Source organism: Pristiophorus japonicus, chromosome 19 (genome assembly GCF_044704955.1).
Source record: "Pristiophorus japonicus isolate sPriJap1 chromosome 19, sPriJap1.hap1, whole genome shotgun sequence".
In the NCBI taxonomy this organism is placed as follows: domain Eukaryota; kingdom Metazoa; phylum Chordata; class Chondrichthyes; family Pristiophoridae; genus Pristiophorus; species Pristiophorus japonicus.
In genome coordinates this window covers 76304029-76376117 of record NC_091995.1, presented here as the reverse complement: position 1 = coordinate 76376117, position 72089 = coordinate 76304029, and the positions used below count along the sequence as shown (strand labels likewise).

The 72089-nt window shown below is 49.8% G+C and overlaps 1 protein-coding gene across 1 annotated transcript; it reads right to left on the bottom strand.

Moving 5' to 3' along the window:
* Nucleotides 1-19601: 19601 nt before the first annotated feature.
* On the bottom strand, nucleotides 19602-46040 carry tefa (TEF transcription factor, PAR bZIP family member a). Its single transcript, XM_070861649.1, has 4 exons — nucleotides 45778-46040; nucleotides 32699-33010; nucleotides 31104-31327; nucleotides 19602-26166 (listed from the first exon to the last, which is right to left on the bottom strand). The coding sequence occupies exons 1-4, from the start codon at nucleotides 45890-45892 to the stop codon at nucleotides 25951-25953; spliced, it is 867 nt and encodes a 288-aa protein (XP_070717750.1). The 5' UTR covers nucleotides 45893-46040; the 3' UTR covers nucleotides 19602-25950.
* Nucleotides 46041-72089: the final 26049 nt, after the last annotated feature.

The following is a 72089-nucleotide window of genomic DNA, read 5'->3' as shown; positions in this document are numbered from 1 at the left end:
TACAGCAGGCGGTGAAGAAAGCAAATGGCATGTTGGCCTTCATAGTGAGAGGATTTGAGTATAGGAGCAGGGAGGTCTTACTGCAGTTGTACAGGGCCTTGGTGAGACCACACCTTGAGTATTGTGTGCAGTTTTGGTCTCCTAATCTGAGCAAGGACATTCTTGCTATTGAAGGAGTGCAACGAAGGTTCTCCAGACTGATTCCCGGAATGGCAGGACTGACATATGAAGAAAGACTGGATCGACTAGGCTTATATACACTGGAATTTAGAAGAATGAGAGGGGATCTCATAGAAACATATAACATTCTGATGGGATTTGACAGGTTAGAAGAATGTTGGGGAAGTCCAGAACCAGGGGTCACAATCTAAGGATAAGGGGTAAGCCATCTAGGTCCGAGATGAGGAGAAACATTTTCACCTAGAGAATTGTGAACCTGTGGAATTCTCTACCACAGAAAGTAGTTGAGTCCAGTTCGTTGGATATATTCAAAAGGGAGTTAGATGTGGCCCTTACGGCTAAAGGGATCAGGGGGTATGGGAGAAGGCAGGAGTGGGGTACTGAAGTTGCATGATCAGCCATGATCATATTGAATGGTGATGCAGGCTCCTTCACCTATTTTCTATGTTTCTATGTTAATACACACTTCGAGCGTTTCAGCCTGAGTCCCACTTTGTCCAGAAGCTGTAGGAATTCTTCAAGATTGTTCAGATGTTCAGCAGTGTCGCGACCTGTGACCAGAATGTCATCTTGAAACATGACAGAACGGACTTCAGTACGCTCTCCATATTCCTCTGAAATATGGCTGCAACGAACGAATCCCAAAAGGACACCTGTTGTCGACGAACAGTTCTTTGAGAGTGTTGATGCAAGTGAGTTTCTTCGAAATGTCGACAAGCTCCTGGGTCATATAGGCTGATGTCAGATCCAGTTTCGTGAACGACATTCCACCAGCTAGCATGGCGAACAGGTCATCAGCCCTCGGTAATGGATACTGATCCTGTTTCAAAAATCTGAACCAGACTGTTCGCAACCTAGGTGTCATATTTGAGCTTCCGACCGCATATCCGCGGCATAACTAAAACCGCCTATTTCCACCGCCGTGACATCGCCCGCCTCCGACCTTGCCTCAGCTCATCCGATGCTGAAACCCTCATCCATGCCTTTGTTACCTCTAGATTTGACTATTCCAACGCACTCCTGGCTGGCCTCCCACGTTCTACCCTACGTAAACTTGAGGTCATCCAAAACTCACTAGCCCATGTCCTAACTCGCACTGAGTCCCGCTCACCCATCACCCCTGTGCTCACTGACCTACATTGGCTCCCGGTTAAGCAACGCCTCGAATTTAAAATTCTCATCCTTATTTACAAATCCCACCCTGGCCTCGCCCCTCCCTATCTCTGTGATCTCCTCCAGCCCCACAACCCCCCCCCGAGATGTCTGCACTCCTCAAATTCTACCCTCTTAAGCATCCCCGATTATAACTGCTCAACTAGGCCCCAAGTTCTGGAACTCCCTCCCTAAACCTCTCTACCTCTCTTTCCTCCTTTAAGACGCTCCTTAAAACCTACCCCTTTGACCAAGCTTTTGGTCACCTGCTGGAATTACTTCTTATGTGGCTTGGTGTCAAATTTATTTGTTTTGTCTTTTAACACTCCTGTGACATTTTACTACGTTACAGGCGCTATATAAACACAAGTTGTTGTTGTTGATTCAGACATGATCTAATTGAATGGTGGGACAGGCTCGAGGGGCTGAATGGCCTCCTCCTGCTCCTTTGTTCCCTAACTCATGTAAACCAGCCTACAAGCTCCTAAATTCTTCACTCCTTTGCACATTTTTGTGACATGGTTGCTTTCAAGCCCTCAGTCGGGGTCAGGAACTCACTCGACTGCTCCTCTCTGCACGCCCACCATTTAATGAGAACACAACAGCCCAATGGTTTGGTTTTGTCCATATTTTTAGTGCCCCCCCTCCAGCTTACACAAGAAAGAATCCTGCCCACCACGCGGAGATCGCGGAGCGAGATAAAGAAACTGTGAGTGTTGCAGGTCAGGAACACTGGCGGTGAAAGGGCAGATCAGTGAAGAGTAAAGACAAGAGGCCTCGTGCTTCCAACGCCGACAGACCTCCTGCTTATTGCCAGCATTTCCTGTGTTTACATCGGGGAGTCTGCCAGGCAGGGTGAGAGAAACGTTAGAGACTTTAAACAGAGACTGAGAGCAGCAGGGGATTAACTTTGTTGGCACCGAATGGCTGTCCCTCATCCCAGTGTCAGCCGTGGCAGGGAGTAGGGCTGAAAGAACATAAGAACGTAAGAAATAGGAGCAGGAGTCGGCCATTTGGCCCCTCGAGCCTGCTCCGCCATTCAATAAGGTCATGGCTGATCCGATCATGGACTCAGCTCCACTTCCCCGCCCGCTCCCCGTAACCCCTGATAGAGTTAGATGAGGAAAGACAGGCGGAGGCTCGAGTGGCGTATAAACGCCAGCATGGACCGTTTGGGCCGAATGGCCTGTTTCTGCGCTGTATATATGTGGCTCAGTGAGCAGCTCTCTTGCCTCTGAGTCAGAAGGTCGTGAGTTCAAGTCCCCCTGGAGCACAGAAATCTAGGCTGACACTCCCAGTATCATCATTGCTTCCACTCTAAAAGTGAGTTCTCAGGTGACTGTACAGTGCAATACAGGAATTACAGTCTCTGTCACAGGTAGGGCAGACAGTCATTGAAGGCAGTGCTGAGGGAGTGCTGCACTGTCGGAGGTGCCGTCTTTCGGATGAGACGTTAAACCGAGGCCCCGTCTGCTCTCTCAGGTGGACATTAAAGATCCCATGGCACTATTTCGAAGGAGAGCAGGGGAGTTATCACCAGTGTCCTCGCCAATATTTATCTCTCAATCATCATCAGTAAAACAGATTATCTGGGTCATTTGTGGGAGCTCGCTGTGCTCAAATTGACTGCTGCGTTTCCCACATTGTTATGTATGTAAACATTGCTAATGTGTAAGACTTGCCACCAGGGGGCGCACCTGTGGGAGACCCTAGGGTCATCTGCACACCCTGGGCAAGCAGATATAAAAGGCAGTCTACCACGCTGCCTCCTTACTCTGGAGTTACAATAAAGAGAGACCAAGATCACAATAGTTTGAGCTTACAGTATAGTGTCTTGTGGAGTTATTCTGAACATAACACACATGACTACTTAAAAACGCTTCATTGGTTGTAAAGTGCTTTGAGACGTCCTGAGGTTGTTGAAAGGCGCTATATAAATGCAAGTCTTTCTTTCTCCCTGCCTTTCCTTATATAAAGTGTCACAGGTGCAGTGACCCTAGCACAACTCCGCAGAGCGAGTATTGGCATCTGCGGCTGTCAATCTCAACGTGTGAACAGTAAATGTAAATCATTTCTTTACTGGGAATATGATAAGCGTTTGGCAAGAGCTGTGCGGATCTGCATCTGAAGACTTTCTTCGGCGAGGATAGCGTGTAAACTATATCAGACTTGTTGTAATTCCCCTGGTTGGGGGGGATTTGCCGTCTGGAATGGAGTCACCTTGCGGGTGACAGGCTGGCTCCTCAGTTAATGTCTGTCAGTGTTTCCATTCCAATCGTCCCTCCGACCCACCCCGTTCCTTCCTCGTATTTCTCTCCGCCCCAGTGTTTTGGGGCGGGCGCGGGGAAAGAAATAAAGTCTTGCATTTCTATAGCGCCTTTCACAACCACCGGGCGTCTCAAAGCGCTTTACAGCCAATGAATTACTTTTTGGAGTGTAGTCACTGTTGTAATGTGGGAAAAGCAGCTGCCAATTTGCGCACAGCAAGCTCCCACAAACAGCAACGTGATAATGACCAGATAATCTGTTTTTGTGGGATAACTATTGGCCGGGACACCGGGGAGAACTCCCCAGCTCTTCGCCATGGGATCTTTTACATCCACCTGAGAGAGCAGACAGGGCCTCAGTTTAACGTCTCACCTCCGACAGTGCAGCACTCCCTCAGCACTGCCTTCAATCGCTGTCTGTCCCACCTGTGACAGAGACTGTAATTCCCATATTGGACTGTTCATTCACCTGAGAACATCAGCCAGTGGAAGCAAGTCTTCCTCGATTTCGAGGGACTGTCTATGATGATATGAGTATCAGCCTAGATTTTTGTGCTCCAGTCCCTGGAGTGGGACTTGAACCCACAACCTTCTGACTCAGAGGCGAGAGTGCTGCCCACTGAGCCACGGAGAGGGAGGAGGCTTGTGTGGAGCGTTAACCCCAGCATAGAGCAGTCGGGTCGAATGGCCTGTTTCTGCGCTGTAAATTCTAGCTAAGGATGAGCCATCAGCCAGTCTCTCTAGTTGTTTCAGAATACATTCCCTCATCCATTTCGATAGCCTGTGCATTCCTTCAGCTACAGGCCGACAGCGGTGCCAAGTCATGTGAGACCCAGAGATCTCAGAACAAATAACCTTTGAAACGAATTTCATGTCAGTTGAGGTGATCTTCAGAGCCTGTGCTGTGCTCCCGCTCGCTGGCAAAATAGACTTTGCCACTGTATAAACATTCTATGGGGGACGGTAACATAGTGGTTATGTTATTGGATTAGTAATCCAGAGACATGAGTTCAAATCACACCACGGCAGCTGGGGAATTTAAATTCAGTTAATTAAATAAATTTGGAATAAGAAGTTAGTGTCAGTAATGGTGACAATAATGTACGCACTTGTTGCTTTGGGCACCCTGTACGGAGGGGAGCGGGCAGGTCAGAAAGTCTCCTTGTAGGACTGCTCCTGGGCCTGGCCAAGGTGGCCATCAACTGGTCCAGATAGCGGGCGGTCAAGGGGGTCGATCAGCCCGACTGCCTGCCTCTCTTCCGCGGTTACATCCGAGCCAGGGTATCCCTGGAGATGGAGCACGCGGTGTCCACCGGTATGCTCACGGCCTTCCACGAGAGGTGGGCACCGGAGGGACTGGAGTGCATCATTTCAACAGGGAACAAAACTTGAATTTAATTTTATTTGTCAGGGTTCCCTTTAATGTTTGTTAGTTAATTTGTGGGTTTTGGTGCCCTTACAAAAAGGGGCACTTGAATTAAGGGTCTACCAAAAATAGTTGCAGAGCTGTTGCACTGTGAGTGGTTTAGCTAGTCATGTGATGTTCACAAGACTCAATAAAACCCCAGCCAGTTGGGTTCAAGGGATCCACAATGAGGTATGCAGTGGTGAGCCTGGTGGATGAACTGGTAATGTGTAGCGTGATTGTTAAACCTTTTGCTAATAAACCAACTAGTTCTTAATAGCAATGTGTTGCTATGAATTCTGAAGCAAAGAACCCATGGTGTAAATACATTACACTGACAATCTGATTCACGAATGTCTTTTAGGGAAGGAATCTGCCATCTTTACCCAGTCTGGCCTACACGTGACTCCAAACCCACAGCAATGTGATTGATTCTGAATTGGCCCAGCAAGCCCAGTTAAGGGCAATTAGGATGGCCAATAAATGATGGCCATGCTAGCAATGTCCATCTCCCGTGAATGAATTAAAAAAAAATTCTTATCAAAATATTTCCAAATATTTTACTTCAGTCCTGACAGAAAAATTATTAAAGAGTAAAATATCAAAAGGTCTTATTTTTGCTTTCTGTAGTCAAAGAAAGGAAGACTTGCATTTCTATAGCACCTTTCATGACGTCCCAAAGTGCTTTACAGCCAATGAAGTACTTTTGGAGTGTCGTCACTGTTGTAATGTGGGAAACATGGCAGCCAACTTACGCACAGCAAGCTCCCACAAACTGCAATGTGATAATGACCCGATAATCTGTTTTTAGTGATAAATATTGACCAGGAGAAATAGTGCCGTGGGATCTTTTATGTGCATCTGAGAGGGCAGACGGGACCTCGGTTTAACGTCTCATCTGAAAGACGGCACCTCCGACAGTGCAGCGCTCCCTCAGCACTGCACTGGGAGTCAGCCTTCTGACTCAGAGGCGAGGTTGCTGCTCACTGAGTCACGGCTGACATTACAGGAACACTAATACGTGCACAGATGCGTCTCATATAATTCCCTCCGAGGGGCAGATTAATAAATGATCTCGTAGTGAAGGATCCTCGAGGAATGAGTGACCATAACATGGTTGAATTTCAAATTCAGTTAGAGGGTGAGAAAGTTGGTTCTCAAACCAGTGTCCCAAGCTTAAATAAAGGAGACTACAAAGGTATGAGGGCTAAAGTGGACTGAGAAAATAGATTAAAGTATGGGACGGTTGATGAGCAGTGGCAGACATTTAAGGAGATATTTCATAACTCGCAACAAAAATATATCCCAATGAGAAGGAAAGTCTGTAAGAGAAGGGATAACCATCTGTAGCTAACTAATGAAATAATGGATGGTATCTGTCATGTATGTACATGATATTTGTAGCCACCGGATGGTGTTATTGTTGGAGGCCTCTGAGCAGCGCGCACATGGTGTTGCTCAGGTATAAAAGGCCAGCCATTTTGTGAGTCAGGCACTTTGAGCTGTAATAAAGCAGAAGCAAAGTTGTACCTTGCTTAGTTAAACAGTACTCAGTTTGAACCTTTATTGCCTACATAACATTTGGTGACGAGAATACAAGAACTTTGTTTGCAAAATGAGCACGATTGGATTTTTAGAGCGATTCGTGGAGGGCGAAGATTGGGCAGACTTTGTGAGCCGTTTGAACCGGTATTTCGTGGCCAACAAAATGAAGGGAGTCGACGATGCAGATCGGCGCCGGGCCGTGTTCCTCACTGTGTGCGGTTCGAAGATCTACGGTCTGATAAAGAATCTACTCATGCCTAGTGATCCAACAGAGAAAACGTACGAGGAGTTGTGTACATTGGTACGGGAGCACCTCAAGCCAGACGACGGCATCATCATCTCGAGATACGGGTTTTATACACACGTTCGATCGGAGGGCCAGAGCGCGGCGGAATTCGTTGCTGGCCTGAGTCGTCTAGCGGGACCGTGCAAGTTCGGGACGGTGTTGGCAGACATGCTGCGGGACTTCTTCGTTATCGGTATCAACCACGAGGTGATCCTGTGCAAACTTCTGGCGGTGGAGGAGTTGGATTTAAAAAGGGCCATCCAGATCGCTCAATCATTGTATGACGACGGACAGGAGTCTAAAGCAAATATCGGTGAGGAACCGAACCCCGGCAAGTACTGTAAATGCGATTGATTCGGCGATCGGCAGAGCGGCACACGGCAGGGCCTATCCGGCTGCGTTCGCGAAGCCTGTGGCTGCCCAAAGTCCGCCAGCGGCAATGTATCCGACTTCTCCGTGTTGGCGTTGTGGGGAAATCACCGGCACCAGCAGTGCCGATTTAAGCAATATAGTTACAAAGGCTGTCTGAGAGTGGGGTATCTCCAGCGCAAGTGTCCGCAGATGAGCAAGCGAGCTGTGACCCACCACGTGGAGGATGAGAGTCAGACTAGCGCGGATCCGGATACGCAATCCGAGATGCCAGAGGAGGAAGTGTATGGACTGTACTCTTTCATAACCAAGAGTAAACCAATTTTACTTAATGTGAAGTTTACCGGGATACCGGTATCGATGGAACTGGACACGGGGGCGAGTCAATCGATCATGAACGAGAGGGCATTTAATAAGCTGTGAGATACTAAGACTGTGAGGCCCAGGCTGAGCCCTGTTAATGCCAAGCTGTGCACGAACACCAAAGAACTGATAAAAGTAATTGGCAGTGCACAAATTAACATGTCATATAACTGCAGTTCACGAGTTACCGCTGTGGATTGTTCCAGGCAATGGCCCAACGCTGCTCGGCAGGAGCTGGTTGGAGAAAATCAGATGCGACTGGAACGACATAAAGGTATTGTCATCGGAGGAAGATACATGTACCCAAGTATTGAGCAAGTTCCCCTCGCTGTTCGAACTGGGTATTGGCAACTTCACAGGAGCCAAGGTGCAGATCTACGTGGACTTAGATGCAAGAGTCCGGGCAGTGCCGTAAACGATGAGGGAGAAGGTCGAAATTGAACTGGACAGACTCCAGCGTGAAGGGATCATATCACCGGTCGAATTTAATGAATGGGCCAGCCCCATTGTTCCTGTGCTGAAAAGTGATGGTACAGTCAAAATCTGTGGAGACTACAAGGCTACGATCAACAGGATTTCGAAACAAGATCAGTACCTGTTACCAAAGGCTGATGACTTGTTTGCGACGCTAGCCGGAGGGAAGTTGTTCACAAAACTGGTCTTGACGTTGGCCTATATGACGCAGGAGTTGGTCGAGATGTCAAAGAGACTTGTATGCATTAACACGCATTAGGACTGTTTATTTACCACAGGTGCCCTTTTGGAATTCGCTCGGCTGCAGCAATATTCCAGAGGAATATGAAAGTCTACTGAAGTCCGTTCCCAGAACCGTTATGTTCCAAGCACCGGTCGTGACTCCAAGGAACATTTGAACAACCTGGAAGAGGTTCTACTGACTTAAACGCCCGAAGTGCGTCTTCATGGCAACAGAGGTCGAATTCCTCAGGATGAAAATCGCCGCTGATGGCATCAGACCTACTGACGTGAAAACCAAAGCCATCAAGAATGCACCCAAGCCGTAGAATGTGACGGAGCTGCGTTCGTTCCTGGGTCTACTCAACTACTTTGGTAACTTCCCACCTAAATTGAGCACCTTACTTGAACCACTGCATATGCTATTGAGAAAAGGCAACAACTGGGTGTGGGGCGCATTGCAAGACAGAGCCTTCGAGAAAGCCACCAATCTGCTTTGCTCGAACAAGCTGCTGGTACATTATGACCCATGTAAGTGTTTAGTTTTGGCCTGTGACGCATCGTCATATGGAATTGGTTGCGTGTTACGTTACAACAAGCCAATGAGTCGAGGAAACTTCAACCTGTCGCGTATGCATCCAAAAGTTTGTCTAAATGAAATGCATCCCAGGGTATTAAAAGAGATGGTGGAAGTTATAGCAGATGCATTCGTTATAATCTACCAAAATTCTCTGGACTCTGGGGAGGTACCAGCGGGTTGGAAAGCAGCTAATGTAACGCATCTGTTTAAAAAAGGGGGCAGGCAAAAGGCAGGTAACTATAGGCCGGTTAGTTTAACATCTGTAGTGGGGAAAATGCTTGAAGCTATCATTAAGGAAGAAATAGCGGGACATCTAGATAGGAATAGTGCAATCAAGCAGACGCAGCATGGATTCATGAAGGGGAAATCATGTTTAACTAATTTACTGGAATTCTTTGAGGATATAACGAGCATGGTGGATAGAGGTGTACCGATGGATGTGGTGTATTTAGATTTCCAAAAGGCATTTGATAAGGTGCCACACAAAAGGTTACTGCAGAAGATAGAGTTACGTGGAGTCAGAGGAAATGTATTAGCATGGATAGAGAATTGGCTGGGGACAGAATGTAGTGCAACAAAATTTGCAGATGACACTAAGATTAGTGGGAATTCCGGTTCTGTAGAGGACTCAGAGAGGCTGCAAGGAGATTTGGATAGGTTAAGCGAATGGGCTAAGGTTTGGCAGATGGAATACAATGTCGGAAAGTGTGAGATCATCCACCTTGGGAAAAAAAACAGTAAAAGGGATTATTATTTGAATGGGAAGAAATTACAACATGCTGCGGTGCAGAGGGACCTGGGGGTCCTTTGCATGAATCCCAAAAGGTTAGTTTGCAGGTGCAGCAGGTAATCAGGAAGGCGAATGGAATGTTGGCCTTCATTGCGAAAGGGATGGAGTACAAAAGCAGGGAGGTGTTGCTGCAACTGTACAAGGTATTGGTAAGGCCGCACCTGGAGTACTGCGTGCAGTTTTGGTCACCTTACTTAAGGAAGGATGTACTAGCTTTGGAGGGGGTACAGAGACGATTCACTAGGCTGATTCCAGAAATGAGGGGGTTACCTTATGATGATAGATTGAGTAGACTGGGTCTTTACTCCTTGGAGTTCAGAAGGATGAGGGGTGATCTTACAGAAACATTTAAAATCATGAAAGGGATAGACAAGATAGAGGCAGAGAGGTTGTTTCCACTGGTCAGGGAGACTAGAACTAGGGGGCACAGCCTCAAAATACGGAGGAGCCAATTTAAAACCGAGTTGAGAAGGAATTTCTTCTCCCAGAGGGTTGTGAATCTGTGGAATTCTCTGCCCAAGGAAGCAGTTGAGGCTGGCTCATTGAATGTTTTCAAGTCAAAGATAGATAGATTTTTAAGCAATAAGGGAATTAAGGGTTACGGGGAGAGGGCGGGTAAGTGGAGCTGAGTCCATGACCAGATCAGCCATGATCTTATTGAATGGCGGAGCAGGCTCGAGGGGCTAGATGGACTACTCCTGTTCCTAATTCTTATGTTCTTATGTTCTAAAGCAGAAAGAGCCTACAGTATGGTAGAAAAAGAAGCTTTAGCATGTGTGTATGGTGTTAAAAAGATGCATCAATACCTGTTGGATCTGAGGTTCGAATTAGAGACTGATCACAAGCCGCTCATTTCGTTGTTTTCCGAGAGCAAAGGTATCAATACCAACCTTCATCCCGCATCCAAAGGTGTGCGCTGACATTATCTAGCTTTTATTATGTCATTCACCACAGACCTGACACAGAGAATTGTGCGATGCTTTGAGCTGGTTGCTGTTGCCCACATTGGAGGTGGAAATGCCACAACCGGCAGATTTCATGGATGCTTTTGAGAGTGAAGGTACCCGTCACGGCTCAATAAGTTAAGACCTGGACCAGCCAGGACCCGATATTATCGGTGGCAAAGGGTTGCATCCTCAAAGGGGATTGGTCTGCCATACCTAAGCAAATGTGCGAGGAGGCCAAACCGTACATTCATCGCAAGGACAAACCGTCTATTCAAGCAGATTACATATTGTGGGGCAAACATGTTGTAATGCCTAAGAAAGGGAGAGAGAAGTTTGTGCGTGAGTTACACAGCACTCAATCTGGTATAGTGATGATGAAGGCCATCGCCAGGTCCCACGTATGGTGGCCAGGAATTGATTCTGAGCTGGAAGCATGCGTGCATCAGTGCAACACCTGCATGCAGCTCAGCAAAGCACCAGCGGAATCGTCGCCGAGTCTGTGGTCATGGCCATCCAAACCTTGGTCCAGGATCCATGTAGATTTTGCAGGTCCCTTCCTGGGCAAGATGTTTTTAGTGGTGATGGATGCTTATTCGAAGTGGATAGAATGCATAATCATGTCATCCAGTACGTCCACGGCAACCATAGAGAATCTCAATGTCATGTTCGCGACACATGGTCTGCCTGACATAGTAGTGAGCAACAATGGGTCGTGCTTCACCAGTCAGGAGGTTCAGGATTTTGTAAAACTTAACGGCATAAAACATGCAAGGTCAGCACCATTCAAGCCTGCGTCCAACGGGCAAGCAGATTGTGCAGTACAAATTATCAAGCAAAACATGAGGTGAGTAAACCAAGGGTCACTGCAAACCCACTTGTCTTGCATATTGCTGAGTTACAGGACAAGACCCCACACACTCACAGGGGTCTCGCCTGCTGAACTCATGATGAAAAGAGGTCTTAAGACCAAGTTATCTCTTGTACACCCGGATTTAAATAATCATGTTAAATACAGAAGACAGAGTCAACCAGGGTACCACAATCGTGCAACTGTGTCACACGAGATTTCTGTTAATGATCCTGTATACGTGTTGAATTATGGTCAGGGTCCCAAATGGATTGCTGGTACGGTCATGGCCAAGGAGGGCAACAGAGTATTTGTTATTAAGCTCAAGAATGGGAAAACTTGCAGGAAACACATGGATCAAACAAAGCTGAGGCACACAGACGAGCCAGAGCAGTCGGACGAAGAAACAGTCGACGACCAACCAACTTACCAGCAGTCTTCAGCGGACTCAAGGGTCATCAGTGAACCGAGAATTTCAATCACAGACTTGCTCAATAAAAATGGACTTGCAATTCCTGACGTGGCCACTGCCACCCCCAACAAGTCAGCCATCCAGCCACCAGCCACAACAGACTCTGCAATTCACCCAAGGTTGGAATCGAACTGAGGTGGTCAACCCAGGAGCCTTCCGGACCTTCTCAACCTGTGAAAGACTGTGATAAGATCTCAGAGGAGGGTATTGTCATGTATGTACATGCTGTTTGTAGTCACCGGATGGTGTCATTGCTGGAGGCCACTGAGCAGCGCGCACATGGTGCTGCTCGGGTATAAAAGGCCAGCCATTTTGTGAGTCAGGCACTTTGGGCCTAAATAAAGCAGAAGCAAGGTTGTACCTTGCTTAGTTAAACAGTACTCAGTTTGAACCTTTATTGCGTACATAACAGCATCAAATTGAAAACAAGGGCAAACAATGTGGCCAGAGGATTGGGAAACTTTTAAAAGCCAGCAAAGAATGACTAAAAAAATGATAAACAGAGGAATCATAGATTATGAAAGTAAGCTAGCATGAAATATAAAAACAGATAGTAAGAGTTTCTACAGGTGCATAAAAAAGAAAAGAGTGGTTAAAGTAAATGTTGGTCCCCTAGAGGATGAGACTGGGGAATTAATAATGGAGAACAGGGAAATGGCAGAGACATTGAACAAATATTTTGTATAGGTCTTCACGGTAGAAGACACTAAAACATCCCAATAGTGGATAATCAAGGGGCTATAGGGAGGGAGGAACTTAAGACAATCACTATCGTACTCGGTAAAATAATGGGACTAAAGATGGACTACATCCGAGGGTCTTAAAAGAAGTGGTTGCAGAGATAGTGGATGCATTGGTTGTAATCTACCAAAATTCCCTGGATTCCGGGGCGGCTCCAACGGATTGGAAAACCGCAAATGTAACGCCCCTATTTAAAAAAGGCAGACAAAAAGCAGAAAACTATAGACTAGTTAGCTTAACATCTGTCGTTGGGAAAATGCTGGAGTCCATTATTAAGGAAGCAGTAGCAGGACATTTGGAAAAGCATAATTCAATCAAGCAGAGTCAGCATGGTTTTCTGAAATAGAAATCATGTTTGACAAATTTGCTGGAGTTCTTTGAGGATGTAATGAGCAGGGTGGATAAGGGGGAACCAGTAGATGTCATGTATTTGGATTTCCAGAAGGCTTTGATAAGGTGCCACATAAAAGATTACTGCACAATATAAAAGTTCACGGGGTTGGGGGTAATATATTAGCATGGATAGAGGATTGGCTAACAAACAGAAAACAGAGAGTCGGTTGGCAAACAGTGACCAGTGGGGTGCCGCAGGGATCGGTGCTGGGGCCTCAACTATTTACAATCTATATTAATGACTTGGATGAAGGGACCGAGTGTAATGTAGCCAAATTTTCTGATGATGCAAAGATGGGTGGGAAAGCAAATTATGAGGAGGACACAACAAATCTGCAAAGGGATACAGACAGGTTAAGTGAGTGGGCAAAAATTTGGCAGATGAAATATAATGTGGGAAAATGTGAGGTTATCCACTTTGGCAGAAAAAATAGAAAGCCAATTATAATTTAAATGGAGAAAAATTGCCAAGTGCTGCAGTACAGAGGGACCTGGGGGTCCTTGTGCATGAAACACAAAATGTTAGTATGCAGGTACAGCAAGTGATCAGGAAGGCAAATGGAATGTTGGCCTTTATTGCAAGGGGGATAGAGTATAAAAGCAGAGAAGTCCTGCTACAACTGCACCGGGTATTGGTGAGGCCACACCTAGAGTACTGCGTACAGTTTTGGTCTCCGTATTTAAGGAAGGATATACTTGCATTGGAGGCTGTTCAGAGAAGGTTCACTAGGTTGATTCCGGAGATGAGGGGGTTAACTTATGAAGATAGGTTGAGTAGGTTGGGCGTACACACATTGGAGTTCAGAAGAATGAGAGGTGATCTTATCGAAAAATATAAGATTATGAGGGGGCTCGACAAGGTGGATGCAGGGAGGATATTTCCACACACAGGGGAAACTAAAACTAGGGGGCATAGTCTCAGAATAAGGGGCCGCCCATTTAAAACTGAAATGAGGAGGAATTTCTTCTCTCAGAGGGTTGTAAATCTGTGGAATTCTCTGCTCCAGAGAGCTGTGGAGGCTGGGTCATTGAATATATTTAAGGTGAAGATAGACAGATTTTTGAGCGATAAGGGATTCAAGGGTTATGGGAAGCGTGCAGGGAAGTGGAGCTGAGTCCGTGATCGGATCAGCCATGATCTTATTGAATGGCGGAGCAGGCTCGAGGGGCCGAATGGCCGACTCCTGCTCCTATTTATTATGTAGATGAGAAATAGGAACGTATTATTCTTGGTGTGCCAATTCCTCAAAAAAGTCAAGATGTTATATTTAGTTTTCTTACGCTCGTTATAATTTTTGCCTCATTATAATCCTTGCACTCATATTTTTTAATATCCATTTACAATTCTCAATGTTGCTTCAAATAAACAGGCCAAGTCATTGGCCGTACAGACCTGCCTTTAGCAGCAATTGTTGGCATCTGCCAGCAGGTGGCACAATATCACCACGCGAGACAGGAGAGATCATTCAGTGAATGTGGGCACAGCGTTCTTGCAGCAGATTCCGTCGAGCGCCTGTCTTTATTTCTCCAGCCAGTTTATCCTCTTCTCGCCTGAAGGCAGCTGGTGGCCCCTGGTGACCCGAGATCATGTAATCTCCAGGCTGCGTGAGCAATCCATCATAACCAAGCCCAATCCTCTCACACACACACACATTCACTCTCACACTCACTCATTCTCACAATAACACAGACTCACAAACACCCACACACACAGACCCACACACAGACACACCCTCACTCACACATTCACTCACTCACACACACATTCACTCACTCACATTCACTCACACATACACACACACACACCCACTCACACACCCTCACACACAGACTCACACGGACACAGGCTCTCACACACACACACACACACAGACCCACACACAGACACACCCTCACTCACACATTCACTCACTCACACACACATTCACTCACTCACATTCACTCACACACACACACACCCACTCACACACCCTCACACACAGACTCACACGGACACAGGCTCTCACACACACACACACACAGACTCACACAGACACAGACTCTCACACACACACACAGACACAGACACACACACAGACAGACACCCATACTTTGCCACAGATAGGAGTCAGCAGCAGGAGCCACAGCTGATTTTCCTTTCCTGATGAGCCCGACACCAATAATCCTAGTCTTCCACCATCCAGCAGAGACTGGGCCTTCTGGTCCGTATGATTGAGGACCAGAAGTGAGGCAGCCCTTTCACTACATCAAACATATTAGCCACTTAATTAGTATAACCAGCTTTCTACTTTAAAGTTGGTAGCCTGTGGTAAGTGTAGTATATGCAAGCACTCTAATAACGACTCCACGAGGTAAAGGTATAGTACTTGAACTGTAGTGACCTTGGTCCTTTATTGCAGCTCCTAGAGTGAGGACACCAAGAGGTGAGCTCCCTTTTATACTGGGTTACCTGCAGTGTGCAGGTGATCCTTAGGTCTCCAGCAGCAGCAGCCTCTGGTGGTACAGGTATGGTGTGTACAGGGTGAAGGTACATTCAGTGGTCTAGTGTTACAGTACATACATTAACATGCATACATAACAGTTAAGCATATAGTGCAGCATACAGTGGCAGTGAGTGAGATTACTGAGTGGGGCTTAGGGCCTGATTCCGGCAAAGGGTAATAGTGCTGGTGTGCAAAGAAAGACTTGCATTCATATAGTGCCTTTCACATCCCAAAGCATTTTACAGCCAACCAAGTACATTACAGCAGTGACACTACACTTCACAATGTAGGAAATGTGACAGCCAATTTGCGCACAGCAAGCTCCCACAAACAGCAATGTGATAAGTTGTATAAGGCTAGATCTAGGTTAGACGTCAGGAGGTGGGTCTTTTCCCAGAGAATAATCGACCTCTGGATCAAGCTGCCGTTCCATGTGGTGGATGCAGACTGCCTGAATTCCCCCAAGCGAGAGCTGGATTTGTTTCTTGTTGCGGCGGAGATGAACTTTTACGGAAGGTCGGTACTGCAGGGAATTTAAAGGCCAGAGTGATCTCCTGGACTAGTTTCAATCGCCTTGATCGGAGAGGAATTTCCCAGATTTTTTTTCCCAAATTGGCCTGGGTTTTTATCTGGGTTTTTTTTGCCTCTCCCAGGAGATCACTTGGTTTCGGGTGGGGTAGTGTATATGTTGCGATACCATTGTGTGGGGCAGGCCCAATGGTCTTTACCTGTCCGTCATTGTTCGTATGTTCGTACATGCAGGCAGCACGGAAATCATGAAGGGGGTGTACACAGAACAAACCCTGTTCCTGGGGTTCAGTAATGAGAAGCAATCTATCCCCAATGTATTGCATCGTACACAATTGCCCAGCCATAGGCAAGAATAGTTGCTGGAGGCAGAGGAGCATTGCATCATCAGGGAGAGAGAAAAGAAGATTTGCACCTTTCACGACCACCGGGCATCTCAAAGCGTTTTACAGCCAATGAAGTTCTTTTGGAGCGTAGTCACTGTTGTAATGTGGAAAAAGCAGCAGCCAATTTGCGCACAGCAAGCTCCCACAAACAGCAATGTGATAATGACCAGTAAATCTGTTTTTGTTAGTGATGTTGATTGACCTCAATCTGTTCATTATTATACCTGATGTTTCGCACTGGGCTTGGAAGTGGGAAGAAAGAGAAGGTAACTAAATAGTAGAATATCGTGGCTGCTTTACTTGTGAAGTCAGTAACAGTTTACTGTTAGTATCAGTTTCTCAGGGTTGGAACGGGAGTGCTCCAACTCAGCTTGGTGTGTCTGGAGTGCAGTACATTTCACCGCTGTAATGTATTTGCTTCACAGATTCTTTGCTTAAGAATTCATAGCAACACATTACTATTAAGAACTAGTTGGTTTATTAGCCAAAGGTTTAACAATCACACGACACGTTACCAGTTCATCCACCAGGCTCACAACCACCTGCCTCATCGTGGATCCCCGGAACCCAACTGGCTGGGGTTTTATTGAGTCTTGTGAACATCACGTGACTGACTAAGCCACTCCCAACGCAACAGCTCTACAAACCTGTGAGCATCCTCACACGGGCATACATTACAACCTCGATGTGTGTTCTGGAACCTTTCCAACTTTAAGCAGTGGACCGCAATTAAAACAGGTGTGAAACAGCAGCAAACCTAGTCTTGAGGGTGCAGTTCTGTACAAAGCACCTCCCCCTTTAATACTGGAGTGATGGGGCTAGAGCACGCACAGGCTGCTGTGACAGCAGCAGGAATAGCACCCACACGCACCAGAATCGCTCCAATGATTGCAATGGGGCTGTAACTTTGAACCACCCCAACAAGTGATGCAGAATCACCGCATTCTCTGCAATCTAAGGCAGCCAGCAGCGTACACAGCGCATCGAGCCAGCCGGTCTCGCTTCTAGCAAAGAAACGGATCAAAGCGAGGATTTCTCGCACGCTTAATACAGGCAGTGAAGCACCTCAAGGTCTTTCACACCATCGATCACGTGCAGGGACTGTTTTTAAAGATCTCAAAGGACAGCACTTCAGGCAGTGCAGCCCCTCAGTACTGTAGTGAAGTACTCCCTAAACCTCTCTTTCCTCCTTCAAGATGCTCTTTAAAACCTACCTCTTTGACCCAAGTTTTTAGTCACCTGTCCTAATATCTCCTTCTGTGGCTCTGTGTCAATTTGTGCCTGATTTATACTCCTGTGAAGCGCCTCGGGACATTTTACGATGTTAAAGGCGCTGTATAAATGCAAGTTGTTGTTGTTGTTGGAGTGCTGTGCACAGTTTGGGTCTCCTTATCTGAGGAAGGATATACTTGCCTTGGAGGCGGTACAGCGGAGGTTCACCAGATTGATTCCTGGGATGAGAGGGCTGTCCTATGAGGAGAGATTGAGTACACTGGGCCTATACTCTCTGGAGTTTAGAAGAATGAGAGGTGATCTCATTGAAACATACAAAATTCTGAGGGGGATTGACAGGGTAGATGCAGGGAGGATGTTTCCCTCTGGCTGGGGAGTCTAGAACCAGGGGGTCACAGTCTCAGGATAAGGGGTCGGCCATTTAAGACTGGGATAAGGAGGGTGGTGAATCTTTTGGAATTCTCTGGCCCAGAGGGCTGTGGATGCTGAGTCTCTGAATATATTCAGGGCTGAGATCGATACATTTTTGGAGTCTAGGGGAATCGAGGGATATGGGGATCGGGTGGGAAAGTGGAGTTGATCTTATTGAATGGCGGAGCAGGCTCGAGGGGCTGTATGGCCTACTCCTACTCCTATTTCTTATGTTCAAGTGTCAACCTTGATGGTGTGACGGAGCGAGGGTTAAACAGATGACGACCAAGTAACTCAAGCTCCAGACCATTCCTTCCACTGCTTATAATTCCGCTTGTTAAAAGAGAGAAAAACACACACGCAAACATCAGTGAATATCATATTATTTTATAAGCCTTTATATATATATAAAAAATGGGGAAAGAAATACAGAGTGAGGTTTTAAACCCATTTATTGTTCTAAAAAGAACAGAATCAAAAATAGACTTTTTAAACTTTTACACATTAGTCACAGCTAGAATGTACATTTTATACAGATACTGTATTAGAGATCACAGGGTTTAACATATACACATTGTGCACCACATCTGACCCAGACATGGTTTTATAAAAACTATTTTCCCTCTGCCTCACTGACTCCCTCCCTTGATCCAACCCTCCTTGGCCTCGCACTACCCGCCACAGCCAGCAGGTGGTGCAATCTAACCAAAGCAAGATGGATGGTCACTTCTTCCTACCTGTTTCCATTGCCCCGCCCCCCACCCTCCCCGGCCCACACTCCTCCCAATCTCAAAAAAGCAAAGTGGAACACCGCACTGGGGAGCGGGACACACTCCATTGTGGGCATTAAAAGCTCGTCAGTTGGATGCGGGGGAAAGCTCCTAATCTGGACCCCAGCACCAACACGCCACTTCCCACACTAGTGGCCTGTGCCCGATAGCACAAAATGTCCGACCCCTTCTTCTGAGACTATGCGCCCCCCTCCCCCCTAGCTGTCGGCACTCCAACCAGGGGACATGTGCCCACTCTAGGACTGGATTCAACATGCATTTTAATTTCGGAGAGGGTCCTTTCAGCCAGTGAGAGGAGTGTGGGTTTGACCCCAGGGCCCAGAGGTGAGCGGACAGTACCTAATGCACTCGGTTCCAACAGCACTTTACCCAGTGGCTGAGACAGCACACTCGCCCCCAAGCCCAAATGGCCTAGGGTTTGTTTAAGTCACATGGTTAAACCCAGCAAAACCCATAGTCCAAATGTACAAATGCAAAATACCAATATACAACTCCCCAGATTGAGAAAGTATTTTCACTGCTCTTCCTCCTCCTTGCTGGCTTAGTTCAGAGTCCAATACCCTCTACAAGTGTGAGGCTATTCAAGTGCAATAGGGTATCGAAACCAGGCTCGACACTCCCCTCACCAGCCATCCACCCCTTCACGTCGCATTGGGCATCGCTAACTAGGGATCACTAGACTTATTCCTACCTTTTCCTTCCCCCACAACTCTCTTTCTCCCCCGCCCCCCCGCCCACACTCCTCACAATCTCAAAAAGCAAAGTGGAGCACCGCACTTTGATACTGTTTACAAACTTGTTCCTGGTCTGAATTTCTATGCTGGGTCACACGAGTACTGGGGAGTGGGACACATCTTTGAGCTGTGGCATGTGCCCACTCAAGGTCTGGATTCAACTGGCAGAGTCATTTCGGAGAGGGCCCTTTCAGCCAGCCAGGGGAGTGTGGATTTGAGGGCGGGAGGGGAGGGCTGGCCGGCCAATTTTTCCTCTTCCTAACTCAGGGACGCAGACTTCAGGTGGGCTGCATCAGCAACGGAGCGCGGGAGTCCGGTCCTTCCAGCTCCTCCCACCCATCCCTCGGGGGACTAGCTGGTTAAAACGCAGGCGCGTTATCACCGCTCTCCAGCTGAACACACTGCGTGATCGAGAAAAACCAAGCCAATGACTCGAAGTGCCTGCAGAACATGGATATTTTAAACCCACTCCACTGCTCACTGCTAACCTTGAAAGTTTAAAACCCAGCACCCTTTTAGCATCAAGTAGCGAAGCTGTCGGTTAACGTAGAATAACTAAAAAGGCAGAGAACCACTGCGATTCTGTGCTGGAACATCCCTGAAATAAAATGCTTTCTTGAAGGTTTATATACCGATCCACATAAAATCTAATTACATAGCAGTGGTAGTGCCAGGACACAGATTCCATATACAAGATATATTTTATATTTTATTAAACACACAGCATTTCAAACAAGCAAACGGTTAAAAGTTATTGAGCAAAAGAAAAAAATCCTGCAGCAAGGAGTGTAGGTATTGTGTGACCAGTGTTTTTATCGTAACACATTAAATACAACCACATCATGGCCTAATTAGCTTGTTGAGTAGCCAAGTTAACAGTAGCCATTGGCCCCCCGCCCCCATCCCCATCAGTACCAGTCACACTTACAGATACCGTAACAATCTCAACACGACAGATACAGCGGCAAAAAAGGATTGATGGAGGAAAAGTCCTTCACTTTATCTTTCACGCGCTCACTGGCCCCATGGTGCAAATCCGCCATTTGGCACCTCTCGATATATTTAGGAAAGGTCTGGCCTCTTTCATGCACAGGACCACAAGTCCTGCCAGCCAACCAAAAAGCGTGAAGGGGGATTGCTTTGGGAGTGTGGCGCACTCGGTCAGATGGCTCTCTGTGGGGTGGGGGGGTCGCCAACTCTGTTTGGGTGGAATCTTGCAGGCTTCATCACATGACCCTCCCCCCCCCCCTCCCACCTCTCGAACCACCCCGCCCCCCCACACTCTCCCCATTGGTCCATCCTCCATGGTCTTCCCACGGCCGATTGGAAAGGGAAGAGCCTCTTTCTTACCCAGTTGGATTAATCATGGCCGTTAGTGAAACAGCCTCCTCCCCAACTGCAATATTTTGTTAAACGAATAAATGAAAAAAAAAACACAATGCCCCTAAGATTTCTTTCCCGGGTGTTGCTCCCAGCAATGTCCAGGAGATTATTTTTCAATTCCTGGAGACTCCAGGGCAATCCAGGAGGGTTGGCAACAAATGCTCCCTGTAAGCTGTGCGTTGTTCTGCGCGGCCTGTCCCTTTAAGTTTCTGCACATGCGCGGCATTTAAAGTGTAAAAGCTGGTGGCCTTCCCGGTTATAGGTTGAACCTCGCTGATCCGGAACCCTCGGGACCTGGATAAGGGATTTTTCTGGACGAGAGGTGGTCACGTTAAATTGGATGGTACAGGTACTGAGCAATGGGATATCGGACCTGGCTGGCTTGGGGCTGGGAGTGCGGCAGAGAGCTCATGGAGGGTGGGGGGGTGTCGCGGTGGATCGCGAGGTCAGGCCAGCGATTGCGGGAGTCGGCAGCGAGGAAGGACTTCAATTTATTCAATTTGTTCATGTCGGAGTTCTGCGCAGGCGCCACCCGGTGGCCGGGGGTGGTTCTGGACAAGGCGTGGTTCTGGATAAGGGAGTTCTGGATAAGGGAGTTCTGGATAAGGGAGTTCTGGATAAGGGAGGCTCAACCTCCTTAGTGGGAGCATTGTTGGCAACCCCAATGTGGGGAATATGCCACGCACACACACACACACACGCACACGGAAAAGGACAAAAGGTAAAGGCTGAACCATGGTTTCACATTCGCTTCATTTGGTTCACACGTTTCGCTGCGTCAGTGTGGATAGTGTATGAACAGCTAAACCTTAATCATTTGACATCTGGAATAATCCAGGTTTTACATTTGCAAAACAAATCCTTTAAAAAGAAAAAAAAAACTTTTTTTTTGATCCAAGCTCTTGCCATCCTGGTCAAAGCAGACACTTCAGACTCAGAACTCTTAAAACCTCCCGAGGCCATCCCAGTATGCACCACCCTTCGAGAAGCTAAAATGGAGCAAGGCCTCAGCGTCTCTCATCCCCACCCCTCACACCTCAGATCTCCCACCACCTCTCCTGAAGGCGCTGCTCAGTGCCGAGCTTACAGCTCACATCCCACCGTAGGCAACTAGGCCCATACAGCAGTGCCTGGTCTCTAGGCCCATACAGCAGTGCCTGGTCTCCATCGTCTTGGACCCCCTTGCCACTGGACCAAGACCTCGCTCAGCTAAGCCCCATGTGGTTGCCGGTGTGCAACGACCACCCCACGTTAAGAGAACTCACGCCCACAGGCATCTTCCACCCTTCAAAATGAAGTTCGGGACCTGGAACATCAGGACCCTCGTGAATGATGCACCACACTAGTCTGGATTAAAAATCTTCCCTCGGCACACGCTCGTGTCAACTTTTTCAGTTATAAACGTAGGAATTGAATGTGAAAGCTGTGCCTGTAAATTGGTCACATAAAATACATGGAATTTACAGCACAGAATCAGGTCAGTCGGCTCCACAGGTCCGTGCTGGTGTTTATGCTCCACACCAGTCTCCTCCCACCTCTTCTCATCTCTTCATAGGCAGCCTCTCGGAGTCGAGGAAGACGTCAGGATCTTCATCTGACCCTAGCAGCATATCCTTTTATTCCTTTCATCTCTCATGTGATTATCTATCTTCCCTTTAAATTAATCTAGGTTATTTGCCTCAACTACCCCCGCCCCGTGGTAGGAAGCAAGGTTCCCTTTAAGCTGCGCGGCTGCACAGCTCTCTGCAGCTCCCACGCAGCCGGCCCACTGGCTCTTCAATGGGAAAAAACGCGCATGCGCAGTATGTTAAAGGAGCCACGCATCCGAAAAAAAAAAAATTATGGGAACATTGGGAGCGAATTCCACATTTTCACCACTCTCTGGGTAAAGAAGTTTCTCCTGAATTCCCTAGTGGTGACTATCTTATATCTATGGCCCCCTAGTTTTGTCCTCCCCACAAGTGGAAACATCATCTCTACGTCTACCCTAACACACTCATGATTTATAAAGACCTCAATTAAGTCACTGCTCCCCCCCCTCCCCTCAGCCTGTTCAATATTTCCTGATCGGTTATAACCTCTGGTATCGACCAGGTGAATCTTTCTTGCACTTTCTCCAATGTGCTTATTGTAATATGGAGACCAGAACTGTGCAAGGTATTCTCAATGTGGTTTAACCCAGGTTTGATAAGTCACGTCTACATAGGCAGTTTGCGCTGGAATGTGGACAACAGAAATAGAAAAAATAAAAGGATAGAATGTATGACTTTAAAAATGCTGGCTGTGCTTTCTGATCCTGTTAGCCTTTGCCCTCTGACCCTGCTTCACCTAGTACCCGGAGGAGCGAAAGCTGAACGTCCAAGAGGGTATCGGGAGGTTTCCTGATAGCAACAGAGAGCCCTGCAGTGTGAAAGGTGTTCAGGTAGAAGTGGGGGATAAACTAGAAGGAAATACTGAAAGTATAAATGATACAACGCACTCCTCACACAGCAGCACATTCAGATTACAGACACATTTAAAAGTTGTTTTTTCTACTTGCTTACACCATTTGTCCCAATGGGTCTGTTCAGTCCATTCCGAGAGAGGGTTGGGGGGTGGGGGGGGGGGGGGGGGGGGGGTGGGGCTGAAACATTCTAAATCCCACGAATCACTTAAAATAAAGGGGACAAGTTAACGTCAGTGCCACAGCTAGACGCATAACAATAAGAACATAAGAATTAGGAGCAGGAGTAGGACATTCGGCCCCTCGAGCCTGCTCCGCCATTCAATGAGGTCACGGCTGATCTTCGACCTCAACTCCACTTTCCCGTACTATCCCCATATCCCTTAATATCCAAAAATCTATCGATCTCGGTCTTGAATACACTCAAAGACTGAGCTTCCACAGCCCTCTGGCTGAGAATTCCAGAGATTCACCACCCTCCGAGTGAAGAAGTTTCTCCTCATCTCAGTCCCAAATGGCCGACCCCTTATTCTGAGACTGTGACCCCTGGTTCTAGACTCCCCAGCCAGAGGAAACATCCTCCCTGCATCTACCTGGTCAAGCCCTGTAAGAATTTTGTATGTTTCAATTAGATCACCTCTCATTCTTCTAAACTCTAAAGAATATAGGCCTATCTCTCCTCATAGGACAATCCCCCCCATCCCAGGAATCAGTCTGGTGAACCTTTGTTGCACTCTCTCTAAGGCAAGTATATCCTTCCTTAGGTAAGGAGACCAAAACTGTACACAATACTCCAGGTGTGGTCTCACCAGGGCCCTATATAATTGCAGTGAGTTGTAGAAGGAAGTGACCGGGGCCCAGGAGAGGAGAGGGCCAGCCCACACTGCGATATGTGCGCGCACTAGGTCCGTGCAGTAGAGCTGGTTTCCAGTCGTCTTGGTTAACCCTTGCCACTGGACCAAGACCTAGCTCTGTCAAGCCCCGTGTGGTGGATGGTGTGCAACGGCCACCACACGTTAAAAAAATCCACGCACAGGCATCTTCCACCCTTCAACATGTAGTTCGGGATCCGGAATATTAGGTCCTTCATTGAAACATCTGTGAACTCATCCCTTTTTGGCGTGGAAGCAAGTCATCCTCGCTTTGAGGGACCGCCTATGATGATGATAATTGCAGTAAGATTTCTTTATTTATATACTCAAAACCTCTTGTAATAAAGGCCAACATACCATTTGCTTTCCTAATTGCTTGCTATACCTGCCTGTTAACTTTCAGTGATTCCTGTACAAGGACACCCAGGTCCCTTTGAACACTAACATTTCCCAATCCCTCACCATTTGAAAATACTCTGCTTTTCTAGTTTTCTTCACATTTCTCCACATTATATTCCATTTGCCACGTTCGTGCCCACTCACTTAGCCTGTTTATATCCCCTTGAAGTCTCTTTGCATCCTCCTCACAACTTACATTGCCACCGAGCAAGATGAATTCCCACCTTAAAGCCCCCACACATCCCCTCGCTACTGCACCTCTAAATCTCCAAAGTTATTCCATTGTGTTACAACTTGATGTTTGAGGGAGGAAAAAATTAAAACAAACCACCACAAAAAAATAATGTTCAACCTGCACCAGGCCTGTTGCTCTGCCAACGTGCTGAGCTCTCTACAGAAATATCTGCCCCAGCGCTTAGTTTTAATTATTGAAATTATTGAGGGGGCTTGACAAGGTAGACGCAGAGAGGATGTTTCCCCTCGTGGGGGAATCTAGAACCAGGGGGCATAGTTTCAGAACAAGGGGTCGCCCATTTAAAACGGAAATGAGGAGGAATTTCTTCTCTCAGAGGGTGGTGAATTTTTGGAATTCTCTGCCCCAGAGAGCTGTGGAGGCTGGGTCACTGAATATATTTAAGGTGGAGACAGACAAGAGTTTTGAACGGCAGGGTTATGGGGAGCGGGCAGGGAAGTGGAGCTGAGGCCAAGATCAGATCAGCCATGATCTTATTGAATGGCGGAGAAGGCTCGAGGGGCTGTCTGGCCTACTTCTGCGGACTCAATTAGTTTTTTTGGAGACATGGATATGAAAGGTCATAGCCCAAGCTCCTTTAGCATGACCAAAATGTCTATTTTGAGCAGCCCGGTACTGCAAAAGGATGGGTTTAAGAGGATGGTAGCGCGTTTTAACCTCATTCTTCCAAAAATCAAACCCTACGACCTCCCCGTTTTTAAACAGAGGAGATCATAGAGTCCCTGACTTTTAAACGTCTCATCCGAAGGGACAGCAAGATGTACGACATTTTATTCAAACTAAAATAATGTTGGGGGCTGGAGGAGAAATGTTTCATGAATATATCTGGCCGTTCAACTTTAAAGTCAATCTACTTGTTTTCTTTTGGGGGGGGGGGGGTGGGGCTGAGAAGAGTAAGCTGTGCTCTTTTGAAAATAACAGAGGTTATGGACCGTCCCTTTGGTGGGAATAATTTTACAATCATTCCTCCTCCTCCCCCCCACACCCAGACAGCTGAAGGTCTCTTACAGGGCTCCGTACTTGGCCTCGTATTTGGAGATGATGTTCTTGTACCGTCCCACTTCCTTGCGTAGCTCAGCCACCTCCAGCCTCAGGGCAGAGTTTTCCTTCTCCAGGAAGGCAGCCCGCACTGTGATCTGATTCTCCTTCAGCCTCCGGGCGTCTCGCGAGCGTTTCGCTGCCACGTTGTTCTTCTTGCGCCTGGACCAGTATCGGTCATCCTTAAAGAAATACAACAACAACTTGTATTTACAAGGCGCCTTTAACGGTCCCACGGCGCTTCGCGTCAGTGTTACAAGACAAAAAAAAACACAGGCAAATCTGACACCGAGCCACACAAGAAGAAATTACAAAAGCTTGGACAAAGAGGTAGGTTTTAAGGAGCATCTTAAAAAAGGAGGAAAGAGAGGTAGAGAGGCGGAGAGGTTTAGGGAGGGAGTTCCAGAGCTTGGGGCCCAGGCAGCTGAAGGCACGGCCACCGATGGTTTGAACGATTATAATCAGGGATACTCAAGGGGACAGAATTTGAGGAGCGCAGACATCTCAGGGGGAGGGGGGGGTTGTGGGGCGATAAAGAGATTACAGAGATAGGGAGGGGAGAGGCCATGGAGGGATTTGTAAACAATATAATATAATAAATATATATTAAAAAAGGCACCAGCCCAGGCCAGTTTTGTGAAGTTTTAAAAACAAATGTCCTTTCCTAAAAGGTGGCAGCTCTCTTGTTGGTGACTCTCCAGCATTTCGTCCATTGAGAAAGACTTGGATTTATACAGTGCCTGAGGTTTCCATGGCTCTGTGGGTTGGCATACCATCTACTGTGGTACACAGACACAGACAGCAAAAAGGAGGGAGAGAGAAAACAGGGAATTATAGATCGGTCAGCCTGACTTCGGTAGTGGGTAAAATGATGGAATCAATTATTAAGGATGTCATAGCAGCGCATTTGGAAAGAGGTGACATGATAGGTCCAAGTCAGCATGGATTTGTGAAAGGGAAATCATGCTTGACAAATCTTCTGGAATTTTTTGAGGATGTTTCCAGTAGAGTGGACGAGGGAGAACCAGTTGATGTGGTATATTTGGACTTTCAGAAGGCTTTCGACAAGGTCCCACACAAGAGATTAATGTGCAAAGTTAAAGCAAATGGGATTGGGGGTAGTGTGCTGACGTGGATTGAGAACTGGTTGTCAGACATGAAGCAAAGAGTAGGAGTAAATGGGTACTTTTCAGAATGGCAGGCAGTGACTAGTGGGGTACTGCAAGGTTCTGTGCTGGAGCCTCAGCTGTTTACACTGTACATTAATGATTTAGACGAGGGGATTAAATGTAGTATCTCCAAATTTGCGGATGACACTAAGTTGGGTGGCAGTGTGAGCTGCGAGGAGGATGCTATGAGGCTGCAGAGTGACTTGGATAGGTTAGGTGAGTGGGCAAATGCATGGCAGATGAAGTATAATGTGGATAAATGTGAGGTTATCCACTTTGGTGGTAAAAACAGAGAGACAGACTATTATCTGAATGGTGACAGATTAGGAAAAGGAGAGGTGCAACGAGACCTGGGTGTCATGGTACATCAGTCATTGAAGGTTGGCATGCAGGTACAGCAGGCGGTTAAGAAAGCAAATGGCATGTTGGCCTTCATAGCGAGGGGATTTGAGTACAGGGGCAGGGAGGTGTTGCTACAATTGTACAGGGCCTTGGTGAGGCCACACCTGGAGTATTGTGTACAGTTTTGGTCTCCTAACTTGAGGAAGGACATTCTTGCTATTGAGGGAGTGCAGCGAAGGTTCACCAGACTGATTCCCGGGATGGTGGGACTGACCTATCAAGAAAGATTGGATCAACTGGGCTTGTATTCACTGGAGTTTAGAAGAATGAGAGGGGACCTCAGAAACGTTTAAAATTCTGATGGGTTTAGACAGGTTAGATGCAGGAAGAACGTTCCCAATGTTGGGGAAGTCCAGAACCAGGGGTCACAGTCTAAGGATAAGGGGTAAGCCATTTAGGACCGAGATGAGGAGAAACTTCTTCACCCAGAGAGTGGTGAACCTGTGGAATTCTCTACCACAGAAAGTAGTTGAGGCCAATTCACTAAATATATTCAAAAGGGAGTTAGATGAAGTCCTTACTACTCGGGGGATCAAGGAGTATGGCGAGAAAGCAGGAAGGGGTTACTGAATTTGCATGTTCAGCCATGAACTAATTGAATGGCGGTGCAGGCTAGAAGGGCCGAATGGCCTACTTCTGCCGCTATTTTCTATGTTTCTATGTTTCTAAGATCCCAGATTCAGTTCCCAGTCTGTTTGGCATTATCTTAGGTATTGATTACAACCGATCGCAGTAAGGGGTTGGCTATTTAGGACTGAGGAATTTCTTCACTCAGAGGGTTGTGAATCTTTGGAATTCTCCGCCCCAGAGGAGGCTGAGTCATTGAGAAAGGGCAGTTGAGGTCGAAGATCAGCCATGATCTTAGTGAATGGCGGAACAGGCTCGAGGGGCCGTATGGTCTACTCCTGCTCTCTGCACTGAGAAGGAAGGACATTAGGGTAAATGCTCCTGATTGCTATCCAGTGAGCCCTGCTAATGTGCAAGACATCAGGTTGGGTTTTTTAAAGATTCATTCACGAAATGTGGGCGTCGCTGGCAAGACTAGCATTTATTGCCCATCCCTAATTGCCCCTTGAGAAGGTGGTGGTGAGCCACCTTCTTGAACCGCTGCAGTCCGTGTGGTGAAGGTGCTCCCACAGTGCTGTTAGGGAGGGAGTTCCAGGATTTTGACCCAGCGACGATGAAAGAACGGCGAGAGAGGGAGAGAGAGCGCGAGAGAGTTTTAAAACAAAACAGAACTCCCCCCCCCCCCCCCCCACCCTACCCCCACCCAATAGTGTCTCTGAGGCATTAGTGACTAATACCATTAAGGTTTTCATCAGAACCATGGTCCTATACAATAGACAGAGATACTGAGATATCTATGAGAGCTATAGAGATGCAACCAAAGATACAGAGATATACATATGGCTAGAGATGGAGACAGACGCACAAAGATTGCTGATCTCCTCAAGGAGGTACCAAAGTTGCTCACAGCCAATAAATTTAAGAAAGGATATACTTGCTTTGGAGGCAGTTCAGAGAAGGTTCACTCGGTTGATTCCGGAGATGAGGGGGTTGACCTATGAGGAAAGGTTGAGTAGGTTGGGCCTCTACTCATTGGAATTCAGAAGAATGAGAGGTGATCTTATCGAAACGTATAAGATAATGAGGGGGCTTGACAAGGTGGATGCAGAGAGGATGTTTCCACTGATAGGATACTAGGGGGCATAATTTTAGAATAAGGGGCCGCCCATTTAAAACTGAGATAAGGAGGAATTTCTTCTCTGAGGGTTGTGGATCTGTGGAATTCGCTGCCTCAGAGAGCTGTGGAAGCTGGGTCATTGAATAAATTTAAGACAGAAATAGACGGTTTCTTAACAGATAAGGGCTTATGGGGAGCGGGCAGGGAAGTGGAGCTGAGTCCATGATCGGATCAGCCATGATCTTATTAAATGGCGGAGCAGGCTCGAGGAGCCGAAAGGCTTTCTCCTGCTCCTATTTCTTATGTTCTTATGTAAATTACTTTTGAAATGCAGTCATTATTGTTTTGTCGGCCAACTCGGGAACCAACATGCACACAGCAAGATCCCAAACTATCGGTGTGATCGATGCGTCCACAGAGACAAAGTGAATGAGGTCTGAACTTGTGAAAAAGGGTGGGAGCCATAACCACTCGGATCTGTTACAAGTGAGGCTGCGTCACAGGCCTGGAGAACAGTTTCTGGCTGCCTATTGAAAGGTGGTTTAGAGTTTTAAAAAAAAACAGGCACGGAGGCAGGATCGCCAGCCCAAACTCTTAAACTAGGCCAGATTGTACTTCCCAAACCAGCGAGTGATCGCAGAGCAATAGTCTTACACACAGAACAGCCAAACTGTTTACATAATAAAGTGTGGCGAGAAGGACACGAGTTAAAGTATCCAAGTTGGCTTTAATTCACCTTCCATCACCACAGGCTTCCTTCAGCAGATAATTGGCAGAAGAACTGAGGGGTGGAGGAAGTTGGCAAGGGATTTTATTTTTACGCAGCGAGTTGTGATCGGGAATGTGCTGCCTGAAAGGGCAGTGGAAGCAGATTCAATAATATCTTTCAAAAGGGAGGGGCCATTTTTAATGCAATGAAGACTTTTCGTATCGACAGGTTATTTAACCGTACTGGCCCGAGGGCTGGGCTCGATCCTGCTCTCACCCAATATCCACATACTCCAGAATTGTGCTGCACAGTCCGAGTATTTCACACACTGACTGTCACATCCTGCTCAAATCCTAATGATCACATTGAGAACAATCGAATGTTTTTTTTCTCTCCCCTCTTCCCATTTGCCTGAGTGACCAGAGTGGAAGAAAATGTGTAATTGTGAATTTAAAAAGGTGGTGTTTCTGGTGTGTGTACTAACAGGGCTCATTGCATACATGTTCATAAAACTCTCGGCCGTTGTACACACTACACAGCTCGCACTCAGAGCAAGCGGGGCAGCTGTGTCAGCCGTGGCTTAGTTGAAAGCACCCTTGCCTCAGAGTCAGAAGGTTGTTCCACTCCAGAGACTTGAGCACATAAATCTAGGGCTGACACTCCAGTGCAGTGCTGAGGGAGTGCTGCACTGTCGGAGGTGCCGTCTTTCGGCTGAGACGTTAAAACGAGGCCCCGTCTTCCCCCTCAGGTGGAAATAAAAGATCCCAGGGCACTATTTCGAAGAAGAGCAGGGGAGTTCTCCCTAGTGTCCTGGGGCCAATATTTATCCCTCAATCAACATCGCTAAAACAGATTATCTGGTCATTATCACATTGCTGTTTGTGGGAGCTTACTGTGCGCAAATTGGCTGCCGTATTTGCTACACTACAACAGTGACTACACTTCAAAAAGTACTTCATCGGCTGTGAAGCGCTTTGGGACGTCTGGTGGGCAAGAAAGGCGCTACATAAATGCAAGTCTTTCTTTCTCTCTGTGTCACACAGGATCCCAGGAATCAACTTGTCAACAATCGTGTGATGAGTCTGGAGCAGGAGCAGCCATGAGCTGCAGGGTTTGAATTGCAAGGCCGCAGCAGAGAGGTGGGCAGACAGATACCTTTTGCTCGTCTGGGACGTAGATCTTTTTGGCCTTTTTAATCATGGGCTGCGGTTTGAGCTCCTCGTCCGAGAATTTGTGCTTGCGAGGGTTGAACAGCTCGCCCCCGGGGACGCTGGACAGCGCCAGGTCTGTGGGGTCCGGTTCAAAATTCACCAGCACGTCAATCGTCTCCAGGTCAGCAGGGCTTGGAGTTTGCCGGTCAGAATTGTCCCCGTCAGAATCTGGAATGTGGGAGAGCACAGGTACAGAGATCGGTTACAGAAAAACTGCCTTTGAAATCCTTAAAAAAAAACTTCAAGGGATCATTTGTGAGCAGATCATAAATGCTCGAGATTTGGTGTTCCTCCCACATTTCACATCAGATTAATCTCACACCATGACAATGCATGCACCAGGAAACAAATTAGCTAACAACTAAAAAAATAACCGATTACAACATCAGTGTGTGCTCACACGCACCAGGAGCTTGCACTGAAAGAAGCACAATTCGTTCCTCGGGATACTGCGATAGGAAGCCAAGGTTAATCTTAAACTGGTTTTGTTGGTTGGCACACCGCTCAGTGCGGAGTCGATCCATATTGAGCCCGGATCAACACGGTTACAGCAATTAGCCTCGGCACGCCTCCACTATGGAAGGGGGAAACAGATCAAAAATCGGCAAGGGTTTTATTTAAGGATTCATTTCCCTTAAAGGTGTCAGGGCGCGAAAACACACAGAAAACAACTTTTATTCTGTGGGATTTCACTGTGGAAATACAATGCAGAGATAGATCTGCCCGGGGCTGGTTAGTGGCTTGTGGGGAACGGGACATTTTTAAAACACTCTTGATAAATGACACCCTCTGTGTTGAAGCTTATGGTCTCGGATGAGGCATTCAGGGGGATTAAACCTGCAACAGCAAACACAAAAGGTCTTTGTTGAAAGTTACGTTATCTGAATACCGTGATCCACAGTCAACTCTGGTTGGCATTCCTCTTCCCCCCACCGCTCCCCCCCCGCTCTTTCCTGCTTTTGGGAATGGTATCACAGATGCTGGCTGCCCCTCTGTAACCTCACCAAGGAGCCACAGTGCGAGCTGTGCAGATTTGCTATTTCATCGCATGAGGGCAATGACAGTTCAGCTCGACCTCTTCCCCAACTGCAGAAGAATATTGCTACAAGTGCCAACAAGATATTTTGCCCCCCCTACTTCCCATCTTTTGGCCTCGCAAGGGAGATTGCTAATATAGCAAGTAGGGTAATGTTATACTTATGGGCCCCCGTCTCTACTTGGAACAATGCCGAGACTGGCCAAACGTAAGAAATAGGAGCAGGAGTTGGCCATTTGGCCCCTCGAGCCTGCTCCGCCACTCAATAAGATCGTGGCTGATCTGATCTTGGCCTCAACTCCACTTCCCCGCCCGCTCCCCATAACCCTCGACTCCCTTATCGTTCAAAAATCTGCCTATCTCCGCCTTAAATACATTCAATCTCGCATTCGGTCTTAGATAGAGGAGACTTTCGTCCTGTGGCTCTGGACTGAATTTGAATCCAGGTCTGGAAGCACAACACTCAATCCAAGCATTTAATCTGCACGTCAGTCGGCACCCACCATCACTATCCGCCGTGGGGTACCTCATGCTCCTGGAACCAGGAGAGGACAGAGTCGGGGACAACGCCTTGCCTTCCAACTCCACCACTGGCAGGAGGCTATCGTCCAGCGAGTCCTGCAGCTCGAGCTGGCTGGGGCTGTCAGGGATGCCATTTTCCAGCAGGAATTCGTCGAGATCCATGTACTCGAGGTGAAAGGTCTCGCCATCGTACGGGATGGTCTTGTCCCAGATGGCTGGCATGAGGGAGGCTGAGGCTACCACGGTGCTGCCGGCTGCTTCATCCACACTCTTCGCTTTGTCCTTGTCTTTCTCTGAAAAAATTAAAGGCACTTGATTATTGTTATCAACTAAAATAGTTGTAGAGCTGTTGAATTGTGAGTGGCTTAGCCAGTCACATGAACATAAGAAACTAGGAGCAGGAGTAGGCCATACGGCCCCTCGAGCCTGCTCCGCCATTCAAAAAGATCATGGCTGATCTGATCATGGACTCAGCTCCACTTCCCCTCCCACTCCCCATAACCTCTTACCCCCTTATTGTTTAAGAAACTGTCTATTTCTATCATAAATTTATTCAATGTCCCAGCTTCCACAGCTCTCTGAGGCAGCAAATTCCACAGATCCACAACCCTCAGAGAAGAAATTTCTCCTCATCTCAGTTCTAAATGGGCGGCCCCTTACTCTAAGATCATGCCCTCTAGTTCTAGTCTCCCCCATCAGTGGAAACATCCTCCCTGCATCCACCTTGTCAAGACCCCTCATAATCTTATACGTTTCAATAAGATCACCTCTCATTCTTCTGAATCCCAATGATGTTCACAAGACTCAATAAAACCCCAGTCAGTTGGGTTAGGGGATCCACGATGAGGCAGGAGGTTGTGAGCCTGGTGGGTGAACTGGTAATGTGTAGTGTGATTGTTAAACCTTTGTTAATAAACCAACCAGTTCTTAATAATAATTTTTAAAAAGCAAAATACTGCAGAAGCTGGAATCTAAAATAAAAACAGAGAATGCTGGAAATCTCAACAGGTCAGGCAGCATCTGAGGAGAGAAAGAGAGTTAACGTTTCAGGTCGATGACCCTGCGTCAGAAGTTCGAGACGTTACAGATTCTTGCGGAAGTGCAAGGGGGCACTGAAAGGGGGAGGGGAGTAAAGACCAAAAGGGAAGATCTGTAATAGGGTGGAAGGCAGGAGAGATTTGAGAGACAAAGGGGATGATGGGCCAAATTGAGATGGTAATGGCACAAGTTAGGAAACAAAACATGAGTCTAGATAGGGTGTGAATAAATTACCAGCTGCCATGGGAAAGAGAGAGAGAACAAAATTAAAAAGCGGGGGGGGGGGGAAAGAGGGGTGGGGGGGTGTTGTAAAAAAAAAAAAGAAGGAAAGGGAACAAAAAAGGGGCAGAGGTCACGGTCTGAAATTGTTGAACTCGCTGTTGAGTCCCAAAGGCCGTAAAGTGCCTAAATGAAAGATGAGGTGCTGTTCCTCGAGCTTGTGTTGAGCTTCATTGGAACAGTGTAGGAGACCGAGGACGGAGAGGTCAGAGTGGGAGTAGAGCGGGGAATTAAAGTGACAGGTGACCGGAATCTGTTACATTTTGAACTTTTGCCAGTTCTGACGAAAGGTCATCGACTTGTTTCTCTTCACAGATGCTGCCTTGACCCGCTGAAATAACCAGGCAAGCTTGTCTCTCTGCTGTTGGTAGAAAGCATTTCAATTTAAAAATGAACAGCTGTGTTTTGCTGTACAATTTACACATGTGAATAGTCTGAATATCACTGAGCCCCCTGTGGCATCTCCTCGAGTAACCATTCTTGGTTACCTGCAGTGCCAGCAGGCTATTTGACCATAAATGAAGCATCACAGTCACGCCAATCCTGTCAAGTGTTGTTTGTGCACGCACGCACACATCATTGTTGTTTGGGAATGGTAGAGGCCTCAAATTACAAGTCAACTTCAGTTTCCAGCAGAGAAGCATCTTAAAATTGTGACATTCATATAGCGCCTTTAAAAGTATTAAAACATCGCAAGGCGATTCACTTTATCAATTTGAAACCGAGCCACATTAGGAGATATTGGGACAAGTGACCGAAAAGCTTGGGTGGGTTTTAAGGAGTATCTTAAAGGAGAGAGAGGCAGAGAGGTTGAGAGAGGAAATTCCAGAGCTTAGGCCGTAAACAGCTGAAAGCATGGCCGCCAATGGTAGAGCAATGGAATTCGGCGATGCACAATATCTTACTCAGGTATGTCATACTCGCCATGATTAAATAGTTAAATAGTACTTCATCGTTCCCCTGCCCACCAGTTTTCTTCCCTTCTCTCCGAAGGCCATTTACTCCCTCACTGGGGCACTTCCACAGGCAGCAATGGATATCCAGCCTTACCCAACGAGCCATTATTCACGCGTGTACCTCAATAGTGGACAGCCAAAGGCTATCCAAAAATCAGAGCCGAGCCTGACCTGGTCCGTGACGTGTACAGCAATGAGGTTATTCCAGTTTAAGAGATTGGGGAGGACCAAGGGACACAAGTTTAAACCATGCAACAGTAGGAATGGACTGGGCGTTGGACAGTTCTCCATTTCCCAGAGAGTAGTGAGCCTCTGGAATGTGTGGCCGGCTGATGTGGCGGGTGCTGACCCTCGAAGTCTTTCTTTCAGGTGTATAAAATTGTGTGGAACCTAGATAGAGTGGATAGGACCTATTTCCCCGAGCAGACAGGTCAATAACCAGGGGGCATAGATTTAAAGTACAGCTAGAGCGTTCGAAATCCGGAAACCTTGGGACCGAGGCAGTTCCAGATTTCGGGTATTTCCGGATTTCGGAACATCTTTCTGATGTCCCGAGTCCGGATATGCCTGGGCCGAGGTGCTGGGGGGTGGGGGGGGGGGGGTCAGCGATGGAGCAGGTTGGCGGTGGAGGGGGTCGGGTCGGTACGGGTCTGTCTTGAATATATTCAACGACTAAGGATCAACAGCCCTCTCGGGTAGAGAATTCCGAGGAAGGATATACTTGCCTTAGAGGGAGTGCGATGTAGGTTTACTAGACGGATTCCTAGGATGGGGGCGGGGGGTGGGGGGGGAATTGTCCTACGAGGAGAGATTGCATAAACTAGGCCTATATTCCCTTGAGTTTAGAGGTGACCTCATTGAAATGTATAAAATTCTTCAGAGGTTTAGGGTAGATACTGAGAGAATATTTTCCTGGCTGGTGAGTCTAGAACTAGGGGGTCTCAGTCTCAGAATAAGGGGTCAGCCATTTAGGACTGAGATGATCAGAAATTGCTTTAGCCCTCTCCTATGTTTGAAGGTGCTGGCTTTCGTTCTATGGAAGCCTTGGGTAACTCATCATCGTGGTCAGGAGGCTTCCAGACAGCCCTGGGGACTAGTGACCCCTGCCCAAGGTGTCCCAATCTCACTCTTAGCCAATCGGGGATTACTGCCTGAGTAAGAACCTTGGCCTGATTTTCCCTCTCTCATGGACTTTCCAGCCAACACCTGAACAGGTACCACGTTGCTTCACAGGAGCATTATAAAACAAAATTTGACACCAAGCCACATAAGATACTGGGGCAGAAGAGGCAAGGAGCATCTTTAAGGAGGAAAGAGAGGTAGAGAAGCAAAGAGGTTTAGGGAGGGAGTTCCAGAGCTAAGGGTCTTGGGAGCTGAAGGCACGGCCACCAATGGTGGAGCAGTCGGTGTCATCAGTGTCGCAATGACTCGGTTGACGCGAGCAACGTCCCTCCCCTTCAGTTAAAGGGGAAGGCCCACTGGGCCACCAGGGAGGGTTTCGGACGGGCCAGCGGTCCAGCACCCAAGGGGGCGGTGCGGGGCTGCCAGCTGGAGGCCCAGCCGAACCCGTGGCCGCCATTGTTGGGCCGATTTCAGAGTCGGCCGACAATTAAAATAAAATGGCGGCCACGGCAGAGCGCCCTCCCCTTTTAAGGGCAGATGCGCCGCCCAGCCACTGGCAGCTTCCCGCTGGGAAAACTGTCGGGGGCACCGAACGGCAGATCCGCTCCCACGGGGCAATCTCCCTCGCGGACGGAGAGGGGTCACCACCAGGCGGGAAGGAGTTGGCGTGTGCCAGATGGGATGGCAACCCGTTTCCGCTGACTCCGGCCTGGGGGCAATTTCAGAAGGGTCTGCCCATCTGCCTGCCCCTGGTTGGAAAGGCCTTACCGCCCCATTACCGTCTCTTAAGGGGGCAATTTCAGCCCCCAAGTGTGGTCTCCATCTGAAGCAGGGTTTAAAGGGCAGCGGACAATGCGACCAGGGCAGTGTTGCCCTATTTGTTTGCCAAATGTGGATAATTCGGAATCTAGATGTGGCTAATTGCATTTCTGATTAGTAAATGAAAAGCAAATAGCCACCATGGATGGGCATTTAATCGCAATAATAATTTGCACAGCTAAAATGGCAAGGTGAAAAGTAGCGTGTACAAGTGGTTTTTGATCAATGTGAGGCCTTTACTTCCTTGATTATTGAACGGTGGCAGATATTAAGTAAAGATACACAAGTACATTTAGCTGTATTGTGAGAGTGTGTGCAAGGAGTTTTCGACTATAATTACAGGTTGAACCTCCCTTATCCAGAACTCCCTTATCCAGAACCCCCCTCGTCCAGAACCATTCCTGACCACCGGGCGGCGCATGCACAGAACTCCGGCATGAACAAATTGAAGTCCTTCCTCAGTGCCTGCTCCCGCAATCGCGGGCCTGACCCCGCGAGCCACCGCAACCCCCCCTCCCCCCATAATCTCTCTGCCGCGCTCCCAGCCCCAAGCCAGCCAGTCCCGATAGCCCCTTGCTCAGTACCCGTACCATCCAATTTAATGTGACCACCCCTCGTTCGGAAAAATCCAGGTCCCGAGGATTCCGGATAAGGGAGGTTCAACATGTAGTACCTTCAAGCGAGAGCTGGACCTGCTTCTAGCTGGTGCCGAGATCACCACTTACACAAAAAGGGAGGTACTGCGTGGAATTAACAGGGCCAGAGTGAACTCCTGGACTAGTTTCAATGATCTGGTGAGGAGGGGCGTGCGGGGGGTCGGAGAGAAAGTCCAGAGATTTCACCCCCCCCTGCAAATTGGCCCGAGTTTAAATCTGGTTTGTTGCCTCTCCCAGGAGATCACATTGTTTCCGGTGTGGTGGGGAGTATTGTGATACACAAGGTATCAGTACTTCAGCCTCCATTTTAAAGTCATTTATTCTGTTCTTATTTTTTATATAATCTTTGATGATAGATATGCAACTGTTACTGCGGGTTTTAGGGTGTGCTCAGAGATCAAGACCAGTTTCTGAGTGTAATCCACTGATCAATCATCTGGGCCAATGCGAATAATGATGGACAGGTAAAGACCCTCTGCTACATCCAACCTGTCCCACACAACTGTGACACCTTGTGTATCACAATATATACACTCCCCACCCCACCCGAAACCATGTGATCTCCTGGGCGAAGCAATAACCCAGATTTTAAAAACCCGGACCAATTTGGGGGGGAAAAGAATCTGGGAACTTCCTCTCCAACCCCACTCCCCCGGCAATCGAAACGAATCCAGGAGATCATTCTGGCCCTGAATTCACTGCAGTTACCTGCTTTTTGCCAGAGGGGACGTCCACTCCAGCCAGAAACAGGTCCAGCTCTCCATCAACAGATGGAATGCTGTTCGATTGCTTCCTTCATATGTTGGGCAATGACTTAATGAAAGACAATTGCTAAAGGCCAGCAGAAGATTACTGTAAAATGTGATGGGCCGTGTTGCTATCCCCGTTGCAAGGCTGCTTTGAGAACCAGCAGCGTGACAGCCTCGGAGATCAACTGGAAACCAGGATCAATCCTGGAGTTTTCCTGGTTTGTGTGGAGAAACTGAGGAAATTCACTTCCCGTAGTTACCCGATATCATTAAACTACCCTCCCATATGTCCTAATTTGCTTAAGAATGCCAAATAAAACACAAGAATTAGCAGCAAGAGTAGGCCACATGGCCCCTCGAGCCTGCTCCACCGTTCAATAAGATCACGGCTGATCTTCGACCTCAACTCCACTTTCCCACCCGATCCCCTTATCCCTCGATTCCCCTAGAGTCCAAAAATCTATCGATCTCAGCCTTGAATATATTCAGAGACTCAGCATCCACAGCCCTCTGGGATAGAGATTTCCAAAGATTCACAACCCTCTGAGTGAAGAAATTCCTCTGCATCTCAGCCTTAAATGGCCGACCCCTTATCCTGCGATTGTGCTCTCTAGTTCTAGACTCTCCAGCCAGGGGAAGCAGAACCCAACCACTCCATTGGGACTGTCTCAGACCTCATACCACAATTTACTTCTGTGCCCAGTCAGTCAAAAATGTAACCAAGACTCTTCAGTGGTTAGGACAATCCAGATGTTTGCCAACCCTTTGCAAGAAGACGTTATATATTCATTATGCATTCAACTTTCTTGTCCAAATTTTGATCCATGTCTCCTTGACCTACAGCTTGCATTAATATTCAGTATCTCTTCGGAATCCAGTCTGCCATGAGAGATCCTAAAATATCTGGTCTGCAGGATACAGTTAACCAGTCACTGGAGAGCCCCAACATCTGCAAACAGCCTTTTATCATATGATTAACTTGTATTCTACTTGGAATAAACATTTATGCTTTCACACTACAGACTCAATGTACATTACCAGTGCAGAATCATATGGTCATGAGTTGAGAGAGTTTACTTTGCACTTTTAAAGGAATTATATGAGAAATATCTATGCACATATTAATGTTCTTGTAAAGTCAGCCGTGGCTCAGTGGGTAGCACCCTAGCCTCTGAGTCAGAAGGTTGTGGGTTCAAGTCAGGGACTCAAGTCAGGGACTCGAGCACATAAATCTAGGCTGATGCTCCAGTGCAGTGCTGAGGGAGCGCTGCACTGTTGGAGGTGCCGTCTTTCGGATGAGACGTTAAACCGAGGCCCCGTCTGCTCTCTCAGGTGGATGTAAAAGATCCCGTGGCGCTATTTCAAAGAAAAGCAGGAGAGTTGTCTCCGGTGTCCTGGGCCAATATTTATTGCTCAATCAACATCACTAAAAACAGATTACCTGTTCATTATCACATTGCTGTTTGTGGGAGCTTGCTGTGCGCAAATTGGCTGCTGCGTTTCCAACATTACAACAGTAGCTACGCTCCAAAAATACTTCATTGGCTGTAAAGCTCTTTGGGACATGATCGTGAAAGGCGCTATAGAAATGCAAGTCTTTCTTTTCATCTGAAGTTTTTCTCCCCCCCATAATTGAAGTGCTCAGATACATAATTTCAGGAAGTCACTGTCACAGAGCATTCATTCATGTCTTACTCAGAGCTGCAACTCTGGACAATTCTGCTTTCTCAGGCACAAAATGCCCTTTTGTCTGTCCCCTTTCAATTGTGTAAAAGCATCTATGGAGGAAACAATGATTACTGTCACGGGGTGGGTGGGGGAGGGGAGAAAAGGCGGGGGGAAAGAGAGGGGGTCTTCGACACTTTCAAACTGGGACCTGCATTTTTGATCTTGCCACACATCATTTGACTAACGACTACCAGACATCCCTATTTCACTTCCTTCAGTACAGTATTTTGTTTCTGTTACACCTCCGCCACCGTGAAGCCACTTCCTAGTACAATCCCACTTTAACGTGCCTCGAATTAAAAGCAAACATTTTTTTGGTGGGGAGGGAGGAAGTGAAACTGGGAGGAGACACTTCTTTCTATAAGCCTTATTTTCCTCTGGCCAAGAGGGCCCACAACAGCTCCCCAATCCAGCCCGAGAACTTGCATTTCTATAGCACCTTTTATGACCACGGGATGTCCCAAAGCGCTTTACAGCCAATGAAGTACTTCTGAAGTGTAGTCACTGTTGTAATGTAGGAAACGCAGCAATCAGTTGGTGCACAGCAAGCTCCCACAAACAGCAACCCGATAAATGACCAGATCATCTATTATTGTGGCGTTGATTGAGGGATAACTATTGGGCAGGGAGCCAGGGATAACTCCCCTGCTCTTCTTCGAAAATAGTGCCATGAGCTCTTTTCCATCCACCCGTGATGGCAGACGGGGCCACGGTTTAACATCTCATCCGAAAGACGGCACCTCCAACAGTGCAGCACTTCCTCAGCACTGCACTGGGAGTGTCAGTCTAGATTTTAGTGTTCAAGTCCCTGGACTGGGCCTTTACCCACAACCTTCTGAATCGGAGGGAGAGTCATACCCACTGAGCCACGGCTGACAAATATATAATCACTGAATAGGTAAGAGAAGCCCATTGTGACCCTCCCTCTGGGTTCGAGTGGACCACTGCCGTTTCTATTAGGTGCCTGCTTACAGCAGTATAGTTGGGGTAGATGAAGGATTCACAGCTATACCGTCATGCTATCACTCCCTGGTACACCCCAAGGCTCCAGCTAGCTTTCTGACTGCATCAGCAGCAAGGCTTTGCTCAACGATCCAAAAGCAAAAATACTGCAGCTGTTGTAAATAGAAACAGTAAATGCTGGAAATGCTCAGCAGGTCAGGCAGCATCAGTGGAGAGAGAAAGAGAGTTAACGTTTCAGGTCGATGACCTTGCACCAAGTTCTCACGAAAGATCAGCGACCTGGAAGGTTATGGGAAATTTTAACCCCCGCTCCACCCTCCAAAAAAACTGATAGGTTTGGATCAGGCGAGATGATAAGAGAGCTTAAACCCGACCCTAACCTACTCACATTCGGTTTTAACAGAGGCGGAATGGGGGGTGGACAACCAATCCTCTCCCAGGAGGTGGGCCGGTCATTTAAATATTATGAGTCTGCGTGCCTCAGATTTAATCTCTCTTTTATATTCAACCCTGGCTGGCCGGGAAACCAGACAGCAAAAGAAAAGCGAGGACTGTGTGATCCAGCAGTTAAGTGCCTTTCCGCGGTGCAGCAAATAATTAAGAAAGCAAATGGTATGTTGCCCCGTATTACAAGAGGATTTGAGTATAAGAGTAAAGAAGTCTTACTGCAATTATATAGGGGACCCGGTGAGACCACATCTGGAGTATTGTGTACAGTTTGGGTCTCCTTAGGTAAGAATATACTTACCACAGAGAGAGTGCATGGAAGGTTCACCAGACTGATTCCTGGGATGGGGGGATTGTCCTATGAGGAGAGATTGAGTAGACGAGGCCTATATTCTCTAGAGTTTAGAAGAATGAGAGATGATCTCATTGAAACATACAAAATTCTTACAGGGTAGATGCAGGGAAGATGCTTCCCCTGGTTGGAGAGTCTAGAACCAGTGGTCACAATGTCAGAACAAGGGGTCGGCCATTTAGGACTGAGATGAGGAGGAATTTCTTCACTCAGAGGGTGGTGAATCTTTGGAATTCTCTACCCCAGCGGGTTGCGGAGGCTCAGCCTTTGAGTATATTCAAGACAGAGATCGATAGATTTTTGGATATAAAGGGAATCAAGGGATATGGGGATAGTGCAGGAAAGTGGAGTTGAGGTAGAAGATCAGCCATGATCTCATTGAATGGCGGAACAGGCTCGAAAGGCCGAATGGCCTACTCCTGCTCCTAATTCTTATGTTACCTGCTGGATTCAGCTCATCTTCCCACCCTCCCCCGCGCACCCTCCCTTCCTCCAGTCTAACCAATCCCTCACTCACTCCCTCCTCGGTGCTCTCCGACTGCGACCCTTCTGATCAACCACATCCCCACCACACCCCCCCAATATCCCCTTGAGCCTTCCCGCTCTCTGCCCATGGCCTAGTGCCGACCTGCCCGCCCAACAGCTCAAGCTGACTGGTGGCGGCCGGGAAAATGGAGACAAAATGTTATTCAGGTCCTCTGGCTTTCCTGAACGCAAAACAGTTCCGCTCCCTCCCCGCCTCCGAGCTAAATAGCAGGCCCATTAACTTAGTTTCTCTCCCCACAGATGCTGCCAGGCCCGCTGAGCATATCCACCTTTTATTTCTTAAATGATTTTGACTCTGAGCTGAGATTTTTGTGCCTGCTTGCATGACAAAGTATTTTTATTTTTTTTTTAAAAAAGGATAGGGTGAATGCTCACGCGAATGTATTTTATTCATTTCTCTCCTCTTTCTGCAATATACTTCCAAAGCTTCTCCTCAATACCCTGACCATTTCTGATAACCAAGCCCTGGATGGATATTGAACTAGTTGTTCAACCACACGAAGTCTGCGCCTCATCCTATCCTCATGCAATGTCCACAAATATGCACTTTGGAACAAGAGTCACCTGGAAGCAATCAGTAGCCAGAACCCAGGCTTCAACACACATTAAAAATAAAAACAGTCAGTGCATTGTTGGTCAAAATTGGCAACTGACAACTTCATAAAACCAAACTGCTTCACTGAAAAGACAGACAGACGGCACTCCTACAGCAGGTTGTTGTATATACACAACAGAGGCTTAGATGTGTATACAAGCCCAATACAGTCCTCAATCATTTTGCACACAAGCAGTACAAGTATCTCAATCCTCGAAACCGATAACAAATCATATCGGTGGAGGAAGCCTGGTCAGTATCAGCCGTGGCTCAGTGGGCAGCACTCTCGCCTCTGAGTCAGCAGGTTGTGGGTTCAAATTCCACTCCTGGGACTTGAGCACATAAATCTAGGCTGACACTCCAGCTGAGGGAGTGGTGCACTGTCGGAGGTGCCGTCTTTCAGTGTTCCCATGCGCCTGCTGCTCTTGTTGAACTGAGGTCCCGTCTGCCCTCTTAGGTGGACATAAAAGATCCCATGGCACTATTTCGAAGAAGAGCAGGGGAGTTATCCCCGGTGTCCTGGTCAATATTTATCCCTCAAATCAACATCACTAAAACAAATTATCTGAATCATTATCACACTGCTTATTGTGAAATCTTGTGTGCAAATTGGCTGCCATATTACAACAGTGACTACACTCCAGAAAGTACTTAATTGGCTGTAAAGCACTTTGAGATATCTGGTGGTCGTGAAAGGCGCGATGTAAATACAAGTCTTTCATTTTTCAAAAGGATTTGAAAGTGGTATATGCTGGATAATGGAGAATGGACAAAAGAGCTAAGTTTATAATATAAAATGTAGTTCTCCCTGCTGACCTAAATGCAAAGTCCTGTGTGAGTGTCTGTAATACTCGCACAGAATTTGATGAATGAATAATTTATACAATGGTCAGAGGACATTTCCCATAAGATTAAATTGAGAAAAATGTTTTCTTTCTAAATTCGTTCCTGGATTGTGGTCGTCACTGGCAAGGCTGGCATTTATTGCCAATCTCGAGGAAAGTGGTGGTGAGCCGCCTTCTTGAACCGCAGCAGTCCTTGTGGTGAAGGTTCTCCCACAGTGCTGTTAGGGAGTTCCAGGATTTTGACCCCAGCCACGATGAAGGAATGGCCGATATATTTCCAAGTCAGGATGGTGTGTGACTTGGAGGGGAACATGGAGGTGGTGGTGTTCCCATGCACCTGCTGCCCTTGTCTTTCTAGGTGGTAGAGGTCGCGGGTTTCTATTAAAAGCTTTGGCAAAATAGGAACAGGAGGCAGCCATTCAGCCCCTTGCGCCATCCAATTAGATCATGGCTGATCTGTATCTCAACTCCATTAAATTACCTTTGATCCAGAATCCTCACCTCACCAAAATGTATCCACGTTAGTGAGGATTGATCAGACAGAGATTGGCCCAGTGTTCGCGGGGTTGCCCCCACACCCATCATTTGCTCCACTCCCCAGTGTCCTGCTCACCTTGTTGCCTCCACATTCCCCTCCATCACATCCAGCGTTAAATATCTTCACATTACCTGGGGGGGGGGGGGGCGGGGAGCCTGAGGGAACGGACCACAGAGACCAGGACCCGACGGTGATCGGGAAGCTCAGGGGGTGCTTCGAGCAGGTGGTGGGACCCGGGGGAGGGTTTGAACTTGCCGGGCAGTAGGACCTGGGCAGGTGATCGGGAGGAGAACCCAGGGGGTGAAACCGGGGGGGCGGTAGGACCCGTGGGTGGATCCGGAGGAATGAATCAGATGGGCGGTAGGACCCGGCAATGACCTGGGGGCGGGCAGTAGGACCCAGCGGTGACCCAGCGGGCGTTAGGACCTGGCGGCAGGCGGTAAGACCCGGCAATGACCCGGGGACGGGCAGTAGGACTTAGCAGTGACCCAGCGGGCGTTAGGACCCGGCGGCAGGCGGTAGGACCCGGCAATGACCCGGGGGCGGGCAGTAGGACCCAGCGGGCGTTAGGACCTGGCGGCAGGCGGTAGGACCCGGCAATGACCCGGGGGCAGGCAGTAGGACCTAGCGGTGACCCAGCGGGCGTTAGGACCTGGCGGCAGGCGGTAGGACCCGGCGGCAGGCGGTAGGACCCGGCGGCAGGCGGTAGGACCCGGCGGTGATCCGGGGGGTGGTAGGACTCAGGGGCGGGCAGTAAGACCCGGCGGTGACCCGGGGGGTGGTAGGACCCAGGGGCGGGCAGTAAGACCCGGCGGTGACCCGGGGGGTGGTAGGACCCAGAGGCGGGCGGTAAGACCCGGCGGTGACCCGGGGGGTGGTAGGACCCAGAGGCGGGCGGTAAGACCCGGCGGTGACCCGGCGGGTGGTAGGACCCAGCGGGCGGTAGGACCCAGCGGTGACCCGGCGGGCGGTAGGACCCAGCGGGCGGTAGGACCCAGCGGTGACCCGGCGGGAGGTAGGACCCAGCGGGCGGTAGGACCCAGGGGCAGGCAGTAGGACCCAGGGGTGACCCGGCGGGCGGTAGGACCCAGGGGCGAGCGGTAGGACCCGGCGGTGACCCGGCAGGCGGTAGGTCCCAGGGGCGGGCGGTAGGACCCGGCGGTGACCCGGCAGGCGGTAGGTCCCAGGGGCGGGCGGTAGGACCCAGCGGGCGGTACGACCCAGGGGCAGGCGGTAGGACCCAGGGGCGGGCGGTAGGACCCGGCGGTGACCCGGCAGGCGGAAGATCCCAGGGACGGGCGGTAGGACCCGGCGGTGACCCGGCAGGCGGTAGATCCCAGGGGCGGGCGGTAGGACCCAGCGGTGACCCGGGGAGAGGGGGATGGGGACGCGGCCTTGTTTTGAAGCCGGTTCCAGCCTGTCCTTACCCTGATCTTCCAGCAGTTTGTGCGGCGGGTTCTCGATCAGACTCTGTAAAACCACCGGGAACGAGGACAGCATCGGCGACTCGCGCTCCGGGACCTGCGGACTCTTGCGGTGCATTTTCTTTAGAAAACAACGGAATGTTTGTCCGCAGCGAGCCCGGAGCTGTCAGTCCCAACACCCAACATTCACCTCAGTGTCCCGAGCAGCTCATTCCATATTCATGAGCTGCCAATCTGCGCGCAGCAAAACACCAAATGTCATTGATCCTCCGGGATCTATTAACATAATTAATGAGGCCCTCGGACCGTCCGGGCTCTCTATTGGTGCTCATTCCTATAATATATTCCAACGTCTGACGTCGAACGTGAATATCCTAATTTATGTAGCGGCGCTGATTCTGATTGGTCCAAAAGAAAAGCACTTTGAAAGGGTTGATTTTTATTATAGTTAGGCGGCTTTGATACACTTTAGGCCCGACAGGTTTGTGTTCTCCGCCGCCCCCGATTGATATCGTGCCAAGAGTGGTGTTTGTCGATGGCGGTGTTATATAAGACCTTATTAGCATAATTTATTCAATCGCCGCTCGTCGCCGGCTCGCGCGTGCGCGGTCATGGGGCGGTGGGGGGCGGGTCGTCACGTGGCGGGCGGCGGACCAATGGTGGGCCGAGCTGAGGGCCTGGGTCAGGCGACAGGGCACGTGCAGCCACAGCGTGAGCCTGGAACAGCCTGACCTACATTGGCATTGGGCGACCATTGCATTGCTCACATTGCATTGCACATGTATCCTTACACATGACCTTCTCTGACCTCACTTGTCACTTGGCAACCGTGAGGGACTACGGAGTGTCCTCCACCGTTGAGGTTGCCCGCCCCACCCACCCCGGCGCAAATGTTTGTTGCCTTGACGACATGCAGGCCGTGACCAGGCTGACACTCCCAGTGCAGTGCTGAAACAGATTATCTGGTCATGATCACATTGCTGCTTGTGGGAGCATGCTGTGCACCAATTGGCTGCCGCGTTTCCTGCATTAACACAGTGACTATATTTCAAAAAGTACGACAGTGGTTGTGAAGCATTTTGGGACGTCCGGTGGATGTGAAAGTTTTTTTTCCTCATGGAGACACCAGGTATAACCCTGGAGGGTTGGGATAGGCACAGCAGTGTCACCAGTCAAACGGCCTCACCTCCGTCCCCCCATCCCCGCAATATATTTACACCTACTGAACAAAAGTGTTGAAAAAAAGACGCATGTAATGTATTTACTTCATGGGTTCTTTGCTTAAGAATTCACAGCAACACATTGCTATTAAGAACTCGTTGGTTTATTAACAAAAGGTTTAACAATCACACGACACATTACCAGTTCATCCACCAGGCTCACAACCACCTGCCCCATCGTGGATCCCCGAACTGGCTGGGGTTTTATTGAGTCTTGTGAACATCATGTGACTGGCTAGGCCACTCCCAACTTAGCAGCTGTGAGCATCCTCACAGGTGCATACATTCCAACACACAAATCCGCCCCCAACAATTTCTCTCGAGGAGTGCTTGGAGGAGTGCAGTGCCCAGGAAATTCATCTTTAATTCCTGGAGACTCCAGGACAATCCTGGAGAGTTGGCAACACTTGGGTACAGGCGTTTCTTCAGCCCTCTCCTCTCCCCCTTCCCCAATGTCGCCATACCCCATTCTCCCACTTGTGACCCCCGTCAGTCTGCGGTGCTACTCCCATCTCCCCACATAACCTTCTTCCTGCTTTATCCCCTTCCCCACTCAACTCCCAATCAGTAAAGTACCTCATATGGCCCTCATGCTTGCCCACAATCATCATCATCGGCAGTCCCTCGGAATTGAGGAAAACCTGCTTCCAGTCTAAAAGTGAGTTCTGAGATGACTGAACAGTCCAATACGGGAATTACTCGTCTCTGAAGGAAAGGGAGGGTGGGACTGGTTTGCGCATGCTCCTTCCGCTGCCTGCGCTTGGTTTCCGCATGCACTCGGCGACGAAACGCGAGGCGCACAGCGCCCTCCAGGATGCTCTGCCTCCACTTAGGGCGGTCTTGGGCCAGGGATTGCCAGGAGTAGGTGAGGATGTTGCATTTTATCCTCAACCCGCCCCCATTCCCTTTGAGGATCCACGAATGTGTGGTCACTTCCCAGCTCGTGCTCATTTCTCCCCAAACTCAACAACAACAACAACTTGTAGTGATATAGCACCTTTAATGTAGTTCTTCCCAAACTCCCTGTTTAAATCCCTTCAGTTTGACTGCTGCCCCGCCCACAGCACCGAGATTGCCCTGGCCAAAGTCTGTGACTTGTCAAAGACCCTCCCTCTCCCCTCCCCCCCCTCGCCGATGAGCTCTTTCACAACATTTTATCCGCACTTTCTGTCGTCTCCGTAGAAATGGTCGCATGTGGCTGACCTCCGACCAGAGTGAATGCAACTGCCACAGGTCCAGCACTAGGTGCAGCACTAGATCCACACTAGGTCCAGCACTAAATCCAGCACTAGGTCCAGCACTAGGCCCAGCACTAGATCCAGCACTACATCCAGCACTAGGCCCACACTAGATCCAGCACTAGGTCCAGCACTAGGCCCAGCACTAGATCCAGCACTACATCCAGCACTAGGCCCACACTAGATCCAGCACTAAATCCAGACTAGGCCCAGCACTAGATCCAGCACTACATCCAGCACTAGGCCCACACTAGATCCAGCACTAAATCCAGACTAGGCCCTGCACTAGATCCAGCACTAGCCCACACTAGATCCAGCACAAGGTCCAGCACTAGATCCGGCACTACATCCAGCACTAGGCCCAGCACTAGATCCAGCACAAGGCCCAGCACTAGATCCAGCACTAGGTCCAGTTCTAGATACAGCACTAGACCCAACACTAGATCCAGAACTAGGTCCAGCTCTAGATCCAGCACTAGATCCAGTACTAGGTCCAACACTAGATCCATCACTAGGTCCATCACTAGATCTAGCACTAGGTCCAGTATTAGATCCAGCACTAGATCCATCACTAGGCCCAGCACTAGATCCAGCACAAGGCCCAGCGCTAGATCCAGCTCTAGGTCCAGTATTAGATCCAGCACTAGATCCAGCACTAGGTCCAGCACTAGATACAGCAATAGACCCAGCTCTAGATACAGCACTAGACCCAACACTAGGTCCAGTATTAGATCCAGCACTAGATCCATCACTAGGCCCAGCACTAGATCCAGCACAAGGCCCAGCACTAGATCCAGCACTAGGTCCAGTATTAGATCCAGCACTAGATCCAGCACTAGGTCCAGCACTAGATCCAGCACAAGGCCCAGCACTAGATCCAGCACTAGGTCCAGCACTAGGCCCAGCAATAGATCCAGCACTAGATCCAGCACTAGGTCGAACACTAGATCCATCACTAGGTGCATCACTAGATCCAGCACTAGGTCCAGTATTAGATCCAGCACTAGATCCAGAACTAGGTCCAGCACTAGATCCAGCACTAGACCCATATCTAGATCAAGCACTAGACCCAGCATGAGATCCAGAACTAGATCCAGCTCTAGATCTAGCACTAGATCCCGTATTAGATCCAGGCCCAGGCCCAGCACTAGATACAGCACTAGGTCCAGCACTAGATCCAGCACTAGATCCAGCACTAGATCCAGCACTAGATCCAGCACCAGGTCCAGTATTAGATTCAGCACTAGGTCCAGCACTAGATACAGCACTAGACCCAGCTCTAGATACAGCACTAGACCCAACATAGATCCAGAACTAGATCCAGCTCTAGATCCAGCACTAGATCCAGTACTAGGTACAACACTATATCCATCACTAGGTCCATCACTGGATCCAGCACTAGGTCCAGTATTAGATCCAGCACTAGATCCATCACTAGGCCCAGCACTAGATCCAGCACTAGATCCAGCACTAGGACCAGTATTAGATCCAGCACTAGATACAGCACTAGGTCCAGCACTAGATCCAGCACAAGGCCCAGCACTAGATCCAGCACTAGGTCCAGCACTAGGCCCAGCACTAGATCCAGCACTAGATTCAGTACTAGGTCGAACACTAGATCCATCACTAGGTGCATCACTAGATCCAGCACTAGGTCCAGTATTAGATCCAGCACTAGATCCAGAACTAGGTCCAGCACTAGATCCAGCACTAGACCCAGATCTAGATCAAGCACTAGACCTAGCACGAGATCCAGAACTATATCCAGCTCTAGATCCAGCACTAGATCCAGTATTAGATCCAGCACTAGATCCATGACCAGGCCCAGCACTAGATCCAGCACTAGGTCCAGCACCAGATCCAGCACAAGCCCCAGCATGAGATCCAGCACTAGATCCAACATTAGGTCCAGCACTAGATCCAGCACACGATCCAGCACTAGATCTAGCACAAGGCCCAGCACTAGATCCATCACTAGGTCCATCACTAGATCCAGCACTAGGTCCAGCACTAGGTCCAGCACTAGGTCCAGCACTAGGCCCAGCACTAGATCCAGCACTAGGTCCAGCACTAGGCCCAGCACTAGATCCAGCACTAGGTCCAGTATTAGATCCAGCACTAGATCCAACTCTAGATCCAGCACTAGATCCAGCACTAGGTCCAACACTAGATCCATCACTAGGTCCATCACTAGATCCAGCATTAGGCCCAGCACTAGATCCAGCACAAGGCCCAGCACTAGGTACAGCACTAGATCCAGCACTAGGCCCAGCACTAGGTACAGCACTAGGCCCAGCACTAGATCCAGCACTAGGCCCAGCACTAGATCCAGCACTAGGTCCAGCACTAGATCCAGCACTAGATCCAGCACTAAATCCAGTACTAGGTCCAGCACTAGATCCAGCACTAGACTCAGCTCTAGATCGAGCACTAGATCCAGTATTAGATCCAGCACTAGATCCAGCGATAGGTCCAGCACTAGATCCAGCACTAGATCCAGCACAAGGCCCAGCACTAGGTCCAGCACTAGATCCAGCACTAGGCCCAGGACTAGATCCAGCACTAGATCCAGCAATAGGTCCAGCACTAGATCCAGCACTAGATCCAGCACAAGGCCCAGCACTTGGTCCAGCACTAGGTCCAGCACTAGGCCCAGGACTAGATCCAGATCTAGATCCAGCTCTAGAACCAGCACTAGGTCCAGCACTAGGCCCAGCACTAGATACAGCACTAGGTCCAGCACTAGATCCAGCACTAGGTCCAGCACTAGGCCCAGGACTAGATCCAGATCTAGATCCAGCTCTAGAACCAGCACTAGGTCCAGCACTAGGCCCAGCACTAGATCCATCACTAGATCCAGCACTAGATCCAGTACAAGGCCCAGCACTAGGTCCAGCACTAGATCCAGCACTAGATCCAGCACTAGACCCAGCTCTAGATCGAGCACTAGGCCCAGTATTAGATCCAGCACTAGGTCCAGCACTAGATCCAGCATAAGAGCCAGCACTACATCCAGCACTAGGTCCAACACCAGTCCCATATTAGATCCAGCACCAGATCCAGCACTAAATCCAGCACTAAGACCAGTATTAGATCCAGCAGTAGATCCAGCAATAGGCCCAGCACTAGGTCCAGCAGTAGATCCAGCACTAGGCCCAGCACTAGATCCAACACTAGGTCCAGCACGAGCTCCAACACTAGATCCATCACTAGGTCCAGCACTAGATCCAGCGCTAGACCCAGCACTAGATCTAGCACAAGGCCCAGCACTAGATCCATCACTTGGTCCAGCACTAGATCCATCACTTGGTCCAGCACTAGATCCATCACTTGGTCCAGCACTAGATCCAGCACTAGGCCCAGCACAAGATCCAGCACTAGGCCCAGTACTAGGTCCCGCACTAGATCCAGTATTAGATCCAGCACTAGATCCAGCACTAGGCACAGCAGTAGATCCAGCACTAGTTCCAGCACTAGGTCCCGCACTAGATCCAGCACTAGGCCTAGCACTAGATCCAGCACTAGGTCCAGTATTAGATCCAGCACTAGATCCAACACTAGATCCAAGACTAGATCCAGTACGAGGCCCAGCACTAGGCCCAGCACTAGGTCCAGCACTAGGCCCAGCACTAGATCCAGCACTAAATCCAGCACTAGGTCCAGCACTAGATCCAGCACTAGATCCAGCACTAAATCCAGCACTAGGTCCTGCACTAGATCCAGCACTAGGCCCAGCACTAGATCCAGCGCTAAATCCAGCACTAGGTCCAGCACTAGATCCAGAACTAGGCCCAGCACTAGATCCAGCACTAGACCCAGCTCTAGATCTAGCACTAGATTCAGTATTAGATCCAGCACTAGATCCAGCACTAGATACAGGACTAGGTCCAGCACTAGATCCAGCACAAGGCCCAGCACTAGATCCAGCACTAGATCCAACACTAGGTCAAGCACTAGATCCAGCGCTAGATCCAGCACTAGATCTAGCACAAGGCCCAGCACTAGATCCATCACTTGGTCCAGCACTAGATCCATCACTTGGTCCAGCACTAGATCCAGCACTAGGCCCAGCACAAGATCCAGCACTAGGCCCAGCACTAGGTCCCGCACTAGATCCAGCACCAGGCCCAGCACTAGATCCAGCACTAGGTCCAGTATTAGGTCCAGCACTAGATCCAGCACTAGGCACAGCAGTAGATCCAGCACTAGTTCCAGCACTATGTCCCGCACTAGATCCAGCACTAGGCCTAGCACTAGATCCAGCACTAGGTCCAGCACTAGATCCAGCACTAGGCCCAGCACTAGGTCCAGCAGTAGATCCAGCACTAGGCCCAGCACTAGATCCAACACTAGGTCCAGCACTAGATCCATCACTTGGTCCAGCACTAGATCCAGCACTAGGCCCAGCACAAGATCCAGCACTAGGCCCAGTACTAGGTCCCGCACTAGATCCAGCACCAGGCCCAGCACTAGATCCAGCACTAGGTCCAGTATTAGATCCAGCACTAGATCCAGCACTAGGCACAGCAGTAGATCCAGCACTAGTTCCAGCACTAGGTCCCGCACTAGATCCAGCACTAGGCCTAGCACTAGATCCAGCACTAGGTCCAGTATTAGATCCAGCACTAGATCCAACACTAGATCCAAGACTAGATCCAGTACGAGGCCCAGCACTAGGCCCAGCACTAGGCCCAGCACAAGATCCAGCACTAGGCCCAGTACTAGGTCCCGCACTAGATCCAGCACCAGGCCCAGCACTAGATCCAGCACTAGGTCCAGTATTAGATCCAGCACTAGATCCAGCACTAGGCACAGCAGTAGATCCAGCACTAGTTCCAGCACTAGGTCCCGCACTAGATCCAGCACTAGGCCTAGCACTAGATCCAGCACTAGATCCAGCACTAGATCCAACACTAGATCCAAGACTAGATCCAGTACGAGGCCCAGCACTAGGCCCAGCACTAGGTCCAGCACTAGGCCCAGCACTAGATCCAGCACTAAATCCAGCACTAGGTCCAGCACTAGATCCAGCACTAGATCCAGCACTAAATCCAGCACTAGGTCCTGCACTAGATCCAGCACTAGGCCCAGCACTAGATCCAGCGCTAAATCCAGCACTAGGTCCAGCACTAGATCCAGAACTAGGCCCAGCACTAGATCCAGCACTAGACCCAGCTCTAGATCTAGCACTAGATCCAGTATTAGATCCAGCACTAGATCCAGCACTAGATACAGGACTAGGTCCAGCACTAGATCCAGCACAAGGCCCAGCACTAGATCCAGCACTAGATCCAACACTAGGTCAAGCACTAGATCCAGCGCTAGATCCAGCACTAGATCTAGCACAAGGCCCAGCACTAGATCCATCACTAGATCCAGCACAAGGCCCAGCACTTGGTCCAGCACTAGATCCAGCACTAGGTCCAGGACTAGGCCCAGGACTAGATCCAGATCTAGATCCAGCTCTAGAACCAGCACTAGGTCCAGCACTAGGCCCAGCACTAGATACAGCACTAGGTCCAGCACTAGATCCAGCACTAGGTCCAGCACTAGGCCCAGGACTAGATCCAGATCTAGATCCAGCTCTAGAACCAGCACTAGGTCCGGCACTAGGCCCAGCACTAGATCCATCACTAGATCCAGCACTAGATCCAGTACAAGGCCCAGCACTAGGTCCAGCACTAGATCCAGCACTAGATCCAGCACTAGACCCAGCTCTAGATCGAGCACTAGGCCCAGTATTAGATCCAGCACTAGGTCCAGCACTAGATCCAGCATAAGAGCCAGCACTACATCCAGCACTAGGTCCAACACCAGTCCCATATTAGATCCAGCACCAGATCCAGCACTAAATCCAGCACTAGGACCAGTATTAGATCCAGCAGTAGATCCAGCAATAGGCCCAGCACTAGGTCCAGCAGTAGATCCAGCACTAGGCCCAGCACTAGATCCAACACTAGGTCCAGCACGAGCTCCAACACTAGATCCATCACTAGGTCCAGCACTAGATCCAGCGCTAGACCCAGCACTAGATCTAGCACAAGGCCCAGCACTAGATCCATCACTTGGTCCAGCACTAGATCCATCACTTGGTCCAGCACTAGGCCCAGCACAAGATCCAGCACTAGGCCCAGTACTAGGTCCCGCACTAGATCCAGTATTAGATCCAGCACTAGATCCAGCACTAGGCACAGCAGTAGATCCAGCACTAGTTCCAGCACTAGGTCCCGCACTAGATCCAGCACTAGGCCTAGCACTAGATCCAGCACTAGGTCCAGTATTAGATCCAGCACTAGATCCAACACTAGATCCAAGACTAGATCCAGTACGAGGCCCAGCACTAGGCCCAGCACTAGGTCCAGCACTAGGCCCAGCACTAGATCCAGCACTAAATCCAGCACTAGGTCCAGCACTAGATCCAGCACTAGATCCAGCACTAAATCCAGCACTAGGTCCTGCACTAGATCCAGCACTAGGCCCAGCACTAGATCCAGCGCTAAATCCAGCACTAGGTCCAGCACTAGATCCAGAACTAGGCCCAGCACTAGATCCAGCACTAGACCCAGCTCTAGATCTAGCACTAGATTCAGTATTAGATCCAGCACTAGATCCAGCACTAGATACAGGACTAGGTCCAGCACTAGATCCAGCACAAGGCCCAGCACTAGATCCAGCACTAGATCCAACACTAGGTCAAGCACTAGATCCAGCGCTAGATCCAGCACTAGATCTAGCACAAGGCCCAGCACTAGATCCATCACTTGGTCCAGCACTAGATCCATCACTTGGTCCAGCACTAGATCCAGCACTAGGCCCAGCACAAGATCCAGCACTAGGCCCAGCACTAGGTCCCGCACTAGATCCAGCACCAGGCCCAGCACTAGATCCAGCACTAGGTCCAGTATTAGGTCCAGCACTAGATCCAGCACTAGGCACAGCAGTAGATCCAGCACTAGTTCCAGCACTATGTCCCGCACTAGATCCAGCACTAGGCCTAGCACTAGATCCAGCACTAGGTCCAGCACTAGATCCAGCACTAGGCCCAGCACTAGGTCCAGCAGTAGATCCAGCACTAGGCCCAGCACTAGATCCAACACTAGGTCCAGCACTAGATCCATCACTTGGTCCAGCACTAGATCCAGCACTAGGCCCAGCACAAGATCCAGCACTAGGCCCAGTACTAGGTCCCGCACTAGATCCAGCACCAGGCCCAGCACTAGATCCAGCACTAGGTCCAGTATTAGATCCAGCACTAGATCCAGCACTAGGCACAGCAGTAGATCCAGCACTAGTTCCAGCACTAGGTCCCGCACTAGATCCAGCACTAGGCCTAGCACTAGATCCAGCACTAGGTCCAGTATTAGATCCAGCACTAGATCCAACACTAGATCCAAGACTAGATCCAGTACGAGGCCCAGCACTAGGCCCAGCACTAGGTCCAGCACTAGGCCCAGCACTAGATCCAGCACTAAATCCAGCACTAGGTCCAGCACTAGATCCAGCACTAGATCCAGCACTAAATCCAGCACTAGGTCCTGCACTAGATCCAGCACTAGGCCCAGCACTAGATCCAGCGCTAAATCCAGCACTAGGTCCAGCACTAGATCCAGAACTAGGCCCAGCACTAGATCCAGCACTAGACCCAGCTCTAGATCTAGCACTAGATCCAGTATTAGATCCAGCACTAGATCCAGCACTAGATACAGGACTAGGTCCAGCACTAGATCCAGCACAAGGCCCAGCACTAGATCCAGCACTAGATCCAACACTAGGTCAAGCACTAGATCCAGCGCTAGATCCAGCACTAGATCTAGCACAAGGCCCAGCACTAGATCCATCACTTGGTCCAGCACTAGATCCATCACTTGGTCCAGCACTAGATCCAGCACTAGGCCCAGCACAAGATCCAGCACTAGGCCCAGCACTAGGTCCCGCACTAGATCCAGCACCAGGCCCAGCACTAGATCCAGCACTAGGTCCAGTATTAGGTCCAGCACTAGATCCAGCACTAGGCACAGCAGTAGATCCAGCACTAGTTCCAGCACTAGGTCCCGCACTAGATCCAGCACTAGGCCTAGCACTAGATCCAGCACTAGGTCCAGTATTAGATCCAGCACTAGATCCAACACTAGATCCAAGTCTAGATCCAGCACTAGGCCCAGCACTAGGCCCAGCACTAGATCCAGCACTAGGCCCAGCACTAGATCCAGCACTAAATCCAGCACTAGGTCCAGCACTAGATCCAGCACTAGATCCAGCACTAAATCCAGCACTAGGTCCTGCACTAGATCCAGCACTAGGCCCAGCACTAGATCCAGCGCTAAATCCAGCACTAGGTCCAACACTAGATCCAGAACTAGGCCCAGCACTAGATCCAGCACTAGATCCAGCTCTAGATCTAGCACTAGATCCAGTATTAGATCCAGCACTAGATCCAGCACTAGGCCCAGCACTACATCCAGCACTAGGTCCAGCACTAGGCCCAGCACTAGGTCCCGCACTAGATCCAGCACTAGATCCAGCAATAGGTCCAGTATTAGATCCAACACTAGATCCAACTCTAGATCCAGCACTAGATCCAGCACTAGGTCCAGCACTAGGCCCAGGACTAGATCCAGATCTAGATCCAGCTCTAGAACCAGCACTAGGTCCAGCACTAGGCCCAGCACTAGATACAGCACTAGGTCCAGCACTAGATCCAGCACTAGATCCAGCACTAGGTCCTGCACTAGGCCCGGGACTAGATCCAGATCTAGATCCAGCTCTAGAACCAGCACTAGGTCCAGCACTAGATACAGCACTAGGTCCAGCACTAGATCCAGCACTAGATCCAGCACTAGATCCAGCTCTAGAACCAGCACTAGGTCCAGCACTAGGCCCAGCACTAGATACAGCACTAGGTCCAGCACTAGATCCAGCACTAGATCCAGTACACGGCCCAGCACTAGATCCAGCACGAGGTCCAGCACTAGATCCAGCACAATGCCCAGCACTAGATCCAGCACTAGGCCCAGTATTAGATCCAGCACTAGATCCAGTACAAGGCCCAGCACTAGATCCAGCACGAGGTCCAGCACTAGATCCAGCACTAAATCCAGCACTAGGACCAGTATTAGATCCAGCACTAGATCCAGCACTAGGTCCAGCACTAGATCCAGCACTAGGCCCAGCACTAGGTCCAGCAGTAGATCCAGCACTAGGCCCAGCACTAGATCCAACACTAGGTCCAGCACTAGATCCAACACTCGATCCAGCACTAGGTCCAGCACTAGATCCAGCCTTAGATCCAGCACTGGGTTCAGCACTAGATCCAGCACTAGATCCAGCACTAGGTCCATCACTAGATCTAGCACGAGATCCAACATTAGGCCCAACGCTAGATCCAGCACTAGATCCAGCACGAGGTCCAGCACGAGGCCAGCATTAGATCTAGCACTTGATCCAGCACAAGATCCAGCACTAGATCCAGCACTAGATCCAGCATTAGATCCATACATTAGATCCAACACTAGGTCCAGCACTAGATCCAGCACTAGATCTAGCACTAGGCCCAGCACTAGATCCATCACTAGGTCCAGCACTAGATCCAGCACTAGATACAGCACTAGGTCCAGCACTAGGCCCAGCACTAGGTCCCGCACTCGATCCAACACTAAGCCCAGCACTAGATCCAGCACTAGGTCCAGTATTAGATCCAGCACTAGATCCAACACTAGATCCAACTCTAGATCCAGCACTAGGTCCAACACTAGATCCCTCACTAGGTCCATCACTAGATCCAGCACTAGATCCAGCACTAGGCCCAGCACTAGATCCAGCACTAGGCCCAGCACTAGGCCCAGCACTAGGCCCAGCACTAGATACAGCACTAGGTCCAGCACTAGATCCAGCACTAGGTCCAGCACGAGGCCCAGGACTAAATCCAGATCTAGATCCAGCTCTAGAACCGGCACTAGGTCCAGCACTAGGCCCAACACTAGATCCATCACTAGATCCAGCACTAGGCCCAGCACAAGATCCAGCACTAGGCCCAGCACTAGGTCCCGCACTAGATCCAGCACCAGGCCCAGCACTAGATCCAGCACTAGGTCCAGTATTAGGTCCAGCACTAGATCCAGCATTAGGCACAGCAGTAGATCCAGCACTAGATCCAGCACTAGGTCCAGTATTAGATCCAGCACTAGATCCAACACTAGATCCAAGTCTAGATCCAGCACTAGGCCCAGCACTAGGCCCAGCACTAGATCCAGCACTAGGCCCAGCACTAGATCCAGCACTAAATCCAGCACTAGGTCCTGCACTAGATCCAGCACTAGGCCCAGCACTAGATCCAGCGCTAAATCCAGCACTAGGTCCAGCACTAGATCCCGCATTAGGCACAACAGTAGATCCAGCACTAGGTCCAGCACTAGATCCAGCACTAGATCCAGCACTAAATCCAGCACTAGGTCCTGCACTAGATCCAGCACTAGGCCCAGCACTAGATCCAACGCTAAATCCAGCACTAGGTCCTGCACTAGATCCAGCACTAGGCCCAGCACTAGATCTAGAACTAGTCCCAGCACTAGATCCAGCACTAGACCCAGCTCTAGATCTAGCACTAGATCCAGTATTAGATCCAGCACTAGATCCAGCACTAGATCCAGCACTAGGCCCAGCACTACATCCAGCACTAGGTCCAGCACTAGGCCCAGCACTAGGTCCCGCACTAGATCCAGCACTAGATCCAGCAATAGGTCCAGTATTAGATCCAACACTAGATCCAACTCTAGATCCAGCACTAGATCCAGCACTAGATCCATCACTAGATCCAGCACTAGGCCCAGCACAAGATCCAGCACTAGGCCCAGCACTAGGTCCCGCACTAGATCCAGCACCAGGCCCAGCACTAGATCCAGCACTAGGTCCAGTATTAGGTCAAGCACTAGATCCAGCATTAGGCACAGCAGTAGATCCAGCACTAGGTCCAGCACTAGATCCAGCACTAGATCCAGCACTAAATCCAGCACTAGGTCCTGCACTAGATCCAGCACTAGGCCCAGCACTAGATCCAGCGCTAAATCCAGCACTAGGTCCAGCACTAGATCCAGAACTAGGCCCAGCACTAGATCCAGCACTAGACCCAGCTCTAGATCTAGCACTAGATCCAGTATTAGATCCAGCACTAGATCCAGCACTAGATCCAGCACTAGGCCCAGCACTACATCCAGCACTAGGTCCAGCACTAGGCCCAGCACTAGATCCAGCACTAGATCCAACACTAGATCCAGCAATAGGTCCAGTATTAGATCCAACACTAGATCCAACTCTAGATCCAGCACTAGATCCATCACTAGGTCCAGCACTAGATCCAGCACTAGGCCCAGCACTAGATCCAGCACTAGGCCCAGCACTAGATCCAGCACTAGGCCCAGCACTAGGTCCAGCACTAGGCCCAGCACTAGATCCAGCACTAGTTCCAGCACTAGGCCCAGGACTAGATCCAGATCTAGATCCAGCTCTAGAACCAGCACTAGGTCCAGCACTAGGCCCAGCACTAGATACAGCACTAGGTCCAGCACTAGATCCAGCACTAGATCCAGCACTAGGTCCAGCACTAGGCCCGGGACTAGATCCAGATCTAGATCCAGCTCTAGAAACAGCACTAGGTCCAGCACTAGATACAGCACTAGGTCCAGCACTAGATCCAGCACTAGATCCAGCACTAGATCCAGCTCTAGAACCAGCACTAGGTCCAGCACTAGGCCCAGCACTAGATACAGCACTAGGTCCAGCACTAGATCCAGCACTAGATCCAGTACACGGCCCAGCACTAGATCCAGCACGAGGTCCAGCACTAGATCCAGCACAATGCCCAGCACTAGATCCAGCACTAGGCCCAGTATTAGATCCAGCACTAGATCCAGTACAAGGCCCAGCACTAGATCCAGCACGAGGTCCAGCACTAGATCCAGCACTAAATCCAGCACTAGGACCAGTATTAGATCCAGCACTAGATCCAGCACTAGGTCCAGCACTAGATCCAGCACTAGGCCCAGCACTAGGTCCAGCAGTAGATCCAGCACTAGGCCCAGCACTAGATCCAACACTAGGTCCAGCACTAGATCCAACACTCGATCCAGCACTAGGTCCAGCACTAGATCCAGCCTTAGATCCAGCACTGGGTTCAGCACTAGATCCAGCACTAGGTCCATCACTAGATCTAGCACGAGATCCAACATTAGGCCCAACGCTAGATCCAGCACTAGATCCAGCACTAGATCCAAGTCTAGATCCAGCACTAAATCCAGCACTAGGTCCAGCACTAGGCCCAGCACTAGATCCAGCACTAGGTCCAGCACTAGGCCCAGGACTAGATCCAGATCTAGATCCAGCTCTAGAACCAGCACTAGGTCCCGCACTAGATCCAGCACTAGATCCAGCAATAGGTCCAGTATTAGATCCAACACTAGATCCAACTCTAGATCCAGCACTAGGTCCAGCACTAGATCCAGCACTAGGCCCAGCACTAGATCCAGCACTAGGCCCAGCACTAGATCCAGCACTAGGCCCAGCACTAGGTCCAGCACTAGATCCAGCACTAGATCCAGCACTAGGTCCAGCACTAGGCCCAGGACTAGATCCAGATCTAGATCCAGCTCTAGAACCAGCACTAGGTCCAGCACTAGGCACAGCACTAGATACAGCACTAGGTCCAGCACTAGATCCAGCACTAGGTCCAGCACTAGGCCCGGGACTAGATCCAGATCTAGATCCAGCTCTAGAACCAGCACTAGGTCCAGCACTAGATACAGCACTAGGCCCAGCACTAGATCCAGCACTAGATCCAGCACTAGATCCAGCTCTAGAACCAGCACTAGGTCCAGCACTAGGCCCAGCACTAGATACAGCACTAGGTCCAGCACTAGATCCAGCACTAGATCCAGTACACGGCCTAGCACTAGATCCAGCACGAGGTCCAGCACTAGATCCAGCACAATGCCCAGCACTAGATCCAGCACTAGGCCCAGTATTAGATCCAGCACTAGATCCAGTACAAGGCCCAGCACTAGATCCAGCACGAGGTCCAGCACTAGATCCAGCACTAAATCCAGCACTAGGACCAGTATTAGATCCAGCACTATATCCAGCACTAGGTCCAGCACTAGATCCAGCACTAGGCCCAGCACTAGGTCCAGCAGTAGATCCAGCACTAGGCCCAGCACTAGATCCAACACTAGGTCCAGCACTAGATCTAACACTCGATCCAGCACTAGGTCCAGCACTAGATCCAGCCTTAGATCCAGCACTGGGTTCAGCACTAGATCCAGCACTAGATCCAGCACTAGGTCCATCACTAGATCTAGCACGAGATCCAACATTAGGCCCAACGCTAGATCCAGCACTAGATCCAGCACGAGGTCCAGCACGAGGCCCAGCATTAGATCTAGCACTTGATCCAGCACAAGATCCAGCACTAGATCCAGCACTAGATCCAGCATTAGATCCATACATTAGATCCAACACTAGGTCCAGCACTAGATCCAGCACTAGGTCCAACACTAGATCCATCACTAGGTCCATCACTAGATCCAGCACTAGATCCAGCACTAGGCCCAGCACTAGATCCAGCACTAGGCCCAGCACTAGGCCCAGCACTAGATCCAGCACTAGATCCAGCACTAGGCCCAGGACTAAATCCAGATCTAGATCCAGCTCTAGAACCGGCACTAGGTCCAGCACTAGGCCCAGCACTAGATCCATCACTAGGCCCAGCACTAGGTCCAGCAGTAGATCCAGCACTAGGCCCAGCACTAGATCCAACACTAGGTCCAGCACTAGATCTAACACTCGATCCAGCACTAGGTCCAGCACTAGATCCAGCCTTAGATCCAGCACTGGGTTCAGCACTAGATCCAGCACTAGATCCAGCACTAGGTCCATCACTAGATCTAGCACGAGATCCAACATTAGGCCCAACGCTAGATCCAGCACTAGATCCAGCACGAGGTCCAGCACGAGGCCCAGCATTAGATCTAGCACTTGATCCAGCACAAGATCCAGCACTAGATCCAGCACTAGATCCAGCATTAGATCCATACATTAGATCCAACACTAGGTCCAGCACTAGATCCAGCACTAGATCTAGCACTAGGCCCAGCACTAGATCCATCACTAGGTCCAGCACTAGATCCAGCACTAGATACAGCACTAGGCCCAGAACTAGATACAGCACTAGGTCCAGCACTAGGCCCAGCACTAGGTCCCGCACTCGATCCAACACTAAGCCCAGCACTAGATCCAGCACTAGGTCCAGTATTAGATCCAGCACTAGATCCAACACTAGATCCAACTCTAGATCCAGCACTAGGTCCATCACTAGATCCAGCACTAGGCCCAGCACTAGATCCAGCACTAGGCCCAGCACTAGGCCCAGCACTAGATCCAGCACTAGATCCAGCACTAGGTCCAGCACTAGGCCCAGGACTAAATCCAGATCTAGATCCAGCTCTAGAACCGGCACTAGGTCCAGCACTAGGCCCAGCACTAGATCCATCACTAGGCCCAGCACTAGGTCCAGCACTAGATCCAGCACCAGGCCCAGCACTAGATCCAGCACTAGATCCAGCACTAGGTCCAGTATTAGGTCCAGCACTAGATCCAGCATTAGGCACAGCAGTAGATCCAGCACTAGTTCCAGCACTAGGTCCCGCACTAAATCCAGCACTAGGCCTAGCACTAGATCCAGCACTAGGTCCAGTATTAGATCCAGCACTAGATCCAACACTAGATCCAAGTCTAGATCCAGCACTAGGCCCAGCACTAGGCCCAGCACTAGATCCAGCACTAGGCCCAGCACTAGATCCAGCACTAAATCCAGCACTAGGTCCTGCACTAGATCCAGCACTAGGCCCAGCACTAGATCCAGCGCTAAATCCAGCACTAGGTCCAGCACTAGATCCCGCATTAGGCACAGCAGTAGATCCAGCACTAGGTCCAGCACTAGATCCAGCACTAGATCCAGCACTAAATCCAGCACTAGGTCCTGCGCTAGATCCAGCACTAGGCCCAGCACTAGATCCAGCGCTAAATCCAGCACTAGGTCCAGCACTAGATCCAGAACTAGGCCCAGCACTAGATCCAGCACTAGACCCAGCTCTAGATCTAGCACTAGATCCAGTATTAGATCCAGCACTAGATCCAGCACTAGATCCAGCACTAGTCCCAGCACTACATCCAGCACTAGGTCCAGCACTAGGCCCAGCACTAGGTCCCGCACTAGATCCAGCACTAGATCCAGCAATAGGTCCAGTATTAGATCCAACACTAGATCCAACTCTAGATCCAGCACTAGATCCAGCACTAGATCCATCACTAGATCCAGCACTAGGCCCAGCACAAGATCCAGCACTAGGCCCAACACTAGGTCCCGCACTAGATCCAGCACCAGGCCCAGCACTAGATCCAGCACTAGGTCCCGCACTAGATCCAGCACCAGGCCCAGCACTAGATCCAGCACTAGGTCCAGTATTAGGTCCAGCACTAGATCCAGCACTAGATCCAGCACTAAATCCAGCACTAGGCCCAGCACTAGGCCCAGCACTAGGTCCCGCACTAGATCCAGCACTAGATCCAGCAATAGGTCCAGTATTAGATCCAACACTAGATCCAACTCTAGATCCAGCACTAGATCCATCACTAGGTCCAGCACTAGATCCAGCACTAGGCCCAGCACTAGATCCAGCACTAGGCCCAGCACTAGATCCAGCACTAGGCCCAGCACTAGGTCCAGCACTAGATCCAGCACTAGGCCCAGCACTAGATCCAGCACTAGGTCCAGCACTAGGCCCAGGACTAGATCCAGCACTAGGCCCAGCACTAGATCCAGCACTAGGTCCAGCACTAGGCTCAGCACTAGGTCCCGCACTAGATCCAGCACTAGGCCCAGCACTAGATCCAGCAATAAGTCCAGTATTAGATCCAACACTAGATCCAACTCTAGATCCAGCACCAGGCCCAGCACTAGATCCAGCACTAGGTCCAGTATTAGGTCCAGCACTAGATCCAGCATTAGGCACAGCAGTAGATCCAGCACTAGGTCCAGCACTAGATCCAGCACTAGATCCAGCACTAAATCCAGCACTAGGTCCTGCACTAGATCCAGCACTAGGCCCAGCACTAGATCCAGCGCTAAATCCAGCACTAGGTCCAGCACTAGATCCAGAACTAGGCCCAGCACTAGATCCAGCACTAGACCCAGCTCTAGATCTAGCACTAGATCCAGTATTAGATCCAGCACTAGATCCAGCACTAGATCCAGCACTAGGCCCAGCACTACATCCAGCACTAGGTCCAGCACTAGGCCCAGCACTAGGTCCCGCACTAGATCCAGCACTAGATCCAGCAATAGGTCCAGTATTAGATCCAACACTAGATCCAACTCTAGATCCAGCACTAGATCCATCACTAGGTCCAGCACTAGATCCAGCACTAGGCCCAGCACTAGATCCAGCACTAGGCCCAGCACTAGATCCAGCACTAGGTCCAGCACTAGATCCAGCACTAGGCCCAGCACTAGATCCAGCACTAGGTCCAGCACTAGGCCCAGGACTAGATCCAGATCTAGATCCAGCTCTAGAACCAGCACTAGGTCCAGCACTAGGCCCAGCACTAGATACAGCACTAGGTCCAGCACTAGATCCAGCACTAGATCCATCACTAGGTCCAGCACTAGGCCCGGGACTAGATCCAGATCTAGATCCAGCTCTAGAAACAGCACTAGGTCCAGCACTAGATACAGCACTAGGTCCAGCACTAGATCCAGCACTAGATCCAGCACTAGATCCAGCTCTAGAACCAGCACTAGGTCCAGCACTAGGCCCAGCACTAGATACAGCACTAGGTCCAGCACTAGATCCAGCACTAGATCCAGTACACGGCCCAGCACTAGATCCAGCACGAGGTCCAGCACTAGATCCAGCACATTGCCCAGCACTAGATCCAGCACTAGGCCCAGTATTAGATCCAGCACTAGATCCAGTACAAGGCCCAGCACTAGATCCAGCACGAGGTCCAGCACTAGATCCAGCACTAAATCCAGCACTAGGACCAGTATTAGATCCAGCACTAGATCCAGCACTAGGTCCAGCACTAGATCCAGCACTAGGTCCAGCAGTAGATCCAGCACTAGGCCCAGCACTAGATCCAACACTAGGTCCAGCACTAGATCCAACACTCGATCCAGCACTAGGTCCAGCACTAGATCCAGCCTTAGATCCAGCACTGGGTTCAGCACTAGATCCAGCACTAGGTCCATCACTAGATCTAGCACGAGATCCAACATTAGGCCCAACGCTAGATCCAGCACTAGATCCAGCACTAGATCCAAGTCTAGATCCAGCACTAGGCCCAGCACTAGGCCCAGCACTAGATCCAGCACTAGGCCCAGCACTAGATCCAGCACTAAATCCAGCACTAGGTCCAGCACTAGATCCAGCACTAAATCCAGCACTAGGTCCTGCACTAGATCCAGCACTAGGCCCAGCACTAGATCCAGCGCTAAATCCAGCACTAGGTCCAGAACTAGGCCCAGCACTAGATCCAGCACTAGATCCAGCTCTAGATCTAGCACTAGATCCAGTATTAGATCCAGCACTAGATCCAGCACTAGGCCCAGCACTACATCCAGCACTAGGTCCAGCACTAGGCCCAGCACTAGGTCCCGCACTAGATCCAGCACTAGATCCAGCAATAGGTCCAGTATTAGATCCAACACTAGATCCAACTCTAGATCCAGCACTAGATCCAGCACTAGATCCAGCACTAGGCCCAGCACTAGATCCAGCACTAGGCCCAGCACTAGATCCAGCACTAGGCCCAGCACTAGGTCCAGCACTAGATCCAGCACTAGATCCAGCACTAGGTCCAGCACTAGGCCCAGGACTAGATCCAGATCTAGATCCAGCTCTAGAACCAGCACTAGGTCCAGCACTAGGCCCAGCACTAGATCCAGCACGACGTCCAGCACTAGATCCAGCACTAAATGCAGCACTAGGACCAGTATTAGATCCAGCACTAGATCCAGCACTAGGTCCAGCACTAGATCCAGCACTAGGCCCAGCACTAGGTCCAGCAGTAGATCCAGCACTAGGCCCAGCACTAGATCCAACACTAGGTCCAGCACTAGATCCAACACTCGATCCAGCACTAGGTCCAGCACTAGATCCAGCCTTAGATCCAGCACTGGGTTCAGCACTAGATCCAGCACTAGATCCAGCACTAGGTCATCACTAGATCTAGCGTGAGATCCAACATTAGGCCCAACACTAGATCCAGCACTAGATCCAGCACGAGGTCCAGCACGATGCCCAGCATTAGATCTAGCACTTGATCCAGCATAAGATCCAGCACTAGATCCAGCACTAGATCCAGCATTAGATCCATACATTAGATCCAACACTAGGTCCAGCACTAGATCCAGCACTAGATCTAGCACTAGGCCCAGCACTAGATCCATCACTAGGCCCAGAACTAGATCCAGCACTAGGTCCAGCACTAGGCCGAGCACTAGGTCCCGCACTCGATCCAACACTAAGCCCAGCACTAGATCCAGCACTAGGTCCAGTATTAGATCCAGCACTAGATCCAACACTAGATCCAGCACTAGGTCCAACACTAGATCCATCACTAGGTCCATCACTAGATCCAGCACTAGATCCAGCACTAGGCCCAGCACTAGATCCAGCACTAGGCCCAGCACTAGGCCCAGCACTAGATACAGCACTAGGTCCAGCACTAGATCCAGCACTAGGTCCAGCACTAGGCCCAGGACTAAATCCAGATCTAGATCCAGCTCTAGAACCGGCACTAGGTCCAGCACTAGGCCCAGCACTAGATCCATCACTAGATCCAGCACTAGGCCCAGCACAAGATCCAGCACTAGGCCCAGCACTAGGTCCCGCACTAGATCCAGCACCAGGCCCAGCACTAGATCCAGCACTAGGTCCAGTATTAGGTCCAGCACTAGATCCAGCATTAGGCACAGCAGTAGATCCAGCACTAGTTCCAGCACTAGGTCCTGCACTAAATCCAGCACTAGGCCTAGCACTAGATCCAGCACTAGGTCCAGTATTAGATCCAGCACTAGATCCAACACTAGATCCAAGTCTAGATCCAGCACTAGGCCCAGCACTAGGCCCAGCACTAGATCCAGCACTAGGCCCAGCACTAGATCCAGCACTAAATCCAGCACTAGGTCCAGCACTAGATCCAGCACTAGATCCAGCACTAAATCCAGCACTAGGTCCTGCACTAGATCCAGCACTAGGCCCAGCACTAGATCCAGCGCTAAATCCAGCACTAGGTCCAGCACTAGATCCAGCATTAGGCACAGCAGTAGATCCAGCACTAGGTCCAGCACTAGATCCAGCACTAGATCCAGCACTAAATCCAGCACTAGGTCCTGCACTAGATCCAGCACTAGGCCCAGCACTAGATCCAGCGCTAAATCCAGCACTAGGTCCAGCACTAGATCCAGAACTAGGCCCAGCACTAGATCCAGCACTAGACCCAGCTCTAGATCTAGCACTAGATCCAGTATTAGATCCAGCACTAGATCCAGCACTAGATCCAGCACTAGGCCCAGCACTACATCCAGCACTAGGTCCAGCACTAGGCCCAGCACTAGGTCCCGCACTAGATCCAGCACTAGATCCAGCAATAGGTCCAGTATTAGATCCAACACTAGATCCAACTCTAGATCCAGCACTAGATCCAGCACTAGATCCATCACTAGATCCAGCACTAGGCCCAGCACAAGATCCAGCACTAGGCCCAGCACTAGGTCCCGCACTAGATCCAGCACCAGGCCCAGCACTAGATCCAGCACTAGGTCCAGTATTAGGTCCAGCACTAGATCCAGCATTAGGCACAGCAGTAGATCCAGCACTAGGTCCAGCACTAGATCCAGCACTAGGTCCAGCACTAGATCCAGCACTAGGCCCAGCACTAGATCCAGCACTAGATCCAGCACTAGGCCCAGCACTAGGTCCAGCACTAGATCCAGCACTAGGCCCAGCACTAGATCCAGCACTAGGCCCAGCACTAGGTCCAGCACTAGGTCCAGCACTAGGCCCAGGACTAGATCCAGATCTAGATCCAGCTCTAGAACCAGCACTAGGTCCAGCACTAGATACAGCACTAGGTCCAGCACTAGATCCAGCACTAGATCCAGCACTAGGTCCAGCACTAGGCCCGGGACTAGATCCAGATCTAGATCCAGCTCTAGAACCAGCACTAGGTCCAGCACTAGATACAGCACTAGGTCCAGCACTAGATCCAGCACTAGATCCAGCTCTAGAACCAGCACTAGGTCCAGCACTAGGCCCAGCACTAGATACAGCACTAGGTCCAGCACTAGATCCAGCACTAGATCCAGTACACGGCCCAGCACTAGATCCAGCAGGAGGTCCAGCACTAGATCCAGCACAATGCCCAGCACTAGATCCAGCACTAGGCCCAGTATTAGATCCAGCACTAGATCCAGTACAAGGCCCAGCACTAGATCCAGCACGAGGTCCAGCACTAGATCCAGCACTAAATCCAGCACTAGGACCAGTATTAGATCCAGCACTAGGTCCAGCACTAGATCCAGCACTAGGCCCAGCACTAGGTCCAGCAGTAGATCCAGCACTAGGCCCAGCACTAGATCCAACACTAGGTCCAGCACTAGATCCAACACTCGATCCAGCACTAGGTCCAGCACTAGATCCAGCACTGGGTTCAGCACTAGATCCAGCACTAGGTCCATCACTAGATCTAGCACGAGATCCAACATTAGGCCCAACGCTAGATCCAGCACTAGATCCAGCACGAGGTCCAGCACGAGGCCCAGCATTAGATCTAGCACTTGATCCAGCACAAGGCCCAGCACTAGATCCGGCACTAGATCCAGCACTAGATCCAGCATTAGATCCATACACTAGATCCAACACTAGGTCCAGCACTAGATCCAGCACTAGATCTAGCACTAGGCCCAGCACTAGATCCATCACTAGGTCCAGCACTAGATCCAGCACTAGATCCAGCACTAGGCCCAGAACTAGATCCAGCACTAGGTCCAGCACTAGGCCCAGCACTAGGTCCCGCACTCGATCCAACACTAAGCCCAGCACTAGATCCAGCACTAGGTCCAGTATTAGATCCAGCACTAGATACAACACTAGATCCAACTCTAGATCCAGCACTAGGTCCAACACTAGATCCATCACTAGGTCCAGCACTAGATCCAGCACTAGGCCCAGCACTAGATCCAGCACTAGGCCCAGCACTAGGCCCAGCACTAGATACAGCACTAGGTCCAGCACTAGATCCAGCACTAGGCCCAGGACTAGATCCAGATCTAGATCCAGCTCTAGAACCGGCACTAGGTCCAGCACTAGGCCCAGCACTAGATCCATCACTAGATCCAGCACTAGATCCAGTACAAGGCCCAGCACTAGGTCCAGCACTAGATCCAGCACTAGATCCCGCACAATGCCCAGCACTAGATCCAGCACTAGGTCCAGTATTAGATCCAGCACTAGGTCCAGCACTAGATCCAGCATAAGAGCCAGCACTAGATCCAGCACTAGGTCCAACACCAGTCCCATATTAGATCCAGCACCAGATCCAGCACTAAGACCAGTATTAGATCCAGCAGTAGATCCAGCACTAGGTCCAGCACTAGATCCAGCACTAGATCCAGCAATAGGCCCAGCACTAGGTCCAGCAGTTGATCCAGCACTAGGCCCAGCACTAGATCCAACACTAGGTCCAGCACGAGCTCCAACACTAGATCCATCACTAGGTCCAGCACTAGATCCAGCGCTAGACCCAGCACTAGATCTAGCACAAGGCCCAGCACTAGATCCATCACTTGGTCCAGCACTAGATCCATCACTTGGTCCAGCACTAGATCCAGCACTAGGCCCAGCACAAGATCCAGCACTAGGCCCAGCACTAGGTCCCGCACTAGATCCAGTACCAGGCCCAGCACTAGATCCAGCACTAGGTCCAGTATTAGGTCCAGCACTAGATCCAGCACTAGGCACAGCAGTAGATCCAGCACTAGTTCCAGCACTAGGTCCCGCACTAGATCCAGCACTAGGCCTAGCACTAGATCCAGCACTAGGTCCAGTATTAGATCCAGCACTAGATCCAACACTAGATCCAAGTCTAGATCCAGCACTAGGCCCAGCACTAGGCCCAGCACTAGGCCCAGCACTAGGTCCCGCACTAGATCCAGCACCAGGCCCAGCACTAGATCCAGCACTAGGTCCAGTATTAGGTCCAGCACTAGATCCAGCATTAGGCACAGCAGTAGATCCAGCACTAGGTCCAGCACTAGATCCAGCACTAGGTCCAGCACTAGATCCAGCACTAGGCCCAGCACTAGATCCAGCACTAGGCCCAGCACTAGATCCAGCACTAGGCCCAGCACTAGGTCCAGCACTAGATCCAGCACTAGGCCCAGCACTAGATCCAGCACTAGGCCCAGCACTAGGTCCAGCACTAGGTCCAGCACTAGGCCCAGGACTAGATCCAGATCTAGATCCAGCTCTAGAACCAGCACTAGGTCCAGCACTAGATACAGCACTAGGTCCAGCACTAGATCCAGCACTAGATCCAGCACTAGGTCCAGCACTAGGCCCGGGACTAGATCCAGATCTAGATCCAGCTCTAGAACCAGCACTAGGTCCAGCACTAGATACAGCACTAGGTCCAGCACTAGATCCAGCACTAGATCCAGCACTAGATCCAGCTCTAGAACCAGCACTAGGTCCAGCACTAGGCCCAGCACTAGATACAGCACTAGGTCCAGCACTAGATCCAGCACTAGATCCAGTACACGGCCCAGCACTAGATCCAGCAGGAGGTCCAGCACTAGATCCAGCACAATGCCCAGCACTAGATCCAGCACTAGGCCCAGTATTAGATCCAGCACTAGATCCAGTACAAGGCCCAGCACTAGATCCAGCACGAGGTCCAGCACTAGATCCAGCACTAAATCCAGCACTAGGACCAGTATTAGATCCAGCACTAGGTCCAGCACTAGATCCAGCACTAGGCCCAGCACTAGGTCCAGCAGTAGATCCAGCACTAGGCCCAGCACTAGATCCAACACTAGGTCCAGCACTAGATCCAACACTCGATCCAGCACTAGGTCCAGCACTAGATCCAGCACTGGGTTCAGCACTAGATCCAGCACTAGGTCCATCACTAGATCTAGCACGAGATCCAACATTAGGCCCAACGCTAGATCCAGCACTAGATCCAGCACGAGGTCCAGCACGAGGCCCAGCATTAGATCTAGCACTTGATCCAGCACAAGGCCCAGCACTAGATCCGGCACTAGATCCAGCACTAGATCCAGCATTAGATCCATACACTAGATCCAACACTAGGTCCAGCACTAGATCCAGCACTAGATCTAGCACTAGGCCCAGCACTAGATCCATCACTAGGTCCAGCACTAGATCCAGCACTAGATCCAGCACTAGGCCCAGAACTAGATCCAGCACTAGGTCCAGCACTAGGCCCAGCACTAGGTCCCGCACTCGATCCAACACTAAGCCCAGCACTAGATCCAGCACTAGGTCCAGTATTAGATCCAGCACTAGATCCAACACTAGATCCAACTCTAGATCCAGCACTAGGTCCAACACTAGATCCATCACTAGGTCCAGCACTAGATCCAGCACTAGGCCCAGCACTAGATCCAGCACTAGGCCCAGCACTAGGCCCAGCACTAGATACAGCACTAGGTCCAGCACTAGATCCAGCACTAGGCCCAGGACTAGATCCAGATCTAGATCCAGCTCTAGAACCGGCACTAGGT

Bases quoted from the DNA above. Each gene is read 5' to 3' on its own strand.
- tefa (XM_070861649.1), bottom strand. From the start codon at position 45,892: ATGCACCGCAAGAGTCCGCAGGTCCCGGAGCGCGAGTCGCCGATGCTG. The intron at 31,328-32,698 runs GTGGGTGCCGAC...CCCACATTCCAG, and splicing joins CCCCACGGCGGATAGTGATG to ATTCTGACGGGGACAATTCT. The intron at 26,167-31,103 runs GTATCTGTCTGC...TATTTCTTTAAG, and splicing joins ACGTCCCAGACGAGCAAAAG to GATGACCGATACTGGTCCAG.